This window comes from Coffea arabica, chromosome 3c (genome assembly GCF_036785885.1).
Source record: "Coffea arabica cultivar ET-39 chromosome 3c, Coffea Arabica ET-39 HiFi, whole genome shotgun sequence".
NCBI classification, from domain to species: Eukaryota; Viridiplantae; Streptophyta; class Magnoliopsida; order Gentianales; family Rubiaceae; genus Coffea; species Coffea arabica.
Window position 1 is genome coordinate 11,202,557 of NC_092314.1, and position 72,089 is coordinate 11,274,645.

At 35.6% G+C, this 72,089-nt stretch overlaps 5 protein-coding genes across 8 annotated transcripts in view; 1 reads left to right on the plus strand and 4 right to left on the minus strand.

Moving 5' to 3' along the window:
- Positions 1-4,072: 4,072 nt before the first annotated feature.
- On the minus strand, positions 4,073-6,828 carry LOC113734583 (putative late blight resistance protein homolog R1B-8). Its single transcript, XM_027261183.2, has 2 exons — positions 4,187-6,828; positions 4,073-4,076 (listed from the first exon to the last, which is right to left on the minus strand). The coding sequence occupies exons 1-2, from the start codon at positions 6,826-6,828 to the stop codon at positions 4,073-4,075; spliced, it is 2,646 nt and encodes an 881-aa protein (XP_027116984.1).
- Positions 6,829-10,623: 3,795 nt separating this feature from the next.
- On the minus strand, positions 10,624-15,601 carry LOC113734582 (putative late blight resistance protein homolog R1A-3). 4 transcript variants are annotated; one of them, XR_003459332.2, is made up of 3 exons: positions 11,720-15,601; positions 11,330-11,471; positions 10,624-11,023 (listed from the first exon to the last, which is right to left on the minus strand). XR_003459332.2 is itself a non-coding variant. In XM_027261181.2 (3 exons), exons 1-2 carry the CDS (start codon positions 15,247-15,249, stop codon positions 11,749-11,751), a joined length of 3,354 nt encoding a protein of 1,117 aa, XP_027116982.1. In that variant the 5' UTR covers positions 15,250-15,601; the 3' UTR covers positions 11,136-11,471; positions 11,720-11,748. The 4 variants fall into 4 exon arrangements, 3 of the variants coding, with proteins under 3 accessions (XP_027116980.1, XP_027116982.1, XP_027116978.1); XM_027261181.2 differs by lacking the exon at positions 10,624-11,023 and having other exon boundaries at positions 11,136-11,471; positions 11,720-14,868; positions 15,016-15,601; XM_027261179.2 differs by lacking the exon at positions 11,330-11,471.
- Positions 15,602-33,355: 17,754 nt separating this feature from the next.
- On the plus strand, positions 33,356-35,621 carry LOC140037805 (uncharacterized). Its single transcript, XM_072082934.1, has 4 exons — positions 33,356-34,240; positions 34,418-34,543; positions 34,807-35,226; positions 35,376-35,621. Exons 1-4 carry the CDS (start codon positions 33,356-33,358, stop codon positions 35,619-35,621), a joined length of 1,677 nt encoding a protein of 558 aa, XP_071939035.1.
- Positions 35,622-49,246: 13,625 nt separating this feature from the next.
- Positions 49,247-50,700, minus strand: LOC140037806 (uncharacterized). The gene is made up of 3 exons (XM_072082935.1): positions 50,363-50,700; positions 49,804-49,867; positions 49,247-49,741 (listed from the first exon to the last, which is right to left on the minus strand). The coding sequence occupies exons 1-3, from the start codon at positions 50,698-50,700 to the stop codon at positions 49,247-49,249; spliced, it is 897 nt and encodes a 298-aa protein (XP_071939036.1).
- A 19,843-nt stretch (positions 50,701-70,543) lies between these two features.
- The window catches only part of LOC113734933 (probably inactive leucine-rich repeat receptor-like protein kinase At5g48380), a 2,529-nt gene continuing 983 nt past the window's right edge, over positions 70,544-72,089 (minus strand). Inside the window, exon 2 of the mRNA XM_027261711.2 lies at positions 70,544-71,642. Within this exon, the coding sequence (XP_027117512.2) occupies positions 70,761-71,642 (882 nt within the window). The 3' untranslated portion in view covers positions 70,544-70,760. The remainder of the gene's footprint in view (positions 71,643-72,089) is intronic.

The window sequence follows — 72,089 nt, forward strand, 5'->3', positions numbered from 1 at the left end:
AAGCTCCTGCCGTGAGCTTGATGCACTTGTTTTATTTTGGCTGCTGAATGGGTCTGAATTTGGACAATCTGAGCATGAAAGATGTTTATCTAACTGGATTTTGGATGATTATCAGGATTAGAGTCTTGCATGTGTTAAATTTCGCAATCAAATGGTGAAAACAAAGCTGTGGAAAATTCTGTCTTGGCTAGAAAATTTTGCCGTGAGCTTGCTTGGAGTAGTGCAGCTTAAATTGGTTTTGATTTTTGTAATTTGGGCTTATAATCATAAATATGCAGCTAATAATGAGTACTTAGGCCCTGCATGTAGCCAATCAGTTTGATAAAACAGAGGAATAAAAATTCAAAAGTGCAATCTGCTTTAAGGCAAGATCATCCGGACCAAACAGAAAAATTTCTGGAAATTTTGATGGTTATGGATATTATTTGAACTTGATTTCTGAGCTGGAAATATTCATATGCTAGCTTGATACGTGCATAAGGAATTTAAGAGTTTATAAGCATGTCCAAACCAGAAAATGAAATGAAAATAGAAAGCTCTTAACACAATGATTCAACCGAGGTAAATTCGGATTTAAGACCAACCAAGTGCTGGAAAATTTATGTGACTTGCCAAGGGAGTGAAACCAGAATTTGCAGTTGTTTCTGGAATTTTTCATTAGCAAATAATGCTTGGAAATGCATGAAAAATGTTGTTTTAAGTCTTGTATGACATTCAGTAGTAAACCATTTGAATTGTGGGCAGATTTGGCCAAAATTGTTGACACATAGCTGCGGCAATGTTGTAATTAGAAAATGCAGAAGTTTGCGACTTGTTTTCCTGATTTGTTTGGGTCAGAGTTTAGTGTGAATGTAGATCATTTCTGATGTATTTTGAAACTGAAAGTTTGTTGGAAACTCATGGTATGAATTGCTGAAGTCACCAAGTTATTTAAAAGTTCCTCCTTTCAAAAACACAGCAAGCAAAAGCTGCTGCATTTTTTCGGTCTTTTCCCTGCCGCATTTCCTTTCCTTTGGTTGCTGGTTAAGTTTTGTCCTTCAGTTTCATGTTTGATCTTGTGTTGGAGGGAATCAATGGAAGGTTGGGTGTTGAGTTTGAGTGTTTAAACATCTAAAATATTTGAGCTGGAAAGTGGATTTCAGATTGCCAAAGTATTCTACATGAATGTCTGTCCAGATTTTCTGTAATGCATTAGCTCCTTCATTGTTCTTGTTTGTTTGGAGTTGAGTTAAGCAGCTTGTTGTTTAGTTAGAGTTAAGATGCTGGTTTGAGAAATATCTAATCAAAGCTTTGTATTTGAATTAAAAATCTGGTTTGCATGATGAAAAGAAATGCCGTGGCTGAAAAATTGTAGAATGCTGCAGAGAAAATTTTCCAGATTTGCATGCTCTCTTTCCTTGAATTGTTGTGTTTACACATAAGAGTTTTATGATTAAAAAGTAGAAAGAATGTTTGGTAATCTTGTCCAAACCTTTGTTGCCTAAGTTGTTCCTTGCGTTTGAACTGCATCAGAAACCCTGAAAGTTGCAATAAAAGAAAACGCAGCATAGCTTCAGCCGAGTTGCATGAGTTTTTGGGGGTGTTTTTCTTTTTTCTTTTTTTTTGTTGCATGTTCAGCTGTGTTGTGTTAATCAAAGTGTTTAGTTGTTAAATGGTGATTGAGTGAGGGTCTTTGGTGGCTTTTGTTTGAAGTTTTCTATGAAACCTGCAGTTGAGAGTTTAAAGTTGCAAAAAGGAAAAATTCTGGATGAATGTTGCAGCAGAAAATTTGCTTCATCATTTTTGCAGGCTCTTTTTGTTTGATTGATTGTTTTGTTGCATTATAAAGTGGGTAGATCAAGTGGTGTTTTGTTATTTTGTGCGAACTGCATTTGTTTTGGTCTAAAAGCCTAAGGAAGTTCACAAATTATGAAGAAGTGCAGCTGGTTTGGCATTGCAGAAATTCTTCTTCTACGTGATTTGCATGCATGGAACTTTCAAAAATTTGCACTTTGGCCCCCAAGTCTCTCCTTGTTCTACTAGAACCCAATCAATTAAATAATTTCATCAATTTGGTCCTTGGCAATTTTAATTTGTGCAACTTCATGGCTTGTTTTGTTTCAATTAACTACCATGTTTTGTCAATTGCACTTAAGTCATGACTTTAGGGGTTTCATGACCGAATGAGCTCGTGTTTGCCTATTTTTTAATTTCCCTAAAATAAATTGGTTGTTTGACCTTTTCTTGGCTCTTGAGACCTTTGGAGTGCTTAAATGTTTCGATTGAATTCGAATGGTTGACTAAGGTTTGCAATTGGGTCTTTAATTGGTAATTGGGTCCTTGGTGGGTCCTTTTTCTGAAACTTATGCATTATTTGATTTCATTTAAATTGCAATTAGGAGAGATTTGGTGACTTTGTTATACTTTACTATTTGAGGTACCTTGACTTTTTTATTGTTTTGAAGCCATTTTTCTTTCATTTGGACACCATTCAAAGGGGCGGTATAATTTCTTTTATCCCTTTTGTTTCTCTCCTATGTGACCCAACGTGTTAAGTGAATTGCATGCCTACTTTGCTTTCCTAGTTTTTTCTCAATTCCTTTTACTTATGTCATTTACTTTCATTTTCATGAAGTTATTCTTTAATGGGGTATGTGTACACCTCTTGGCTTGTAATAGATAGAGCTTTGGCGAGCAATTTGGTCCATTTTCCCCTTCCCCTTTTGTTTTAATTAGTGAATGTAATAAGTTCATTAGTTTGGTTGCATGCCTTTGTGTTACGTGTTACTTGCTTTATTAGGTTTTGCATCTAGTCGAGCATGTTAAGTGTTACGTGCTACGTGTTTATGGGCGTTTGGCATGTCTACTAGCTTTCTGTAGTGTAGATGAATGGAATGGATGAATGTACGTTTCCACTAGTCCAACGCTAGTCGGAATTCATAGAATGGGCTAGTCCAACGCTAGACCCTTAGGGATTTCCCCTCATTAGCATAATCATTTGCTTGTTCACCACATATCATGCATTTTTCTTAGTTTTATCACTTGGCATGCTCCTCGAACCCCCTTTCCCTTCATTTTAGGATTTTTGCATATCATGATAGTTGTAGGGTCCATTTGCTTGAGGGTCCCTTTCTGATAAGGGAAACGAGCGAGTGTGGCTACTCGATAGCCTTAGCACACTAGTTTTGCCTTCTAATCAAAGGGAAAATCGAAGTCGACAAGTTAGGAGTCATTCCCATACCCGACCTGATGCATTCCCTTAGGTTCATTCATTCTCATTTATCACTCACTCATTCTTTTCAATTCACATTTCCTTTCCTTATTGTTCATTTTGATTTCTACTTCACGAAATTGCATTTAATTACACCTATATGCACTTATCACTATATTTCATACACTTGCACACAAATACTTGGAATTTTCATACAATTGCACACGTGCACCTTTTCATACACTTGCACACAAACACTTGGATTTTTAAATTTCTTTTCATACACTTCCACACTTGTACATTTGAGTCTCATTTGCATTAATCGACCTCTATGGGGTTTTCCTTTGTTGGCCGCCACAATTCATGTGGTTTGGGATCAAAAGCCTCACGAGAGACATCGTAGAATTTAGGATTGCATTTTTCTCTCCGTTTTGCATTCATATAGTCATATCCAACGTGCGAACATATATTGGGTAGAAAATTAGGAAAGGTAAGGTTAAGTCGCGCAACTAGCCTTGGCTAGGTCAAAGGGGTGCCTTGGATTCTATCCTTGCCTTCCCCTTTGTCAAACGTGACCCCCGAACCTTTTTCTTTGGCTTACGTGGACTAGGAGTCGTTTTAAAAAGGGTTTTACTACTTTGTCTTTAAAAAACACTTTTTGGGTGACTTGGTACACCCCAAATCTATACCAAGTGGCGACTCCGTTTTCATATTTAAAAAACCCTTTTTAAAATTTCAATTGGCCAAATCGTCGCTTTCCAAAGTCCCATGGCCTTTTTACTTTTCATTTTGCACACGTTCACACCACACTTCACACACACATCACTCACACAATTCACACATTCAAAAGTGGGGCGCGACAACTTCTTCATGTTCCAGATGCTATCTGGCAATGAAACCGTCGCATCAGAATTTAGACAAAAGGTTTCCAAATGTGAGAGCTTGGCTACAGATGGTGGAATGAATTTCATGTGCCGAGCTGTAAGGGCTAAGTACCTCAAACAAAGAAGTGATTCGACTTCAGTTGGAAGCTCCGTCAGCCTTAGGTTAATGCCCTCTAAATTCAAAACGTTAAGATGTTTGTAGATGCAAAAAAGGAAGGAGATATTAAGCAAGTCAAACTCATATCCTGGAGTAGCAAAGAATAGCAGAGTACCTAAATATGGACAAAATAGCTTTGACTCTATAAAATCTCGTCCACGGGAGCAAATGGACAACCGAGGTAGGTTGGCAGGCTCATTAAAGGTAGAAAGCTCAACATATGCTCGCAGGACCTGAAGAAATTTCTTTTCTTTCGCCTCACCGTTACAGAACTCAAATATCAAATCGTGAATGTAACAAGTTTTGACTCCACCAATGGATCTGTTTTCACTTACCATAACTAAGTTTCGGCCAATTAGGTCCATTAGATATTCTTCTGCAATATCCTCTGATCTCTTTCCTTCAATTATTTCCACAAACCCTTCTGCAATCCAGAGACACATCAACTTCTTGGCACCAATTTTTTCATCCTCTCGAAATGCAGCAAAATACAGCAAGCATGCCTTCAAGTGATATGGTAAATGCTCATAACTAAGCTCCATCGACTTTTTGCATTGTTTTGCATCAGACACCGTGGTTGAAGTTAAACCTTCAGCAAATTCTTCCCAAACACAAATATCATGCTCTATAGTTGCTAGGACTCCAGCTACAACAACGAGTGCAAGTGGCAATCCCCTGCACTTTTCGGCAATCTCCATTCCCAACCCATGCAATGCTTGAGGACAATCTTCTTTTCCAAATACCTTCTTCTGCAGTAATTCAAAACTTTCTTTCTCACTGAGCGGGCGAAGATAGTGAGGTTTCCCCCCATATTCAACCTGTGAAGCCACATTAGAAGATCGACTTGTGAAGATGATTCTACTTCCTTTTTTGTCATCCGGGAATGAAATTCTCAGCTCATTCCATACCTTAATGTCCCAGACATCATCAAAAACAACAAGATACCGATTCGTCTTTAGCCTTTGATAGAGCTTGTGAAGCAATTCATGTTCATTCAAGTTTTTAAGCTCTTCATCCATCTTAGACTGTTTTCCATTAGAGCACAAAATTTGTATTAACAAGCTTTTCATGTTAAATTCTTGAGAAACAGTGCACCAAAGACGAATCTGGAAGTTATAGGTAATTGAACTATCATTGTAAACTTTTTTGGCTAAAGTTGTTTTACCAAGCCCAGCCATTCCCACAATGGGAACAATTTCCACCTGTTCTGGTCCCCATATAAGTCGTTCAATTACTTTTGCTGCCTCATCATCGAGACCAACCATGACTTCATGGGCTATTGGCATTTTGCCTTTTGATAGCATGCGGCTGGAAGTCTTGCTAACTTCTGGTGCTCTTAAGCCATGAAAGGAACGAATACTTTCAATAATGGTTGAGCCACTGATCTGATGCTTAAAATGCTTGATATGGACATTGGTATTAGCCAGCATGTCATAACAGTCAAGGGCCTCTGTGGATTCTGAGAAGCTGACTTCTCCCTCCTTCACTCTGTTTAGAGAAGGCGAGCAAATTATAATGCCTGCCTCACTAAGAAGAGAACCAATTTTTTTGTTTTGCTCATCCATCTTCTCCTGCTGCTCCCTTAAAATGCTTCTCAAGAACCTCAGTCCTGCATAGAGTATTTGCATTTCATCTTTCATAGAATCCACAAAGCTAGAGCTGCAGCATAACAGCTCCCAGAGACAACTTATCAAAGAATCATTGAAGCTGTTCAATATCTGCTTATCCATCATTCTATCATGCAAGGATTTTGAGGATCTTGTAGCTCTAAGAACTTCCTTATAAATCTCGTAGACATGAAAATCGACAGCTCTGATCTTCTGTTGTTGATCATATATCATGGAGTAGAACTGAGGATTGTGCATTTCCTCAGCATCATACCAATAAGAACACATGTAAGAGAGGCGTGCTGCGTTCAAAGCCACCACTTCGAAGTGCGCCAATAGCAAGGCAGGAATATCTGCAGTTCCTCTCATATTGGCAAAGGGAATGAAGCTTTTCAAGAATGTTAGCTTTGCTTCAAGGGCTTGGACTTGAGCATCCAAAGCAGCAGAAATAGATGATTCACTAATTTTCCAATCCATATAGCCATTTGTCAAATCTGCTAGATTTTGTAGGATGAGGCCTATGAATTCCAACAGTTCATCATCTGTCATACAAGAATTTGATTGCAATGACCTGCTGCTTGCCAAAGCAAAGTAAATTTGGATGATTTCTTGCTTCAGTGATTTGATCTGTTTCACAAGTTTCCTGAACATGCTATAATAACTACCAATAGTGTAGTTCTCAATTTCTTGTTTATCCGTTTCTGATCTAAGGGAAAGAGAGTGAATATCCTCCTCATATTTGTGAAAGGTATCTTCGATGCAAGATAAGAAAGATGGAAGACTCACCTTCTTCACAACATTGTCAGATTCCAAGTACAAATCATTGCTTTGGCTCCGCTTTCTTGCACACATAAGAAATGTTTTGAGAAATTTCATGTGTTTGATTGCAACACGAATATCGACAGGAACATACCGGTCTGGGAAGCTGTTCTGGAGCGACTCTAGAACAAGTAAGACACGATCGATGCTGCAAGTGGAGGCCATCTCCATCTCTTATGGAGGGATTTTCGTCACTCTCAAATTCTAAGAGAGAAACAAATCTCACTAACTGCAGAGCTAGCAAAGTATTTCTTTCCTGAAAAAAACACTTCTTTGCTTTTCTTATTTGTTTCTGGTGAGAAGGTGAAGAAGACTATTGAGATAATCAACTATTCAACTAGGTGGAATTGGCATCAAGGTGGACCCCAGGCAGTGATAATCAATTATTTAACTAGGTGGAAACTGTGGAATTGGAGCTGGGCACGTATTTATCTTGAACTAATTACAAATGGAGGAAATTGATAAAGATTAGTTGACTCTGTCATCAACATTTTATTAGGAAAATTTGATATTAGGGATCACATAAAAGCCAATGTTTGATTAGGGTGATTAGGGTGATTTAAGACACTTTGATGATTTTATTGTCTAAAGTAGGGGTGCAAATGAGCCGAACTCGAGTCGAGCTTTGGCTAATCGAGCCGAACTCGAGTTAATTTTGTGAAACTCGAACTCGAGCTTGAACTCGAGCTCGACGAGCTCAAAATATCAAGCTCGAGCTCGAGCTCAAGTCAAATTCGAGTCGAGCTCGAGCTTAAAAAATAAAAAAAATAATTATTATTATTTTATTTTTAAAAAATAAAAAATAATTTTTTAAAAAAAAAGTAAATAAAATAATAATTTTTTAACAAATAATAAAATATTAGGGATATATATAATTTTACTATTAAAATAAAAAATAAAAATTATATATATAATTGAGCTCGCGCGCCGCTTGCGAGCCAACGAGCTTAATGTTTTTGAACTCGAGCTCGAGATCGACTTAATTAGCTCGAACTCGATATTGACGAGCTCGAGTCGAGCTCGTATTCGATCGCGAGCGGCTCGATTCGCGAAACACCCCTAGTCCAAAGTATGTAGGATCATAATTAAAGTTGGGATTAAAGTGGTGGCCTCAGTGCTTGTGGACCATTGGCAAATAGTGGGTCCGGTTTTATAGAATTATTGGGAATTATTGTGTTCCATTCTTTTCACGAAGCAATCAGTTTAATATTTTTTTTTTCTTCAAGCATCCACAGTTTAATATGTTAAACTTTATAATTAGGAAGAACAGAAAATAAAGAAACATCAAAATATAAATGATCCAAGAGACATCAAAATATAAATTATCAAATATAATGAACCTTCGAGCTAGCACTCTAATTTTCTTCAATTATTTTCTTTGTTGAGCAAACCACTAAATTCGATCACTTTCTCTTTTAATTCTCTCGTATTAATAATCATGACCATTGATCTTGGAGATTAATAACCATCACCAACAAACTAAAAAGTATGAGAAAAAAAATTGAGGGCTTCTTCAACCCTTGAAATTGTGGAAGCAAAGAATTTGGAATTTCTGCGTTTCCTAGTGTCAATTATATCATAAAATATATGCATTACAATAATAAATGTAAACTCTAAGATAATAAATATAAACAGTAAAACAATAACTTGCAAAATTAATGTTACCAATATACAACGGTCAAAGAAAATGATTGGATTAAAGAATTGACGGACAGAAAACTCTCTAGTAGTTAAGCATGCCCACACCAGATGATCGCACTTAAGGCAAGAAAATTCATGTCGGCGGTCAAAAGACTCCATAGCAGTTAGGCGTGCCCACGCCAGATGGTCACGCTTAAGGATCAAAATTTCGGGTGGATAGTCACGATTAAATATTGTTAATTTAATCCAGTGGCGGATCTACACTAGGGGCACTGGGGGCACGGGCCCCTACTGCCCCCTTAAATTTCTATGATAGTTATAAAAATTTGATGTAATTTCAATTGTGCCCTCTAAAGTTTTGTGTATCTATTGGTTTATAAGCCCCCACTGTCCCCCTTAAATTTCTATAATACCTATAAAAATTTGATGTAATTTCAAGTGTGCTCTTTGGAGTTTTGTGTATCTATTGATTTATATACTTTTAAAATTGTTTTTGATTTTACCTGTTGTTACACTTGCAACTACCGTAGAAAGGGTTTTTTTAATGATGAGTATAGTGAAGAATCGGTTTATAAAATAAAATGGAAGACACTTGGATGAATAATTGTTTAGTTACTTATATTGAAAAAAATATATTTCGTGAAATTCATAATGAAAAGGTTGTGAATCGTTATCAAAATATGAAAACTCGTCATGAGCAATTGTAAATGGTTGAGTTTGCTTTTGAAATACAATTATTATTACATTAATAATTTTGAATTTGTCTTTTGATGTTTTTCACAAAATATATGTATTATTTATACTTGTTGGTAAATATTTTTTTCCTTAAAAAACTAAAAAAAGAGTAGGAAAAAAATTTTAGAGTTATGTTTGCCTCCACTGAAAATTTTTTCTAGCTCCGCCACTAATTTAATCTTAGTTAATTTTCATATGTATATTTTGTGATTAAATTGATTAGTTAGTTTAATATCCAAAATCTCCCTTTTATTCATTGCTTCGAAAAGAAATAAATTAGTTCACCTGTAGAGATGATCCTAATTACCGCAGAATACAAGATCTTATTTTTTAGACTAGATATTTTATTTTGATTGGCTCACAACCTGTCAATGCTTTCCCTTGGTAACCTTATTAACATATTTATCCATCATTCTCATAAGAAAAAGCTAGTCTAAACAAGGAATCAACTGTACGATTACCATCTTCCAAGGCCATAGCCAAGGGGTTAATATCCTCTCTATTGGATTCCTCTCCATTGTTCTCTACACTTATTTATATTTAAATTTTTATAACTCTATAAGTTCATCTGATTGTGTTATTATTTCTCTTTTTTTATATCTAGATCAATATATTAAAAAAATGATATTCTTTTGCTTATATTTTGGTATTCAATTTATACTAAACATTTGAATGGTGAAAAATGAGTCAAAATTATAAAAAAAAATAATGATTAATTAACAGGCAAAACTTAATCAATTTTATGCAAAATTTTATGTATAACTAATACAATTCATGAAATACATTATGAATAGTGTTGATTTTCAAAAATAAATTTTAAATTGATTTTATTAGGATGTAATGGAGAAAACCTTTTTCCAATGCAATGGAGAGAAATTTAGTCTCATAGCCAAGTATGCAATCGAGCTAGCTATAGATGTAACAGGTTATATTGAACAAGTATTGTTGAGAAAAATTGCATGGTATCAAAAATATTTGCTTTACTTTCGAAAGTTATAGTGTGAATTTGACTCAAGGTGATCCTTGTAGAACAAAGCTACAGTAAATTCATAGCACATGAAGAGTAGTCCACAAAATGTCCTGTCAGTTTCCTAATTCACCTCAATTTGGTAAGTGACAATGAAACTTTTACATTTCAATTTGGTTTCTTAAGCATAATACTGAGTAGCATAGTTACTTGGGATTACCACGACAAGCAAGCAGATCATATTGCACTGACGTAGACGTTATGTTTTCTGCTGCAAGATTTAGAGGAAATAAAATCTGCTATTAAACTGAAAGACTATTTATATATTTTTTAGAAAAAATTATTTTGGATTCTGAACTTCTAGTTTATTGACTTTGATAAGTACATTATTAAAAATTTTCCACCACTAAAAGTATCAACTCAGTTAAACCGTTATCATATAGCACAATCATTGCACGGTTGGAATATCACCATGTATTAGTATAACTTGAGAAACAGAGACTTTTAAAATTATTCAAATCTCATTTTTTTTTTCTTTTGATTCTATATTAATTAGCCCAAAATTCATTGTATTAATTGTCTAGGTTCACTCGACATAGCTTATAAATAGACGCATCAAACTATTGTACAATTGTGAAATGTATACACGTTTTCTCTTTAATTTGTATATTTTATCCCCTGGCTCCATATATCATCTAAAACATATGGTGTGGAATTCAAAAATAGAAGATTAAATATTGAAACAATCATATCACCTTTAAAGCTCTTTGGAGAATCAATTATTTTACTGATGCCCTTTCCAAGCAATTTGCTCAAGCAGCATAAAACCAAGTTGTAGACATCCTTTGCAAAAATACTCCAACTTGATTCTGAAAATTTAGCAAATCTCAAAGTCGGATATCCTAAATCCAAACCTAAGATTGAGCATACATCTTCAACCAATTCTTCGATGGAGTACTATTCTATCCTGATCAAGCCACGTAATGCCTTTTGCGACCCCCAATTGCAATTTTTACCTTAAACCTGTTTTGAGCAGAAAAGAGATGATCATAAAGGTTTCCTTTTGACATGAATTTGGAGATCAAAAATCTGCAGTTAATTTTCAAATTGGGCTGTCATATTCTTCCAAGAATCATGAGCACAAACATAAATTGTTAATCAATTCTGTCAAAATGATGGAGTTTGAACAAAGATAATTAAAAAAAAAAAAAGAAGATAACAAAGTTCCTTGACAGCAAATTGACAAGAAAAGAAATAGCACACAACCATCACTAAATTCAGCAAAACGAAATTATACAAAATATGCCAACAGCAAAATATCTGAATAACCTTTATGCTGCCGTGCATATTGATAAAATGGTGCACGGTGTACAAATCTCATTGATTGTTTCCACCATAGCTTGACAAGGAAAGAGTCATCGAATCCTTTTAACTTTTACAATCTCAAGAGGAAAAATTACCGTAGCACTCCCTGATGATATCATCAAGAAAAAATAGAGCAATAATTAGTTGTTTGTTCATCAATTTCATGAACAAAAGAAAAAAAAAAGAGCATTTAATTAGTTGTTTGTTCATCAATTTCAATGTGCTCGTGCATGCAATACAGGCAACTGAAGTACAAAAAAGCTAGCAAAAGGTATATATAAATTAAACTCATTTAAAAGAAAAAACATGATTATTTCTATAAGCCAATTAACAGTAATGACAAAAAAAAAATACCAGATATCGCACCAGCTGATGCCCTCCCTTCAATCTATGATGATGATCTTCAGCTTCTCATTTCCATAATTTTTATGTGCTTCTTCAATTTCCCGTGTCAAAGATTTGACACCATCTCCGCAATATAGCACTTCAATTGTTTCAAGAGTTGATATACGCCCTAAACAAGAAGGCATCATTTCCAAATTAGAAATTTCGTTGAGTATTAATTGCTGAAGGCACGGCAAGTAATCAACACTGTCAGGGTCTGTCTCTATCCACTCAACAATCACTACAGATTGCAAAGTCAAGACCTTGAGTTTTGGGAATCCTCCTTCCATCAGTTCCCATCTTTGGCCGTCCATTGACCACCTTCTTAATTTGAGGACTTCAAGATTGGGTAGTTGTTCAATCAATGACATTTTTCTACAGGGAAGACCCAGACCGCCAAGACTCAACTTCTTCAAATTCATGGGAAAAGAAAGCTCAACATGTTCCCGCGAACCTGAGAACTTGTAGCCCCCCAAGGTGAGTGATTCTAGACATTCTAGTCGACTCATGTTGCAGCATACTCTGTTTGGTCGGCCACAATTGAAAATTTTAAGTCGGCGAACGTTGGGAATCCTTCTCAATAAGTTCTCTCCCTCTTGATCAAGATAAAGATGCAGTCTAGAGAGTGTATCTAAATTGGGTAAAGTGGAGAGGTTTTCAACAACGTTGTCGTTGGAAGAGAAAGGAACAACGATACCCTGCCTTAAATGTACATGCCTCAACTTCTTCATGTCCCAGATGCTATCTGGCAATGATACCGTCCGGTGAGAATTTAGACGGAAGGTTTCCAAATGTGAGAGCTTGGCTATAGATGGTGAAATGAATCCCATGGACTGAGCTGTACGAAGGGCTAAGTACCTCAAACGAAGAAGTGATTCGACTTCAGTTGTAAGCTCCTTCAACATTAGGTTAATGTCCTCTAAATTCAAAACTTTAAGATGTTGGTAGATGCAAAAAAAGGAGATATTAAGCAACCCAAACTTAAATCCTGGAGTAGCATTGAAGAATAGCAGAGTATCTAAATCTGGACAAAATAGTTTTGACTTCACAAAATCTTCTTCACTGCAGCAAATGGACAACCGAGGTAGGTTGGGAGGCTCATTAAAGGTAGAAAGCTCATCATATCCTCGCAAGACCTGAAGAAATTTCTTTTCTTTCGCCTCAGTCTTACAGAACTCTAATATCAAATCATGAATGTAACAAGTTTTGACTCCACCAATGGATCTGTTTTTACTTACCATAACTAAGTTTCGATGAATTAGGTCCATCAGATATTCTTCTGCAATATCCTCTGATCTCTCTCCTTCAATTTTTTCCACAAACTCTTCTGCAATCCAGAGACACATCAACTTCTTGGCAGCAATTTTTTCATCCTCCCGAAATGCAGCAAAATACAGCAAGCATGCCTTCAAGTGATATGGTAAATGCTCATAACTGAGCTCCAACGACTTTTTGCATTGTTCTGCATCAGAAAGCGTGGTTGAAGTTAAACTTTCAGCAAATTCTTCCCAAACACAAATATCATGCTCTATAGTTGCTAGGACTCCAGCTACAACAACAAGTGCAAGTGGCAATCCCTTGCACTTTTCGGCTATCTCCATTCCCAATCCATGCAATGCTTGAGGACAATCTTCTTTTCCAAAAACCTTCTTCTGCAGTAATTCAAAACTTTCTTTCTCATTGAGTGGGTGAAGATAGTGAGGTTCTCCACCATATTGAACCTGTGAAGCTACATTAGAAGATCGACTTGTAAAGAGGATTCTACTCCTGTTTTTGTCATCTGGGAATGAATATCTCATCTCATTCCATTCCCTAAAGCCCCAGACATCATCAAAAACAACAAGATACCTCTTCATCTTCAGCCTTTGATAGAGCTTATGAAGCAATTCATGTTCATTCAAGTTTTTAAGCTCTTCATCCATCCTAGACTGTTTTCCATCAGAGCACAAAATTTGTATTAGCAAGCTTTTCATGTTAAATTCTTGAGAAACAGTGCACCAAAGACGTATGTGGAAGTTACAGATTACTGAACTATCATTGTAAACTTTTTTGGCTAAAGTTGTCTTACCAACCCCAGCCATTCCCACAATGGGAACAATTTCCACCTGTTTTGGTCCCCATATAAGTCGTTCAATTACTTTTGCTGCCTCATCATCAAGACCAACTATGACTTCCTGGGCTATTGGCATTTTACCTTTTGATAGCATGTGGCTGGAAGTCTTGCTAACTTCTGGTCCTCTTAAGCTATGAAAGGAAGGAAGACTTTCAATAATGCTTGAGCCACTGATCTGATCCTTAAATTGATTGATATGGATGTTGGTATTAGCCAGCATATCATAACAGTCAAGGGCCTCTGTGGATTCTGAGAAGCTAACTTCTCCTTCCTTCACTCTGTTTAGAGAAGGCGAGGAAATTATAATGCTTGCCTCACTAAGAAGAGCACCAATTTTTTCGTTTTGCTCATCCATCTTCTCCTGCTGCTCCCTTAAAATGCTTCTCAAAAACCTCAGTCCTGCATAGAGTATTCGCATTTCATCTTTCATAGAATCCACAAAGCTAGAGCTACAGCATAACAGCTCCCAGAGACAACTTATGAGAGAATCATTGAAGTTGTTCAATATCTGCTTATCCATCATTCTATTATGCAATGATATTGAGGATCTTGTAGCTCTAAGAACTTCCATATAAATCTCATAGACTTGAAAATCAATAGGTGTGATTTTCTGTTGTTGCTCATATATCATGGAGCAGAACTCAGGATTGCAGAACTCATCATCCCAACAAGAACACATGTAAGAGAGGCGTGCTGCGTTCAAAGCCACCACTTCAAAGTGAGCCAACAGCAAGGCAGGAATATCTACAGTTCCTCGCAATTTGGCAAATGGAATTGAGCTTTTCAAGAATGTTAGCTTTGCTTCAAGGGCTTGGACTTGAGCACTAACTTGGGGATCCATTTCAACAATACACAAATCGATAGTTGTTAAATCCACTAGATTTTGTAGAATGAGGTCTATAAATTCCATTAGTTCATCAACTGGCATGCAAGAATTTGATTCCAATGATCTGCTGCTTTCCAAAGTAAAGTAAACTTGAATGATTTCTTGCTTAAATGATTTGATCTGTTTCAAAAATTTAAAAAACACTTCATCGCCAACATCTTTCATGCCAATTGCATCAGATTCCAACATAAGGCGAAGAGAGTGAATGTCCTCCTCATATTGGTGAACGGTATCTTCAATGCAAGATAAAAAGGATGGAAGACTTACCTTATTCCCAACAATCTCAGTTTCCAAGTGCAAATCATTGCTGTAGCTCCACTTTCTTGCACACATAACAAATGTTTTGAGAAATGTTATATCCAGGTACGCAGCTTCAATTTTGAGAAATGTTACACCCACGTACGCATTTCCAATTTTGCGGTACATGACGTTGAGGTTGTCCACAAGCAACTTTAGATCAAGGAAGACACGATCGACGCTGCAAGTGGAGGCCACGTCCATCTGTTGTGCAGGGATTTTTCCTTAGTTTCACTCTCAAATTTTAAGGGAGAAACAGATCTCGCCAACTGCAGAGCAAGCAGCAAGTATTTCTTTCCTTGAATTTTTTTTCCTTGTGGGAAGGTGAAGAAGAGAAATGAGATAATAAATTATTCAACAGACAAACGGAGCAAGGTCAAGAAAGAACAGATCAATCAAAGTTAACGAGAGAGCGGTCAAATAATCTGGAAATGATCTTGGTTTGAATAAAGTAAAGAAATTTTATTGACTACTACTGCAAAGTTTTTAAAATTGAAACTAAATCAGTAGAGGAAGAAACATATGCAAGTGCTGGGCTCGGTGCATGCGAACCCTTCACAAGTAGTGGTGGGTCGGGTTTCATATGATTCTTGGAAATTATTATTGTATTCCATTCCCACACAATGGGGTCCACGGACCGGAATTATTGCTGCACGTCCCTGTTTTTGCAATAATTCCACAGTTTAATAAGTTAAAATTCATACTCCCTCCGTCCCAATTATTTATTCCGATGCAAGTTGGGCAACCAGTGTATGTGACAAAGTGTCTACTTCTAGATGGATTTTTATGTTGGGTGGAGGAGCTGTTTCTTGGGCATCAAAGAAACAAACTGTCATAACTCATTCCACCATGGAGGCTGAATTTGTAGCCTTAGCAGCTACATGCAAAGAGGCCGAATGGCTAAGAAACTTATTGTTAGACATCGAGTTGTGGCCAAAACCAATCACCTGAGATCCTCGGTGGCATGTTTTCTATGCCAATCCAATGCCACTTATAGTATTGCGCCAAGTGTATTGTTATTATTTACACTTTAATTTTCTAATAATTCAACTTGGTTTGGTTTAACACAAGTGTAAATAATAACATGATACTTGGCGTAATACTATAGGTGGCATTGAATTGGCATAGAAAACATGTCACCGAGGATCCCAAGTGTTATTTAATGCCCTATTTGAAATTTGAGTTTTTTAAAATTTTATCTAAAATTTTATTGTAGTGCATTGTAGAAGTTTTTGAAAAAATTTTTTAAAATGAAAAACTTTTTTTTCCTTTTCTTTTTTTTTCTTTCTTTTTCTCTTTCTTTCTTTCTTTCCTTTTTCTTTTCTTTCCTCTCTTCTCCTGCTTCTTCCTTCCCCCTCCCCCTTCCCTCCCCCGTCACCTCTGCCTCCAACATTGAAGAAGCAGCAGACAAGGTCCAAAATTTTTTTTTCTAAGAAGGCCGTGCGGATTTTGTACCCTGCAAATTTTGAACACCTCACTGTCATAAGGTGTGCCTGAAGACGTCATCATCTACCCTCTTTTTACGTCATCTTCCTCTGCCTTGGTTCTAGTTGTCTTCCTTTTTCTCCTTTACTGCAAAGTGTATGCTGTAACAATGAAGCTTTACTGCAAAACGGAATAGTTGGGAAGGATCAGCTTTCTGCATCTCGTTATACAAAGCCTATTGGCAGGGACCATCACTTTCTGAATTTTGTCCATTAAAGAGGCACCTTTATTCCTTTTGCCTTGACTGCAAAATAATCAGGTCGTCATCTCCTTTTCATTTCCCCCAAATGCTTTTCGTTTTTTTTTTTTTATGTTTTTTAACATGTCCCTCTTTTGTTCTTTGCGCCTATATTTTTGCTTCATGATCTAAAGCACCGATGGAAATTTCCCATGGAAAGAAGACAAGAAGTTTCCCACGGAAATACCAGTCTCCATCTCACAATACCCGCACCAAATCAGCTTTGAAAAGCTTAAAGCCATTTTATTTCTTTTTTCCAGAGAGGGGGAGGGGAAGGAGTGGGGGAGAGGGGAGGGAAGAAGAGGGGGAGGGAGAGAAAAAAAAAAGAAAAAAGAAAGAGAGGGGTTGCAGATCCGTCAAAGGGGGAGGGGGAGGATAGGAGAGGGGGAGAGGGAGAGGAAAAAAAAAAGAATGTCGGAGCCAGAATAGGTGACCGGCGCCGGAAGCAGTGGCGGAGGTGGTGGCCGACGATGAAGATGAAGGTGTGGTGGATCCGGATGGGGGAGAAAAAAAAAAAGAAAAGATGTAGTTTTTTGTGTATTAGATATTTTGAAGTGTGTAGATTAAAAAATTTGATAAATTTTTTTGGGGTTCCTGTAACAAAAGTTATTAAAAAACTAGTAACAAACAAACTTGCCAAAAAACTTGGGTTCCAAACAGGGCCATTATGTTTGGGAATCCAACCTTTTAAAAATAGATTTGATTATGATGTTTGTACTTCTTTTTTCAATTTTGCCCGTACAAATTCAAATTTTAAATTTGAATAATAATATGCATATGGTTAGAAAGAAAGATTATATTGGAAAGAGAGACTAAAAGTTGTTTTGACTTTTTGAACATGACAAATGTTTTGAGACATCTCAAAATGAAAAGGATGACAATTTCAATGAAATGAGGAGAGTAACTAAGAAGTCGTATTTTTATAGCAGACACGGAGTAAGAGTTGAGTCTTTTAATTCATCCATGTTTAAAATATGACAATTTTTTTCTATTATGGTTAAGCTAGTATCTTATTTCGTGTGGGTATTAGGAAGAACAAAAAGAATAAAGAAACATCAAAATATAAATGATCCAAGAGACTTTTATTATTGGGAGTATAGAGATATAAACACAAATACAGCTTTAGCTGATTTCTTTTCATTTTTTATTTTAGCATGAACCTTCAAGCTAGCTATCTAATTTTCTTCAATTGTTTTCTTTGTCGAGCAAACCACTAAATTTGATCACTTTCTCTTCTAATTCTCTGGCATCAATAATCATGACTATTGATCTGGGAGATTAATAATCATGACCAACAAAGTAAAGAATCTAAGAAAATAAATGAAGGCTTCTTCAACCCTTGAGATTGTGGAAGCCGAGAATTTGGGATTTGTTCAATTACTAGTGTCAATTATACCATAAAATATCTGTATTATCATAATAAATATAAATACTAAGATAATAAATATAAACAATAAAACAATAATGTGCAAAATTAATATTACCTGAGTGCATTAATGTTACCAATATACAATGGTCAAAGAAAATGATTGGATTAAAAAGGGGAAATTTCTACTAGTTAACAGTAGTACTTCTTTTCAAGAGTCAAGACATAAATGCATGCTAATTATTTGTACAAAATTATATGTTTATTTCATAAACACATTTTTATTTCATATATATCACATCAAAATAGTGATACAATACTTTTTTAAAAAATTATGCCAAATAATCTCATATTCAAACACAAGAATATGCCCATTTGAGTGTTACTTGGGCCATTTGAAATTAATTTAAGTCTTCTCAGTGGTTTTCTTGTAAGACTTAATTGTGACCCACATAATTAATTTTAAAATGATTGATATCCTGATTAATTGATTGATTTTTTGTTAACAATTAATTAGTATATCCTATTTGATAATGATTGATTGACATCTTTTGTTAATTGATTGATATCTTATTCAATCAGTTAATCAATCAAATTAATCAATTAGTCATAGATATTATTCTCAGCTATGATTTATGGTAATATTTCCTTGATAGAAGGAAACCCTGGGGATTTTTGTATTTGCTAGTAAGGGTCCTTAATCTAACTTATAAATAGTTTGTGGTATTCTATCAATTATACATTTTTGGATTAGGCATGGGGTAGAATATCCTTACTCTAAATTCTCCTTTTACTTTTCTTCTTTTACATATTTTATTTTGTTAGAATAGACAAGAAGGAGTCAAGACACAAGGAGAGAGGCGTCAAAGGCACAAGGTGTGAGGATTCGAAAATTCTGTTATTTTTTTTAAATCCCTAATTTTGGCTAAAATAATTATTTATTTGGATTATTGCCACGAATAATATTTTCTAGCCTTATTAGACCAAAGTACATGATTTTATAGTTTCGTCATATTTCTAAAATGTCTCATTTCGAAAAAAAAAATAAAATAAAAATATAGATAAATAAACAAATATTTTCATAAAAGCTTAATTAGTGAAAAAATGAAAACGTATCTCAAAACTTTAGCCAATTGGGAGTACAATAAGCTCAAAATTTGAGACCTAAACAATGGTCCTAAAATAGACAATTTTAGGTTTAATTACACAAGTGATAGCTAGTGGTACAATCGTTATAGGAATTTCTCAAAGGTTTCAATTTTTATTGCGCCTAAATTAGAAATACGTGGTTTCACGTGCGCGCTTAATTGGGGGACTTTGGACCATTATTTTGGGACAATTAAGAATGAAAAATATTTATATAAATGTAAGTGTCTTAGAGGTTTAGTGCACTAGTGCAACAAACGTAAGAGAAATCGAACACAAAACGCGCGCGTAAGGTACTAGTTATAATTGATTTGACGTATTAAAAGATTTGACGTCAAGCGTCTTTCGTACGCAAAGGCTTCAGAACCGCATTTCATTTCATTTCATTTCTTCTGCTGCAACGGACGGCTAGCAGCTGTAAGGGACAACCGAAACCTCACCATTTCTTTCTTCCAAAACTCATCCAAATCCTTACCAAAACTTCCATAGATTCTCACCAAACTTCACATTCATTTAGCTTTTCACTTGGACAACAACTTAGTTGCAAAAGGAATGAGCTATCCACGGTTTCTTCAACCTTCAAAGGGCCGAAAAATCTGTCCAAACCAGCCATCAAAGTAGGTAGTAATCAAGCACCTTAAACTTGTCTTATGGAATTTGATCTATGCATTTGAGTTGGAATCTTCACTTTAGTAGCTTGTATTGTTGGAAATGTGGGCTCTATGAACTCCCACTTTGGGTTGATGGCTGTGATGATATTTGATGATGGTTTTATTGCTGAATTAGAGCTTAAGGAAGTAGATTAAAGGTGTATTGTGGCCAGAAACGTTGTTGAACTCTTGAAGCAAAAAGTTCCCATTTTACCCCTGTTCTGTTCGGTCACTTTAATGCAGAAATTTGAGAATTTAATGGCTTGATTGTGTTGTTTATATGTTGTAGTAGTTGTGTAAAAATTTTCATTGAAAAATACTGAGTTTTGGTGGGTCAAACGAATTTACTTCAAAAACTAGTAATCTGGAAAACGGTTTCGCCGTAATCCAGACCAGTGTTTGTATTTCGTCCATAACTCCGTACTCCGACGTTGAAATCAAGTGCCGTTAGCGGCATTTGAAACTAGACGTTTCCATGTTTCCAACGGTGTATAATGCACATTCTGGTTTTAGGTGTGTGAGCCACACCATTCATCTGAAGTCGGCTGTCCTGTTTCTCCGTTCTGCCGAAATGATTTGATGATACTGCAACTTGAGGCTTGATTTTGAACCAGTTGCATGCTGAAACTTAAAACGATTTCTTCTGTGAAATTGTAGCCCTATGAATGTATTTTCTAACACTATCAACCATTTTCAATTCCGAGTTAAATTGAGGGAGTTATGATCAATGCACGGCAATTGCCTCGTTTTTGAAAACTTTAGCTTTGGACAGATTGCCTTAAGGATTTTTCAAACTTTGGTTGATTGATTAACCACCTTTCCGAGGGTATTTGATGAGCAACCCTAGGGGAAGACCCTCCTAGAACCTCCCAACCTTGTAATTATCAGAGTTGGATCTTTTCTCCCAACAGAAATTGAACTCGATTGTTCTCATGAACTCAAGACCTCTGACACACAAAGGTAATCAGCAACCTTAAGCAAATAAGGATGGATGAAGCGACACCACGATTAGGGAACAAGCTAATCGATAAAGTCATATTTGAATCCTAAGCAATGAACTCAAGAATTCAAGAGTAAGTTCGATTAAGAACTTGAAGGAAAATTCCTCACGATTTCTGGTTGTAAAATATTCTGTCTTTTACTCATACAAGAGGTGCCTTTTTATAGAATAAAACTAGGGCAAAATCCGGCCCACATAAACTTGGAAGAAATTCGGTGCGCATAAAGAGCTTAAAGAGCCAGCTCTTTAAGGCTTTCCGATAAGGCCCAATAAGTAATAAAATACTCAACGCCTAACAACTACTAAACTAGACAGTCTTAAAACAACTACTAACTAATCTACCAAGTAGGAGATCATTCTTGCACTTCAAATGTACAAGTGAGCAAGGTAACTTCATGGTCCATCAATTCTTCAAACTTAGCCTGCTCCTTGCTTGTATGGTGAATAATCAAGGCTCTTAAAGCTTCCTTCACCTTCTTGGATCTTGATCTTGTCATCGGACCGTCAATGTTGTCCTTGACCCAAGGTTGAAGTGGTTGCGCACCCGTATCTGCATCATTCCCTCCCTCCTCGAAAGGATTCGTCCTCGAATCGTCAAAGTCTGTATCAAAGTCAAAAGGAGATAGGTCAGATACATTAAAAGATGCGCTTATGCCATACTCACTTGGAAGTTCCAATTTGTATGCATTGTCGTTGATCCTCTCTAGTATTCGAAAAGGTCCGTCGTCTCTTGGATGTAACTTGGTCCGTCGAGATGCTGGAAACCTTTCCTTCCTCATATGCACCCAAACCCAATCACCGGGTTCGAATACAACATGTTTTCTACCCTTATTTGCATGTTGTGCATATTGCGCATTTTTCTTCTCAATTTGAGCTCGCACTCTCTTATGCAAGGTCCGAACAGTTTCTGCCTTTTTGACACCATCTGCGCTTAAACACTCATTAACAGGAATAGGTGATAAATCTAGAGGGGTTAGCGGCTGAAACCCATAAACAATTTCAAAAGGTGAATGATTGGTAGTAGAATGAGTGGTTCGGTTATATGCAAACTCGGCAATAGGCAAACATTCTTCCCACTTCTTCAAGTTCTTTTGAACAATGGCTCGAAGTAGAGCACCAAGGGTTCGATTGGTTACCTCAGTCTGACCATCCGTTTGGGGATGACTAGAAGTAGAAAACAGCAACTTAGTTCCCAACTTTCCCCAAAGTGATTTCCAGAAATAGCTTAAGAATTTCACATCCCTATCACTTACAATAGTACGCGGTACTCCATGCAATCTAACCACATCCTTGAAGAATAAATCAACAACATGGCGCGCATCATTTGTTTTCCTACAATGGATAAAATGAGCCATTTTAGAAAATCTATCCACTACAACAAAGATACTATCCATACCTGTAGAAGATCTTGGTAAACCAAGCACAAAATCCATGGAGGTGTCTGTCCAAGGAGCATGAGGTACGGGTAGAGGAGTATACAATCCATGAGGGTTACTCCTTGACTTTGCCTGCTTACACTTTAAACACTTATCACAAATGTTAGCAATGTCACGCCTCATTTTAGGCCAATAGAAATGCTCATGCAAAATGTCAAGAGTTTTATCAATACCGAAATGCCCCATCAACCCTACGCCATGGGTTTCTCTAACAAGTAATTCCCTAAGTGAACAGTTGGGAATACATAGGCGATTTTCTTTGAACAAGAAGCCTTCATGCCTATAAAACTTTTGAAATGCAGCATGTTCACAAGCTTGAAACACATTAGAAAAATCAGCATCATGTGCATACAAGTCTTTAATGTGCTCAAAACCAAGTAACTTAGTGCTCAGGTTAGTGATCAAAATATACCTTCTAGACAAAGCATCCGCAACGACATTATCTTTTCCCTTCTTATACTTAATGATATATGGAAAGGAATCAATAAATGCAATCCATTTTGCATGTCTTTTATGCAACTTACCCTGTCCCTTAAGGAATTTAATTGATTCATGATCAGTATGTATCACGAATTCCTTAGGCATAAGATAATGCTGCCACACTTCAAGAGCACGCACAACAGCATACAATTCTTTATCATAAGTAGGGTAATTAAGAGCTCCCCCACTTAATTTCTCACTGAAATATGCCAAGAGCCTATTATTTTGATGTAAAACAGCCCCGATGCCAATCCTACTAGCATCACATTCAACTTCAAACATCAAATCAAAATTAGGCAAAGCAAGAATAGGTGCTGAAGTCAACAATTTTTTAAGCTTATTAAATGACTGTTCTTACTCTTTTCCCCATTGAAACCCCACATTCTTTTTAATTATCTCATTCAAAGGTGCTGCAATAGTGCTAAAGTCTTTAACAAATCTTCTATAGAAGCTTGCAAGACCATGAAAAGACCTTACCTGAGACATATTGGTTGGAGTCGGCCACTCCATGATAGCCTTTACCTTGGCGGGATCAACACTTATGCCATTTGCACCAATAATATAACCAAGAAAGTTAACCTCAGGAGTGCAAAAGACACATTTTTCCAGATTAGCAAATAACCTATTTTCACGCAAGGCACTTAAAACAAGTCGCAAATGCTCAACATGCTCTTCTAAAGACTTGCTAAAGATCAATATATCATCAAAATAAACAACAACGAACTTTCCAAGAAAATGCCTTAAAACATGGTTCATTAATCTCATGAAAGTACTTGGGGCGTTTGTTAAGCCGAAAGGCATCACAAGCCACTCATAAAGACCATACTTCGTTTTAAAAGCAGTTTTCCATTCGTCACCTTCCTTTATCCTTATTTGATGATATCCAGATCTTAAGTCAATTTTAGTGAAAATGATTGCTCCATGCAATTCTTCTAACATATCGTCTAGCCTAGGAATGGGATGACGATACTTAACAGTAATTTTATTAATTGCACGACAATCTGTACACATTCTCCAAGTCCCTTCTTTCTTAGGTACTAAAATAACGGGAACTGCACAAGGACTAAGAGATTCACGAACCTGGTCCTTTTCAAGGAGGGAATCGACTTGCCTTTGGATTTCCTTTGTTTCCTCCGGATTTGCTCTATAGGCTGGTCGATTTGGTAGAATTGCTCCAGGAACAAAGTCGATTTGATGTTCAATACCTCGAATTGGAGGTAATCCTTTCGGTAGTTCCTCCGAAAACACATCCTTGAATTCCTGCAAAAGAGAGTAGATTGCACTAGGAAGAGAATCGGTTATGCCTAGTGTATAAAAAGAAGAATAATCAGCTTCCCTGTACAGAAGTACTACGAGAAGACTTTGTGCATTCAAAGCCATATCTACCTCACGCACACTTGTATAGAAATTCCTTTTTTTCACCTTCAAGCTCTCGGCCTCACTGAGTTTTTTTCCACTCGAATTTTCTTTTTCACTCAACTCGGTCTCGACTTTATTTTTTCCCTCATTCTCTCTCTCATTCGGCTTTTTCTTTGTTTCTTTCGGTTGCCTTTTCTCTCTCTCTTTTCTTAAATGCAATTGTTCTTCATACACTTGTGTAGGTGTCAATGGTGAAAGAGTGATTTTGAGGTTGTCCATAATGAACTTATATTTGTTGGTAAGTCCAATATGATCAGCCTGTCTATCATACTCCCAAGGACGTCCCAACAAGACATGACTAGCTTGCATAGGAATTACATCACATAAAACTTGGTTCTTGTACCGACCAATAGAAAAAGCGATTAAAGCTTGTTTGGTCACCTTGACTTCCCCCCATCATTTAACCAGGATAGTCTATAGGGTTTAGGGTGGTAAGTCCATGGAAGGTGTTTTTGCTCAACAAAGTCAGCAGCTACGCAATTAGTACAAGAGCCACTATCAATGATCATGAGACATACCTCATCTCCAATTTTGCATCTTGTATGAAAAATGTTGGTCCGTTGGAGATCATCTTCTTGAGCTTGTGCATTTAGCACTCTCATAGTCACCATAGTTCGAGCCACGGGGTCCTATTCTATTTCAACCAGGTCATCATCCTTCCCCTCTTCTTCAAGCGGTGGCATGTCCGCATATTCCTCCTCTCCTTCGCTTTGCCACATTCCCTCTTCATTCATATACATGATGCTTCGGTTAGGACACTGAGCCATGAGGTGGCCAATTCCCTTGCATTTGAAACATGCCTTTGGCTGGTTAGTAGATGTATTTGCTCCTGGAAGAGTCGGCCGCGGGGTTGGTTTAGAAGAAGTTGCACTCGGATGGGACGGTTGTTCCATCCGCTTGTTTTCCCTCTCTCTATTACCTTGCCTTGGCCAAGCACTGGATGTTGGCAATTGATTTCTTTTCCAAGGGGTGGAAGAGGATGTAGTGGTTCGGCCACTAGGTGTCTTTAGAGGTAAGACTTGCTTTTCCACCTTCTCTGCATAAGACACCATTTGTTGAAGTTCAAAGTGGTCTTGAAGCTCAACTTTCTTCCTAATCTCAGGATTTAATCCATTAAGGAATCTCGCCATGGTTGCTTCCAGATCCTCTTGGACATTGGCCCTTATCATCGCTACCTCCATTTGTTTGTGGTACTCATCAACCGAATTAGAACCTTGAGTGAGTCGTTGGAGTCGATTGTACATCATTTCAGCCCAAGTGTCAATTGGTGGTTCCCTATTTCTCCTTCTTATGGCACATACTTGCTCCCACCAAATGGATGCATAATCTTCAAATTCAATAGCCGCAAGTTTCACCTTTTTCTCTTCAGAATAGTTGTGGACTTCAAACACTTGCTCAACTCGCCTAACCCAATCCAAGTAAGTTTCAGGATCATTTTTCCCATGAAAGGTAGGCATCTTAGTCTTGATGGAACCAAGATTGTCATCGATTCTCCTAGGTCGGTCTCGACCTTCCCTCGCTTCCCTGTGGCTTTTCCTTGATCGGAATGAGGTGTTAGAATGATACCCCTCATCATCTGCATCATGCTCAACACTCTGAGCACTTGAAACTCTATTGGGAATATCTCCAGTACCTCGCATCTCAATGGCAGCCAACCTGTCGGATAGTTGTGTCGTCACAAATTCTTGTCTCTCCACTTGTTTTTGAAGCGCTTGGAGCACCAGTTTGAGTGACACGTCGGTTTCAGACGGCTCAGGCATGTTCCCCTCTTGAGAGATATTATCAAACCTGCAAAACAAGTGTATCCTAGTCTACCTTGCAAAGCACTCGTGTATCACTCAAGGAAACACACTCACTCTCAATTTTCCTTTTCGAAGTTTTTAAAACAACTCAACTCTCAAAAATTCCAGAATTAATTACCCTATAAGTAATAAGACACAAAGCAGAATTTTTACGAATCCTAGAAAACAAAAAACTCTACCTGAAGCTGGAACCTCTTTTTTTTTTTTTTGTCTTTAAACCCTAACAACCCGAACAAAAGTATAACAGACTCAAAACAAAAGTTGGACAGAAAACACAAAAAGACAATACCCAAACAGTTTTTTTTTCTCGGATGAACAGTAACGTGAACAGTACGCTACAGTAACGATGAACAGTATTTCGGAACAGTACCGATGAACAGTAATCGCTACAGTTTTTTTTTTTTTGACAAAAGACACAAACTAATAAGATATGAATAACTTCAATTGAAAGAGAATTAACCTGATGCTCTGATTACCAACTGATGAGCAACCCTAGGGGAAGACCCTCCTAGAACCTCCCAACCTTGTAATTATTAGAGTTGGATCTTTTCTCCCAACAGAAATTGAACTCGATTGTTCTCATGAACTCAAGACCTCTGACACACAAAGGTAATTAGCAACCTTAAGCAAATAAGGATGGATGAAGCGACACCACGATTAGGGAACAAGCTAATCGATAAAGTCAGATTTGAATCCTAAGCAATGAACTCAAGAATTCAAGAGTAAATTCGATTAAGAACTTGAAGAAAAATTCCTCACGATTTCTGGTTGTAAAATATTCTGTCTTTTACTCATACAAGAGGTGTCTTTTTATAGGCTAAAACTAGGGCAAAATCCGGCCCACATAAACCTGGAAGAAATTCGGTCCGCATAAAGAGTTTAAAGAGCCAGCTCTTTAAGGCTTTCCGATAAGGCCCAATAAGTAATAAAATGTGGGCTCTATGAACTCCCACTTTGGGTTGATGGCTGTGATGATGTTTGATGATGGTTTTATTGCTGAATTAGAGCTTAAGGAAGTAGATTAAAGGTGTATTGTGGCCAGAAACGTTGTTGAACTCTTGAAGCAAAAAGTTCCCATTTTACCCCTGTTCTGTTCGGTCACTTTAATGCAGAAATTTGAGAATTTAATGGCTTGATTGTGTTGTTTATATGTTGTAGTAGTTGTGTAAAAATTTTCATTGAAAAATACTGAGTTTTGGTGGGTCAAACGAATTTATTTCAAAAACTAGTAATCTGGAAAACGGTTTCGCCGTAATCCAGACCAGTGTTTGTATTTCGTCCATAACTCCGTACTCCGACGTTGAAATCAAGTGCCGTTAGCGGCATTTGAAACTAGACGTTTCCATGTTTCCAACGGTGTATAATGCACATTCTGGTTTTAGGTGTGTGAGCCACACCATTCATCTGAAGTCGGCTGTCCTGTTTCTCCGTTCTGCCGAAATGATTTGATGATACTGCAACTTGAGGCTTGATTTTGAACCAGTTGCATGCTGAAACTTAAAACGATTTCTTCTGTGAAATTGTAGCCCTATGAATGTATTTTCTAACACTATCAACCATTTTCAATTCCGAGTTAAATTGAGGGAGTTATGATCAATGCACGGCAATTGCCTCGTTTTTGAAAACTTTAGCTTTGGACAGATTGCCTTAAGGATTTTCCAAACTTTGGTTGATTGATTAACCACCTTTCCGAGGGTATTTGATGAGCAACCCTAGGGGAAGACCCTCCTAGAACCTCCCAACCTTGTAATTATCAGAGTTGGATCTTTTCTCCCAACAGAAATTGAACTCGATTGTTCTCATGAACTCAAGACCTCTGACACACAAAGGTAATCAGCAACCTTAAGCAAATAAGGATGGATGAAGCGACACCACGATTAGGGAACAAGCTAATCGATAAAGTCAGATTTGAATCCTAAGCAATGAACTCAAGAATTCAAGAGTAAGTTCGATTAAGAATTTGAAGGAAAATTCCTCACGATTTCTGGTTGTAAAATATTCTGTCTTTTACTCATACAAGATGTGCCTTTTTATAGGCTAAAACTAGGGCAAAATCCGGCCCACATAAACCTGGAAGAAATTCGGTGCGCATAAAGAGCTTAAAGAGCCAGCTCTTTAAGGCTTTCCGATAAGGCCCAATAAGTAATAAAATACTCAACGCCTAACAACTACTAAACTAGACAGTCTTAAAACAACTACTAACTAATCTACCAAGTAGGAGATCATTCTTGCACTTCAAATGTACAAGTGAGCAAGGTAACTTCATGGTCCATCAATTCTTCAAACTTAGCCTGCTCCTTGCTTGTATGGTGAATAATCAAGGCTCTTAAAGCTTCCTTCACCTTCTTGGATCTTGATCTTGTCATCGGACCGTCAATGTTGTCCTTGACCCAAGGTTGAAGTGGTTGCGCACCCGTATCTGCATCAGTATTTTTCCATGAGATTTGAAAGAGAGTTACCCTTCATATAGGAGTAGTATACTGCAAAATTTGGTGTCAATCCAAGTCCGTTTCGACACTTAACAAAAGGTCCAAAGTCGGAACCAAATCTGGAAATTTTGTAACAGTCTTGAATTTTTCCCAACTTTGAGGTACCATATCTTGGTGCTCGAAACTCCGATTCTCGATCCGTTTGTTCTGTCCTAAACCTTACTTGCACCTCTAATTGAGCTATAAGTTTCAAGGGCTGGTTTGCAACGAGTGAATTCTGCCGAATTTTCAAAATTAGCGAAAAACCAACCCCGGCTCAATCCTGGGTGATTTGGAACAGTAACTTTAGGCTCATTTTTGAGCAATTTCCACTCCGATTCATGGAAAAGTGTCTTCTAGGAACTTGTAGTACTTTCTAAGAGGTTTCAACGGTATAAAGTTTTCCAATTCTCGACTTATGCCGAGTGAGTTACGATTTTTCAAAGATTCATAACAAAACTAAAATTTTTCAACTTTCAAGGAAATAGAGTTTTTCAATAACTCTTTATTCTTTTGATATTATCTAAACGTTTTATCCCCGATTTCCTAGATAAAGACTTAAATATTGTTGAATGTTATCAAACCTCTCTCGAACCTCGATTTACGAGTAATTGAGGTTCATTTTCACGGAATTCCCTAGAGTAATACTAGTGAACGAATTATTCCTCGTTATTTGGGATATGGATGATAATTCACTATTATTTGCTCAGGCACGCACGAGGACCTCCAAGAGGACCCTACTGTGGAAGTTTGAACTCTTCCTTCAATTTACTTGCTTGCATAACTTGGTGAGTGTCAAGTGTATGCCTACTTGAACTCTAAAGACTTGATTCCTGTTTGACTTACCTGATTACATGTTTAGTCTATTGGATTTTGAAAAATGGAGTCGAGTGTGTACTTAATCGCACTCGTTCTCATTTGGAACAAATGACTCATGTTTGATATGTTTTGCATGGTTTATATGACTTGAAATATATGATTAAAACTGTCAAATGCTTGAATATATGACATGGTATGCTATGATTGCATACGTCGATGGAGTGAATCTCCTCGACATTTACATGATACATGGGGGACGCCCAAACTCATAAGCCGACCTTGGAACCCGAGCCGGCATGGGTTTGGTTGGGAACCTCGGTGAACCATGAGATTCACATGATAAGCTTGATCTATTGAGAGATCTCGCTTGGCATACTCGTAAAGTATCGCCTTATAAATGTCGTGCGGGCCCGAAGTGGTGTATGGTGGACGGATGAGAAGTAAGTGGTGAACTACGGATATGAAAATATCAACCCGGGTGACGGAGAGCCATCACGGGGAGATATACAAATGACATCGGCAAATGTGGAACTTAGCTCCTGAGAGCTTCTATATCCTTGAATTGTTTCTGGTTACATTTTTGTTGGCGTTATTAATTACTTGCAAGCTATTACCGAATTGTTAATTGGGCTTGTTATCTGAACTAGGTGTTTGCATGTGTGTTCTTGGCCTCACGAGCGTTTTGCTCACCCTGTAGATTTGTTTTCCTTAACAGGTTTGAATTCGGAGTTAAAATGGAGCAGCCCTCTTGATGTATTTTTGTTTTAGGGCTTGCTATTACTTTTGGTTATGCCTTTGGTTTTGGATTGTACTTTTGGTATGGAAATGTAACCTTTGGACGAAATGTATTATATATACTAACGTGTGGTTTGGAGACTGGATGACTGTTATTAAGTTTGAACACTTCCGCATTTATTGTATCTAAGTTATCGATTTGTATTGTGTGGTCCGGATATAAGTTGGATGGAATTGTTTGAGTCCTGGCGAGAGTTAGGCAGGCGTCCCGCAGATACCCTTTGGTTCGCCTTAGGGAGAAGTGGGGGCGTCACACAAGGACAGATCAAGTTGTACTTGATAACAATGGTTAGAGGTAAATGTATTTAGATTTCCACTGCGTAGTACATTCACATGTACATCATTTGTTTAACATGTGGTATCAGAACCACCCTCTAATCATATTGTTCACCTTATAATTTTATGGTTTATTGGCAATCTGATAAAAGTTTTTGAGATTTGTATCAAGTTTGAATGAATCGAATTTAATTTGTCATGGGATCTATGGTCCATTTTCTCAATATGTATCATTCATATGATATTTTATTTGACTATGCAATTCATTCAGATTTTCTACAATAATCTGGTAGGATTGCAAGTAATTTGAATGTTTCTTGAACTTACATATTTGTGATTGTAAGCATTATATATATTGATTGTTATTATCAATATAATATAACAATTCGAGAAACATATAAAGAACTATTATATTCAGCAATCAAAAGGATTAGTATTAAATTAATCTTTGCAAGATGATTGGCTGACTTCATATGAATAGATCTGTATTCTTATTGAATTTCTACTACCTTATTATGAGATAAATATCTAAAAGCATGATTTCAATATCAGTTTTGCCTCTATGTTCTTGTTACTATTTGAAATTATGTAGTATTTTTGTGCACTACACTTATGTTCATTTATCTCATATTATGATGTCAACATTAGTATGGTTGATTTCATTTGAATTTCATAGAATTTCCTTTGTAAAGTTTTTCTTGCATCTCAATTATTTGATGCATTTTAATCACATAAAGATTGGTGATTATAACAGGAAATTAAGAAATTTTTGTCAAAATATGGATTGTTTGACTATTTTGATAGCCTTATAAAGTCTAGCACACTATATGTTTGAGAGTAGCCATAGCATCCTAGACATCGGTGTACTACAATTTTGATCACATATAGTTTATTGATTAAAATCAAGGATTTCTAGTTAACAAGTTGGCTACTTATTTTCTATAAATTTTCATTTGATGTTTTCTTGCATCGTTTGGTTGGAAGTAGCTACAACATCTCAAGTATATGGTGTGAGGAATTTTTATCACATAAGATTAAGTGATTATAAAAGGAAAGGAAAACTCAATGAAATTTAGTCAATATAAAGTTTTTTGACTATTGACAAATAACTAGATGCCATGCTAAGAAATTCACTTCTACATTATATATTTGGGAGTAACCACAGCATCCTAAATATTTGATATGAAAAGTTTTTCATCACATACAATTTGGTGATTGGAATTATGAATTTTTGGTCAACATATTGACTAGTTGACACTTTTTCTTATAATGTCGTATACTTAGGAGTAGCCACAACATCTTAAATATATTGGTGTTTGGAGAAATTTTGTATTTCTTTTTCACATATTGTTGAGTGATTAAAAAAACAGGCATCTGTATCAAGTTGCAATTAATTCACTAAAATAGTTATCCAGCCCCACAGGGAGATAATTATTTTGGTGAGATTAATGGACATAAGATGGTAAATTAGACAGTAACTTAAAAAATATTTCTATGCCCACATGTACGAATTATTTCTTCAATTTATTGTTTAGATTACTAGTCTTATGATTAAGGAAAGTAAATTCTATTCATTTTGCAACCTTGTCCATAAGAAGGTTTGAATTTACTATTTGAATTGACATAAGGTTGATTCAAAATCAAGGTACAAACTTCATAACATTTGTATGATGTAGTTCTTGATTGTCAATTTAGTGTTTCATTCCAATGATTTTGGCATTCTTATTAGCTTGTCTTTTAAATTCATTCTCCTTTGTTTTGGGTACAAGTTTTAAATTAGCATTTTTATGAGAATGAACAAATCATTCTCATAATATGGATATATTTGCTAATATAGAGGTTGAATATGAGAATTATGAGCAATTTAATAGTTTGCTCATCTTGTCTCATATTCATATAAAATAGGGTTCAAACCCTAATTTTTATAGTTAAATCTTGCATGAAAGTCATAAATAAATTGTTGCAAGTTTTAACTAGCACCATTAAAAGGTTTTCTTTTGTGACACTTAAATATTGAAGTGTATTTTGCTATATCATGAATTAAAGTCCCATTAAATTGAGATTGAGTTATTTTTATAGCATTTCATTCTTAATTCTTTCATAAAGAATTTCTTAACCATTCAAACCTTTATAATACACATAAAGATATATGGTTAATCACTTGTTTTAACCATGTGTATTAAAAAGGAAATAAGAGGTTAAGAAATAAGAGAAACTTAATTTTCATGAAAGAATAAATGCAAAGAAAGGTAATTTTGTTCTCATTAAGTCAAACAACAATAAAGACCAATGTTGTTTGTAAGAGAATGGTATTTGATACTTTACCTTGACAGAAAGTAACTCAAAAGAAAATCTTAATTGTTGAATATTATAAATTGTGATATATTTGGGTGATACATGCTATGGATGGGGACAGTGCGGCAGGGCCAGATGGCTTCACCGGTAAGTTCTTTTCCTTTGCTTGGGAGGTCATCGGCCAGGATGTGTATAATGCTGTGGTGAGTTTCTTTTGTGAGGCGGAGTTGCTGCGATTTATTACCTCGACCACTATTGTCCTTATTCCGAAAGTATCCAATCCTCAAGATTTTTCTAATTTTAGGCCTATCAGCCTGTGTAATTTCATTAATAAGGTTCTGTCGCGTGTCTTGACGGACCGGTTAACTGGTCTATTGCCAAAGCTGATCTCCCCCCAGCAGTCGGGGTTTGTCCGGGGCCGGAACATTATGGAGAACTACCTGTTAGCGCAAGAAATTGTTGCGGACATTGGGAAAAAGTCGAGAGGAGGGAATGTCGTACTAAAATTGGACATGACCAAGACATATGATCGGGTGTCTTGGCTCAATCTGATTGGGGTATTGAGGAAGTTTGGATTTGGCGAATGATTCATTGACATGGTTTGGCGCCTGATCTCAAACGTCTGGTTTTCGGTCATGGTCAATGGGGCAGCACACGGCTTTTTCAAGTCTTTCAGGGAACTCCGTCAGGGGGACCCGCTCTCCCCTGCACTATTTGTTATAGGAGCAGAGGTTCTCTCAAGAGGGTTGAATAATCTGGCGATCCAGCCGTCATTTTTGGGATTTACGGTATCCCAGGGTTGCTCGGGGGTAACCCACTTAGCGTTTGCAGATGATGTGTTAATTCTTACTAATGGATCCACGACAGCTCTTCGTCGTGTTATGAGGGTACTGGATGCGTATCAGCGGTCTTCCGGTCAAATGCTCAACGTTCAAAAGAGTGGTTATTTGGTCCACCCGTCCCTGTCCGTGGCCCGTCGTAGGGTAATTGAGCGGATTACGGGGTTCTCGCGGCAGGCATTTCCCACTCGCTACTTAGGTTTCCCCTTGTACATTGGCAGGTGCAAGACGAGCTATTTTGCGGAGGTGTGTCAAAAGGTGCTGGGGAAAATCTTGTTTTGGAAGTCAAAGTTTTTATCTTCAGGGGGGAGGCTCACTCTGATCAAGCATGTTCTTTCCGCTATTCCAATCCATTTGCTTTCTGCTGCAGTGATGCCCAAAGCAGTGTTTAGAATCATAGAGAGAGCTTGTTCCAACTTTTTATGGGGTTCGTCGTCGGAGGGCTTCAGGTACCATTGGATGGGTTGGAGTAAACTGTGTCTTCCACCCGAGGAAGGAGGTGTGGGGTTTCGAAGGCTCAGGGATGTATATACAGCTTTTTCATACAAGCTATGGTGGCAGTTTCGGACAGGGTCGTCTCTCTGGACTACCTTCATGTGCGCAAAGTATTGTCGGGGACTTCATCCTTGCCAGGCGGAGCGAAACCCATTTGCTTCAGCAACTTGGAGGCGGATGCAGGATGTCAGTCGATAGGTCAAGCTCTCCATGCTGTGGTTGGTTCAGGACGGGTCGTGTCATTTCTGGTACGATAATTGGTTGGGGAATGGCGCTTTATTTCTTAGGTTTCCAGTTGTGTTGAATCTATCTTTCCAGGACTTCATCATTTAGGGTCACTAGAATGTCCAGCTCCTGTCTCAGGTGCTTCCAATGGATATTACTGCTGTGGTGCTGAGTAAGTCGGCTCCTGCTGAACAGAGTGCGGACGAGGTAGTATGGATGCTGGCAAGGTCTGGCAAGTTCTCCTTAGCCTCTGCCTATCAGGAGGTACGCCCGGTTAGTAACTCTTCATTTATGTTCTCTAGGGTTTGGCAAAGGCCGACCCCAGCGAAAGTATCATTCTTCATGGGTCGTCTCCTATGGGGCCGACTGCCCTTGGATGACGTGCTCCACACGCTTGGTTTTCAGGTAGCTTCCAAATGTCGGTGTTGCTCTCATCCGTCGGTCGAGTCTTTTGAACATGTTTTTTCGACGGGTCAGGTCGCAGAGGCAGTCTTGAGGTTTTTTGAGGGGCTGTGTGGCATCTCTAGTTCAGTTCTGTACATGCGGGCCGCCTCGCTTCTTGGTGGTTGGCCTCGCCCAGATTGAAGAGACGGCAGGCTATCTACCATATTCTCCCGAGCCTTATCTGCCGGCATCTTTGGAAGGCAAGGAATCGTGCAGTTTTTGAAGGTATTCAGCCGCAATCCAGTTCCATTTGTCAGGCTATCTTTCGGGAGACTAAGGTTTTGCTTGAAGGTCAGCTCAAAGAGCGGGTTGAGGCCCGGTCATTCTTGTGGTTGTGTGAATGGGCATCTCAGTCACGTGGGAGTTTTGGTTTTAAATTGGTTTATTGGAAACCAGCTATAGAGGGGGAGTTCACCCTGAACACGGATGGCTGCTCCAAGGGTAATCCTGGGCTAGGCGGGGGGAGGGGTGGGGTTTTACGGGACACTGCGGGGCGACCTTTGGTGGGGTCTTCGGGGCGACATCTAGTCTTCATGCCGAAACACTAGCTCTCTTGACGGGCCTTCGGATATGTGGTCAGAAGGGGGTTACAGATGTGAGCATCCAGTTAGACTCTCTGGTCTTGGTTGGCATTCTTCAACGTCGTTTGCAGTGTCCTTGGCATATTCGTGGGGAGGTCCGGCAGATTTGGAACCTGGTTAGGGACCCGTCTAGATTCTCTCATTGCTTCAGGGAGGCTAACAAGGTAGCAGATGCTTTGGCTAATGTAGGGGTAGCCCACCCTCATCAAGTTGTTCAGCTCTATGAGCACTGGAGTGACTGCCCGCGGCTGGCCCGTGGAGGAGTTAGCCTCTATAGCATGGGGTTCCCTTCCCTTAGGACGGTGCGAAACCCCTAATCCTCGGTCTTCTGTCCTCTGATTTTCTCTCTGTACTACGACTTCCAATATGAATAAAAACGGGGGTGGCATCCCTTCCCTTTGTCGGGGTTAGCCCCAAAAAAAAAAAGAATTGGTTAAAGTCTGTCAATTCAGATTGCCAGTATAATAAGTTTTCCGATTATATGGAAAGTGAACAAAAGTTTCTTTATAGAAACGAAAAATGTTCACATAAAGATAAGTAATGTATTATTGCTCGTTTCAAGAAAATTTGTTTTTCTAAAACATTATTTTCTTATAACCTTAGACTTTCTATTTTCAAATTAATTACATTGGGTATGATTATGAACCTTATTAACCAGTAGTAGATTTTGAAAAAATAGTGAAGTTATTAATTCTAAAAATAGTGAACCTCATTACCATTGGATATGATTATGAACCTCATTATCCAATAGTAGATTTTGAAAAAAAAAAGTGAAGTTATTAATTCTAAAATTTTCAGTATCATCTTTTAAATTGAGCAATATACTACACTTGACTACAAAAATCATATTGGCAGCAAGTATGTTTATCACTAGGGAAAACTCCTTAAATTTTGATATAGGAAATTGAGATATATTTCCTTGAGAAAAATAAAGAGTTGATAAATCATAAATCTTTAAAGATTTCAGATTTATTAACTATGATATTTTAAGTAGACTGCATAAGTAAAGCAGACTACTCAATCATTATGGATGCCATAAGGGTTTCATTATAACAATAAAATTTTATGAATTATTTTCTATCCTTTTTTATTGGTGAGAGATATTTATCTCATTGTTAGGTAACTATTTATCAAATATAATGCTTCTTTCTTATTTGATAAAGGATCAATATTTGATACCTTTGCAAGTGTTCAAATGAGAAAGGAAATTTGAAATTTAAGGGAAAGAAAATAAAATGAAAGCACACAAAAAAGGGGCTATCTTGTATGTGCTCATTTTATAAATTCCTTAATTAGGAAACACTGCTTATGGGTAAAAGCAATGCTTGATTAGTTACATCGAATGGTGTACTTTAAGTAAATAATGAGATACTTGTGGATATAGCATATTGCCAATATTTACATCTTGTGAGTAATGCCTTGAAATTGAAATATATACTTAAACATTTCCTCCAATGCCGTTTAAACACCACTTTGATTATCGTATGGATGGAAATCAAGTTTAAAATATTATAGTCAATTTTGTGAGGGTAATCAACCTAAGATAAAGAAACTGTACAAAGGAAACAAGGCTATTTTACTCCAAGAAATTTAAATTCTTTTACACTTCAAGAATTATTAGAACTGGAGATTTAAATTTCTTAAGACCATAAAGTAAGTGGGAGTGTTTTGACTCTAGAATGGAGTTTTGAAAAGGTAAGGATTCATATTCGACTCCTTTGAATATGAAAAATTGATAGCTTTTCTCAAAATAATTATTTAATTATTTTAGATAAGCATTCAAATGAAAAACCCCTTGTCAAATAAACACATGAAGTAAATCCACATTGAACTCACTGGTTGACTTATTTTTGAGATAGTGGGAGGAAAAATGTTCTCTATAAGAAATTGAAATTTTCTAGTTACTATGTTGTATACCGACAAGAATTTAAGGATAAATTGTGTAATATTTTCATAAGGTGCAAATGGAAAAATCTCAATATTCAAGGATAATGTCACAAATTATCACAAAATTTCTACCAAATTTTGAGAGATTTTACTTAAGGTAATTATGGCACTAGTAACTCACTATTAGAGTTACATTAGATAAATATGAAAACAAATGTTCTTAACATGACTCTTGATGATTAGGCATACACATGTGTCACCATGGTAGAGAATGCAATTTAAAAAACCAAATTTTTGCTCCTCAATAGTATATCAATTTGTTCTTCATTTGATCTTAGAAGAATTTTTCTAGTAAATTAATATACATTAAGGTTAGTGGGAATAATACAATGAGAGTTTTTCTCAATCATGATATTTGTGAAACCTTTCTGTCATTGGTATTCACAAAATAGAATGTAAAAGATAGTTAATCTATCTTAAAACATGCATGCAAGAGTTCTTTGATAATAAAGAACAAGTATTACTTTTAAGTGATATTAGTGAACATTTGCATAATGTTCACCTCATATATTGGAATGAACATAAATATTTATCAAGGAAGCTATGAAGTTATAACACAGGCATCTACTATTTGGTCTAAAGTTTGTCGATATTGTATTTTGGCCACTATAAATATTTGATTTGACTATACCCTTTCATTACGTATACATGAAAGAGTGGGAGTCAAAATAAACAAGTCGACATAATGTATTCAATAGTTATTTAGAAAAGCAAAAGAAAGCTATTGAGTATACAATAAGGAGTTATTATTATTGATCAAACAATCAAAAATTGCCGACTAAGTTGTTAATAATCAAATAACTCATATAGAACTCACTAGTTTATTTAGTATTTTGCTATTATTTTCAAACTATTGTGATTGTCTAGACACTTGAGATACTTATATTTACATGATTTTGTGCACATTATTGTTCATGTATAAAGTAAGGATCATTTGATCCATAAAGTAAGACCCTGAATAACTTATATGAAGTTATTCATAAAGTTCTTTTAAATCACTTGATTAGGAAGTATAATACGTTGTAATATATGGAAGGAAGTATTTGCCATGAGAGCATAACCGTCATGATTCGTGTATTATCATTTTCTAATTAAGCAACTGTTACATAACTGTTGAATTTAGTGAGTGACAAACAAGGTTTATGGCCATTTTAATAGCTAGTCACTCAAAAGTTATATGACTATTTCATGTGGGTCAAGTGGGAAAATGTAAGACTTACTTCTTTAAGAGGCAATTATGATTTACATGATTGATTCTAAAATGATTGGTATCGTGATTAAATGATTGATATTTTGTCAACAATTAATTAGTATCTCCTATTTGATAATGATTGATTGATATCTTATGTTATTTGATATCTTATTCAATCAGTTAATCAATCAAATTAATCAATTAGTCGGAGATATTATTCTCAGTAATGATTTATGGTAATATTTCCTTGATGGAAGGAAACCTTAGGGATTTTTGTATTTGCTAGTAAGGCTCCCTAACCTAACCTATAAATAATCTATGATATTCCATCAATTGTACACATTTAGATTAGGCATAGAGTAGAAAATCCTTACTCTAAATTCTCCTTTTACTTTTTCTTCTTTTACATATTTTATTTTGTTAGAATAGATAAGGAGTCAAGACCCCAGGAGAGAGGCGTCAAAGGCACAAGGAGAGATCAACTTGTACTTGACAATAATGGTTAGAGATAAGTGTATTTCGATTTCCGCTGCACAATACGTTCAAATATGCATCATTAGTTTAACATTTCTTTCACTTTCAGTGGTCCATTTGGAAAATGATAGAGACGGGAGACTGGTTGTTCTTCGCGTCAAGCACGACCAGAGAACCGTCCTTTTTTAATAGAGGGTTCATGGATAGACTAAATACCTATTTTTAAATGTTTGATATCAATTCTTATGTGGAAAAATTTAATAAGTCGACTAAGAATTAGTGGTAGTAGATCAAGAGTTAGAGCCAAAATGTAGGCTAATACAAGGATTACAAGCATGTACACTAGGCTATTATAAATCAAGTCGACTCTAAACATTTTTTATAGTCTTTCTTCCACATTCAGGGGGTCCATGTGGAGAATTCGATAGATTGGTGGAGACCAGATACTGTTTTGGTCAAGCATGGCTAGTGTAGTGGACGATCCCTTGTCTTATTCTTTAATTCAAGTTTTGGCCTTTAAGGGTCAATGCCTTAGATGGGAGAGGATATCATTCACAATGTGTAGTTGATCTCTAGCCTTGTGGTTCTTACTTGCTCCATTTGTTTATATGTGAGCAACCTTACTCATGCTTTTGGGACTTGAACAATTTTTGGTCATTTTTTCTTAGTGTGAGGGTTCAAAAATAAAATCTCTTATTTACACTTTTTTCCCCGAACCACCCAACCTATTTTCATATTCTCTTGTGATTAAATTTAAGGAATAATTTGAGAAACCTCCCCTGAGACTCTAACAATTGCATTGAGAACCCTTGAGATTTTAGAAATTACATTTACTTCCCTTGCCCACTTAAAATGACAATATTAGCCTTAATATTTTTGTCAACTCCATTTTTTTACGAAAAATAATCCAGGTGTTGAAAAATGAGTTTTTATTAAAAGATAAATGAAAAATGAGTTTCTTGATTTCAGAAAAATAAATAAAGAAAATGGGCCAAAACTGGGACTTAGAAAGTGTGACGATTTTGACCCAAAATAATAGTCTAAAAAGGGTTTATAAGAAAAAATAGGAGTCGTCACTTGGTATCGAGTTTAGGTGTACCAAATCACCTAAAAATAAAAAAATAGATAAAACCCTTTTTAGACGACTCCAAATCTTCGAAAAATAAGAGAAAAGGGTTCAGGAGTCACGGTTGAAAAAAGGGAAGGCAAGGATAAAATCCGAGTCACCCTTTCAAGCTAACCAAGGCTAATTGCGAGATTTAGTCAAAAAAATTTCTAATCCAACCTATGGACTTATCACATTGGGATGTTTCTACATGGATGCAAAACCTAAACTTAGGAGGGTATCGGGCGTCGGAATATCTGTTCGAAGTTTAATTGGTGTCAATCGTATTAATCGCGATTGAGTAACACTTTGAAGAGGTCATGAAAAATTGAAAATGCAAAAGATGAGACTCGAAGAAAAGAAAAGATTATAATATATAAATATACGTGACCTAAAAGAGAGGAATGCAACATAACGGGTGTGGGGGACTAAGATTCGTGACTTGATTTTCCTTTTTGTAAAGGGGATACGAACGTGCTAAGGCTAAATAGTCATATTCGTTCATTTCCCATATTAAAAGGATGCTCCCTAACTTAATCAAGCAAATAAACTAACTTATTTCTAATTTTTCTTAAATAGAATGCAAGTCTAAATGTCATGTTTCGCACATAGGGATAAGGGATATACATATAGAGGAAATATCATGCAAAATGTTAAAGATCCTAAAAAGTAGAAAATATGCATGATCTAGCGCATGGACATTCCCTAAGGGTCTAGTATTGGACTAACCCAAATTTATAAATTCTCACCAGCATTGGACTAGTGAGAAATTGAAAAAAATGGCCACAACTAGCATTGGACTAGTGTAGTAACGTCATGCATTTATTATAACAAAAGAAATCATATAAACATAATTAAAGTAAGTAAACACATAAGCATATAGCACGTAAGCATAATATATAGATGCAAAAATTCTAAAAAAAAAGTGAATAAATACATAAGCACATAAGCATGCAAATACACAAACAAATAAACACACATAAGGACCTAACTATTACATTTAGGGCCCTAACTTCAATCTAAAAGGGGGAATTAAAAATAATAATCTAACTATTATATTTATCTAACTAGTTACATTTCTGACAAAAATTAAACCTATCTATTACATAGTCTAGCTAAATACATGTCTTGAACACCTATCTATTACAATTTGACATTTAAATGCCTCTCAAATAATCACCAAAATTAAATATATAAAACTTGAAATAAATAAAATGAGTAATTAAATAAATAAATAAAACACTCAAGACATGCAATTACACATAAAACACATAGGAGCACATAAAAGATTTTTTTAAATAGTAAAAGAAGATACCTCCCTTGAAATAGTAGCTAATTGGGGTTAGATTTAGCCTATTTATACTTCAAAATCAATGAAAATGTCAAGGCACCAATTTAATTAACAAATAAAAAGAATAACATGTAAAGAAATGAAAAATAATCATGAAATCTATTAATTAAAGTATTTAAATGAAGTATAATTAACAATTAAAAAAATAATCAACTTATACTTAAGAAATTAAAGCTATTAGGGATCTAATTGTAAAATTTATAAAAGTTTTGGGGTCAAATATAATTATTATAAAATTTAGGGGTTAAAATTAAAAACAAATCAAGTTTAGGGACCCAATTGTAATTCAAATAGGGACCTAATTGAACGAAATTTAAAGTTTCTAGGGCTGTAGTACAATTACTCAAAGGTACAGGGACTGATCTACAATTTCGTCATCAGATCTGGAGGGACACCGGCCATTGGGCTATCTTCAAGATTTCCTTGGGCAAGAATGCCCTAAGCCCAAGGAAAAGCCTCAAGAACAACAGATGGGCTAACCCATTACTTTGACCAAGTCAGCCCAACTAAAAGGGGTGGGTTTCAACCTCTCAAAACCCATACGAAACCCAATAAAATAAACAAAAGCCCATTCTTGAACTCAAATAAAATAGATCAGATTTTTATACCAAAACCCAACCAAACAAACCTCAACCCAAACTTTCAACTATTTTACAAAACTCAATCAAAATAATAATTCTATCAAAACTATTAAACCCTAAATTTCATCCTAAAATTCATAAATAATCTGTTCAAAAATAATATTAAAACATGCTAAAGAAAATTAAAATTTAACGGGGCAAAATTGACCGATTGTTTCAGATTTTCGGGCCACATTAGGATTATTTTAAAAATAGGGGCTAAAATGCAAATGTTTCAGATTTGTTCATGCAAGTTTGGGGCCATGTAAGTTTTGAAAATTTTAATTTATAGTATGTAAATATCTATATAAAACAAAGTTGGTCTCCCCTAATTTTTTACAATTTTATATATATTTATAATTAAAGTTAATATTTGATTTTTTTAGATGTCATACATTTAAATGTATGGAAATTATTTTAAACATAGCATATTAAGAAAATTTTGACTCCCCTAGAAAAAAATCCTGGTTCCATCACTGTTCTTCTGCAACTTCCTAGGTTTCCATCCAAGCGGTTATTGTACCATGAAAAGGGAAGAAATCACAACATGATTTTAAGTGAACAGCCCAAAGTCAAAATCTTTCTCAACTCCCTAGCAAAAAACATCAAACGTCACTTGGCTCCTCAACCTTTGTCAGAGGAAACAAATTCTGTGACCAAAGAAGAAACGAAAGGGAAGGAACGAAGAGTAGCAAATATACGCAGCTAGAAAAAATCTAATCAAACCATTCTCATGCATTGTTCTCCTCCTTTTTACAACGAAAGCAAATAATACAAGAAAATGTTGGTAATAGTTTGTAATGAGTATGTTGAAATCCATTGTCCCACATTGAAAGAGGATAAAGTGCATGTTGCCTATATATGAATCATTGTCCTATTCCTTTACAAACTTGTTCCAAGATATTAGTTTGGAGGGAAAGTTTGGTGGGAAACTTATTTCAATATCAATAAAATCTTGACAAGGGCACTTGGGCACATATCTGTTAATGGCGGTTAATGGCGGTTATTCTTTTTAGCAGACATATCTGTTAAATTGGTTAACTACCCATACGTCTATTCGATAAGGATTGCATCCTCTGATGGAGTTTTGGACAGGTGCTTCAACTATTTTAAATAGTGGGGTTTCGACAAAATTAAATCACTTTTACTTTTCATTTTTGATAGTTCTTAGACTTTGTTGTATCCTAGAGGTAATTTGTCTAATAGAGGCAAATAACACCTTAAGAAAAGTGCTTTCATGCCTCAAAGTCTCTGTATTTGTCTAGTATAGTTTCGTTATTTACAGAATTTTCAAACAGAAAAACACAAGTTTCAATGGCTCAAAGCTACCCCACTCCAGATTCATGCATAAAGAGAAGCAGACAACTCTCATTCATGGACTCCAGATAAAACCCCGAAACATACCTTTGCTTATGAACTGCAAGGCTTGCAAAGATAATCAAGGACAAGTATTTACATTAACTTCCAAATCTTATCCTTTTTTAGTCACACAAGATACATCAGACCCAGCAAAACCATATAACCCACACCATAAGCTCATGAAAGCATAATATGAAAAGGGTTCTCTTTTGATGAGTTAAAGATTTTTCCTTTGTGGATTGCAGCAAGCAAAGGATAGATTAAGAGTTACCTTCGATGTTTACACACAGAGAAATTGAGAAAAGTGGGATTCAAAGCTCAAATCTGGAAGCTAGGAACTTTGCTGCAGAAACTTTAAGAATGATGAAGGTAGCAGGTTCAAGCCCGGATTGGGAGATGTTGCAGAGGTTTTTTCTAAAAAATTCCAACACAAAATCTTCTCCTTGATCAACTTAGATTTCTCAGAAAAAAAAATCTTCCCACGACAAGCTGTAGGGAAATCGGAATCAGGTGGGGAATGCAACTAAATCACCAACCCTGACTCACATTTTTTGCAAAGAAAATTCTGCACTTTTTTCTTCCTCTTTTCTCTTGTTTTCTCTCTTTCTTTGCTTCCTTTTCTCCCTCTCTTTTCCTCTCTGCCGCCTGACAGGTGCCGAACCTGTACAATAATAAATACCTACTCGAGAAAAATACAGATTTTGTATATAGCGGTGAGTAGGGTCGAATCCACAGGGACTGGAGATAATTCGTTTCTTTTAGAATCCAAAGTATGGGGGGTTTTGGATTGAATGCTAACTAAATAAATTAACTGCAGAAAATAATTGATTAAGAGAAATAATTAAGGGAAAACTCTAGCCAAGAGTACACTTCAGAAATGGTTCATGCACTGATCATCGATTCACAGATAATTCCACATTTATTAATAGATTAGTTATAGTTGTCATCCACGCGATAAACAACCAACCTTTCCTTAATTTCTCGATAGTCAAGGTACGACTGTTAACTATTTCTCTAGCCCAAAAACAACCCTAGGTACGACCATATGATTTAATTTCTAAATTGCATTAATAATTAGAAAGGCCCAATCCTAACTAACAAACACGCTACGAGGGTTTGTTTAAGTTAGATCGTATGTTTCCCTGACATAAATCCAATTATGCCAGTTACTACTGAGATAGAGATAACGAACAATTACGGATTCAATTACCTCTAACTAGCAAATAGCCTACGTGAATAATTAAATATTGCGCATCTATTCAATCACACACGATAGTTATAACAACAATTTAAAGCAGAAAACATGCAAATACCAATAAATGAAGGAAACAATTAAAATAATTTAGATCTCACAGTTATTGTTGAACCAAATCTTCAGTTGTCCATTGACTAGAAATAAGAACTTAGTTCTCCATTAATGGAGAACAAGCCGTGCAAAGCAATTGAGAAAAGGTTGACCGAAGCTTTTTCATCGTTTTTCTCCTCCCTCCAAAGTCGGCTAAGGAGTAAGAATAAAAAGATAGGAATTGTCCCACCGAAAAAGAAGACGTCTGACCGCTAGAAAAAGGAAACTCAAGCTAGTCTAATTCATACCTGATTCTGGCTTTGTTTCTATTGGTCGCCGAAAAGAAAGGAAACGGCTCCAGAACAAAAGCAAAAAAAACTAACTCTTGATTGCACGTGATTCTGGCTTTTTTTAGCCAATTCCCTCACAATAGCCGCCGAGAAGAAAGGTAAGCTTCCAAGTCCTTGAAGCTTTGTAGGATTAGAGTTTTTATCCTCTACACCTCTGCGGCCGACGAGTCTTGTGATTTCCTGGTTTGAAGCCAGCTATTCCACTCATTCTAGGAAGCTTTCCACGTGCACATAATCCCGAAGGTCCGGCCAAGAAGGCTGGAGTTAGGCGTGGGCACACCTACTCATCAAGAAGTTCTCTGAAATTTGATTTTAAGCACTTTTCATTCTTTCTCCTGAAATAAGCACAAAATACCAAATATAAGTAGAATCCGACGATTAAAATAACATTTGGCTAAAATCAGGGGGAGAATAATTATAAATTTAACAACAAATTATGACCTATCACCGCCCTTATCTACTCTCTTCTTGTTCTCCTTTTGCTGTGTTTTTCCCATAGTTATTAAACCCAACCCGGGAAAGAACCCGGCGAAGGGGGTGGGTCAACGGGTTACTGGTTCAACCGGTGGGTAAGTGGTTGAACCAGTGGGTCACTAAATATATTTAAATATTATATTTCATAATTTTTGATATAAGATATATGATATAAATTGGAATAAATAATGCCATAGTAAAAGCTCATTTAATTTAATTTGCTATAAAATAATTAATTCATATAAGAATCAATTAAATATAAAGTTATTTAGTAATACACCAAACTTCAAGTGTAAAATTTTATCTATATTTAGTATAATAATGTAGCTTATTTATGAATTTTAAGTGTAAAAAATTATTAAATTAATATTTATCTTTGAAATGAATTATGTAATGTGTTATTTTTTAAATTCATTTTATAAATTATAGAGTTTGGAGGGTAATAATTTTTATTAAAAGATTTCAAATAAATTTATTTTAGAGAAAAGAAAGATAGAATTGAAAAAACATATATATATTATAATAAAGATCTTTTATTAACAAATTTCGGAGCAGCCTAGTGGTAAGCATGCGTTCGTGATTGGTGGAGGTCCAAGGTTCGAACTTTGACAAAGGCAATAAAATTTTTCCACCAAAAACGGTCCATGGACAAACCCAGCCCGGTTTCCGGGTTAGCCCGGTCCGACCGCCGGGCCGTTGACTAGTCAACGGTTCCGCAGCTCAAACGATCTAATTTAAGACTCGGCCCGGCCCAATGGCCGGTTCACCGGTTCGACTGTCGGACCGGGCCGGGTTTAATAACTATGGTTTTTCCTCAGCTTTTATATGGAACCCGGCTCCCAAAACCCTCATTTCAATGGTAGATATAGAGCTGATTTTTGGTGGCTGAATTGGATCCCCTAGATCCGTTTTTACAGCTGTTTTTCTTGATAAGGATCCACGGGTGAGGTGTCTATTTGTACTAAGGGGCTCAAATTGAAAGAAAAAAATAAAAAAAAGAATAGAAATTAGACAAAATGGCCGCTGCACCTTTCTTCCTTGTATTGGCTTTCTGCTTTGTATTCTTGTACGAAAGAAGAAGAAAATGGCGCGCGTGCTTGCGTGCGGAAAAGTTTTTTTTTTTTTACAGAAAACTGTTTTTGTTATTTCTTTTCTTGTCTTGTTTTTTTTTTCTAATTTTCTTTTCTGCCTAATTTTTCTAAAATGAATTGGAAAAAGATGATTTTGTTAAGAAAATGAACGAAATAAACTAAAGTAAGATTTACAACAAAAACAACTAAATAATAATGAAAAATGAAGAAAATAAAGTTAAATTAAATTAAATTAAAAAATATATTTAAAAAATGGTAAAAAAAAATTTTTGATAAAATTTTGATGTCTACAGTTTACTTCTTTTTATCTGAATTTTGCAGAAAGTCAAGATAAGGATGTAGACACCAAATTATTTATCTGTCCGTCTAGCTCAACTGTAATATAAATAACTAGATAAATCTAATGGATAACAAAATCTAAACTTAAAAATAAAAAATAAAACGGTCGGTGGGATAAAAATCAAACTCATCGAAATTGATGGGATAAAATTCAAACCCAACAAAATAAAAATAATCGGTGGAATAAACCCAAACCCATCGAAATTGGTGGGATAAAACCCAAATCCACCATAGTTGGTGGGATAAAACTCAAATCCAACAAAAATAAAAACGGTCAGTGGGATAAAACTCAAACCCGCCGAGATTGATGGGATAAAATTCAAACCCAACAAAATAAAAATGGTCGGTGGGATAAAACCTACACTCGATAAAATAAAATGATCGGTGGGATAAAATCAAAATTCGCCGTAATTGGTGGGATAAAACACAAGTCTAACAAAAAATAAAAATTGTCATTGGGATAAAATCGAAACCCGTCGAAATTGGTGAGATAAAATCCAAACCCAATAAAATAAAAACGATCGATGGGATAAAATTCAAGTCCGCTGAGATTGGTGGGATAAAATCTAAACCCAACAAAATAAAAATCGTCGGTGAGATAAAACTCAAACCCGACAAAATAAAAATGATCGGTGAGATAAAATTTAAACCCAGCGAGATTGGTGGGATAAAATTCAAACTCAATAAAATAAAAATAGTCGGTGGGATAAAATCCAAATCCGCCGAGTTTGGTGAGATAAAACTCAAACCCAACAAAATAAAAAAAGTTGGTGGGATAAAATCCAATCCCGCCGTGGTTAAAATCCAAATCAAACAAAATAAAAACGATCGGTGGGATAAAATCCAAGTCTACCGTGGTTGGTGGGATAAAATTTAAATCCAACAAAATAAAAACGGTCGGTGGGATAAAATCCAAACCCGTCAAAACAAATGTTCGCATGAAAATGTATTTGAATCAAAAGATGTGGAGTGATTTTTATTATTTTTTTAAAATATTATTAGACTTACTCAAGTGATCAGATATCACCTTTATAATAAAAATTGCCCCAATGTAGATCGGATTTGAATAATTGTTGTTTTCCGTCTCTTCGAGAAGGCGTGCGTAATTCAATCTGCAAAGAGAACAAAATAATCGCGACGACACATAATGCCACCACCATGCGGTCCCTTGAGTCTTGAGAACCTTGTAAACGCAAGTCTTTTAGCATCAAGAAATTGTCTGGTTTAGAAATTTTGTATGTCTCTTTCTTGATCTGTTAGTACCTATACTCAGTCAATGGTGTTGAGATCATGAGAAATACGCTTGCGCATTAATTGCGATAAATCATAGGGGTTGTTTCTTGGTTTAATTATACGAAAAATAAAATTCTTGGACAAAATTAGTTCATGCAATGACACAAGAATATAATATAATGATTTTTAATGAGAAAACAACTCTTATTAAGTTTATGAAAACAAACTTGGAGACTCAGATACAACTTGAGTGGATCTTCTATGATGAGAAAAAATGTCGCATTTGACTCTCTCGGATACCACATTTCTGAAATTTAGTATTGCCAGAAGAACCCTAACATGAGGAGAAATCCAAACGAACCTAGTCACCAGCTTTTCAGTAGTCGAATCTCAGTTTTCCATTCTTGACTTGATTGATAATTCAAGAATCATTACCTTAGCGCCTTTTCGGGTTTTCACTGAAGACAACTGTTCGTATCTCTGTTTGATCCGTTTAGTTTCCTCCAGCTGAGCTTCTATTAACATGAGCAAGGAGGGGATCTCAATCTCTGCAGGTAGTGCGGCTTCCATCCCATACATAAGAGAATAAGGCGTTGCCCCAGTAGAAGTTCTAATTACAGTCCGATAAGTCATTAATGCGTATGGCAAATTTTCATGCCAATCACAGTGTCTTTCCGTGATCTTGCGAATGATTTTCTTCAAATTTCTGTTTGCGGCCTCTACAACTCCATTCATTTGAGGTCTGTAGACAGCAGAATTTCGATGTTTAATGTTGAACTATTTGCATAATCTATCTACCATGTCATTATTTGAGGTTTCTGACATTATCAGTTATCAATTTCTCTGGTACCCCAAAATGACAGATAATGTAGTCTCTCAGAAAATTGGCTACTACTTTCTTAGTTACATTCTTGTAGGATACTGCTTCGACCCATTTGGTGAAATATTCGATTACTACGATGATGAACCGGTGCTCGTTCAAGACAGAGGGATCAATGGTTCCAATCACGTCCATTCTCCACATTGAGCATGACCAAGGAGCAGTCATACTATGCAGTTCGGCAGGAGGAGCATGTATAATATCGGCATGCAGTTGACACTTCATGCATCTTCTAACAAAATCTACACAGTCATTCTCCATGGTGAGTCAAAAATACCAGTTCTCATGATTTTCTTAGCCAATAAGTGTCCGTTCATGTCGGATCCGTATACTTCGCTGTGCATTTCTTTCATCATATAATCAATTTCTTCTCTATCGATGCACTTAAGGAAGCCCAAATCTGATGTCTTCTTGTATAACAGCTCTCCGCTTAAGCAAAATTTTGACGACATTCTGCGTAAGAAACTCTTGGTAGGTGAATCGATGTTCGAAGGATAAGACCCTGTCTTTATGAATTTCTTGATATCGCTATACCATGGACAATCATCAGATGTCTCCCCCACAACCAAACAGTGTGCAGGTTTATCATGAAATTGAATTTGAATGGGCTCGATCATTAACTCATCTGGATGTCGAATCATTGAAGATAAAGTAGCCATTGCGTCCGCGAAGACATTGCGAGTGCAAGAGATATGCCTGAAATCCAAGTTTCGGAACTTTTGGCCAAACTGAGCAAACTGCAATGATACGGCATAATTTTTGAGTCTCGAGTCACCTACTGTTTGAGCGTTTGATGCACCAGTAAATCAGAATCATTGAACGCGATCAAATTCTTTATCTCCATTTTCAATGCCATTTTCAGCCTAAAAATGAAAGCTTCATACTCAACCATATTGTTAGTACAAGAAAATCGTAACTTAGTAGTAGCGGGATAGTGGTTTTCCTCAGGTGACACCAAAACAGCTCCGATTCCTGCCCTAAAAGAATTCGAAACGCCATCAAATAATCTTCACTCAAGGTATTGCTCATTCATGTCTTCGGATGTGCCAATAAATAAGATCTCCTGTCAGAAAAATAAATATGCAATGGCTGGTAATCATCTTTTCTTGGATTCTCGGTCAAATGATCTGCTATAGTTTATTGCTTTCTGCGCAGTGAAAATGATATCGAACTCTGAAAGAATCATCTGCCATTTCGCCATACGTCCCGTCGGCATAGGCTTTCCCAATAAATATTTTAGAGGGTCGGAGCGGAAAATAATGTATGTAGTATGACTGAGTAAGTAATGCCTCAATTTCTGAGCGGCCCAAACCAAAGCACATCAACTCCTCTTAAGAAATGAATCATTGGCCTCATACGCTGTGAACTTCTTATTGAGGTAATAGATGTCTTGCTTCTTCTTTTTCGAGTTATAATGTTGTCCCAATATGCATCCCATAGTCTCATCCGGTACAGAAAAATACATTATCAAAGGTCGATCAGGTATGGGTGGCACTAAGATCGGAGGGTTCAACAGATAATTCTTGATCTTATCGAAAATTTGCTGACATTCTTTGTTCCAGTGCATTGGCGCATTCTTCTTCAATAACTTGAATAAAGGCTCAGATGTAGCTGTTAACTGAGCAATAAATCTGTCGATAAAATTGATCTTCTCCAAAAAGCTCTCCACGTCCGTCTGAGTTTTCGGTATAGGCATCTCTCGAATTACTTTGATTTTTGTTTAATCGATTTCGATTCCCTTTTTACTGACAACGAACCCCAACAGTTTACCGGCAAGAGCTCTAAAAGCACACTTGACAGGGTTTAGTTTTAAGTTGTACTTCCTTAGTTTTTCGAATAATTTCTTTAAGTCAATCAGATGATTCTCAACTTTCTTGGATTTAATGATAATATCATCCACATTGACTTCCACTTCTTTATGAATCATGTCGTGAAACAAAGTGGTCATGGTCCGTTGATAGGTAGTTTCAGCATTTTTCAATCCAAATGGCATTATTCGATAGCAAAAAGTTTCCGACGAAGTAATGAAAGTAGTTTTCTCTCTATCTTCTTCAACCCTCAAAATCTGGTGATACCTAGCGAAACAGTCACCGAAAGATTTAATTTCATGTCCCGCTGTGTTGACCAGAAGAATGTGAATGTTTGGCAACGAAAAATCATTTTTCGGACTAGCTTTGTTGAGATCCTTGTAATCGATATATACTCACACTTCTCCACTTTTCTTCGGAATGGATACGGGATTTGAAACCGAAATGGGTAATGAGACACAATGATGATTCTGGCATTGAGCTGCTTCTCGATCTGTTCCTTGATTTTGAGACTTATATCTGCGTTAAATTTGTCCGATTCTTGCTTTATTAGCGAAAAATTTGGATTGATCGGTAATCTGTAAACCACTATGTCTGTTAAAATTCCAGACATATCGTCATACGAATATGCAAACACATCTTGAAACATGATTAAGAATTTAATCATCTCTTTTCTTCGTTCCTTATTCAGGTGCACACTGATTTTGATTTTTTTAACCTCCGTCTTAGTGCCAATGTTAGTAATATTTGTCTCTTCTAAATTCGGTTTGGGTTTCTCCTCATATTATTCAAGAATTTTTGAAATAGACTCAGATTCCTTCTCGCTATCACTCTCATTTTGAATTTCATAATTTCAAATTCGTGAGAAATATCAAATTTGCAATCTTCGACTTCTAGAATGGTGATATTCAAAGGGTCAAATGATTTTATTTTTGGCCACTTGAAAACAGAGTAGACATGCACAATAAGCAAGTAAGAAATAATGAATATGAACAAACACTTTTCATTCAATTAAAGAACAAAAGACAAGTACTTTGCAAAAATAAGATATGATATTAGTTGAAATAAACACATTTCCATGGGAACTGTACAGTGGGAGTGAAATTTTCATCTAAAACGCGTATTAACATGACACTGAAAGAAAACAAATAATTAAAACACAGCAATTTTTGTGATAGATTTCGATCAAGGACAATCCCCTTAAGTTACCGAAATTTCCTTCGAGAGGGAAGGTAATCGGCAGTCCAGTTTTGCATGGCTCCTTCAGAGATGGCTGGAAACTCCATTTCTGTCAACGGCTCTTCCTCGTAGGTAACTCTGACAAACAGTTGAGATAGGCTTGTTTCAATCTCTTCAGTCGGACCCTCATTTTCCAATTCTAACAAAATTATTGCAGATGATCGAGGAAAGGTGCAGTGCAATGGTGAGATACTCATGGCGGTCTGCTTGCCTTCCTTCTTCGCCTTCTTACGAGCTTGCATTTCTTTCTTGTCTTTGGTAGTCGGTTGAAATCCCAATCCGAATGTGTCCTTCTTTACAAAAAGCTCTATAAGCTCCAGGATACCTAGCAAATTTCATCCCAAACCTTTGCCAAATTCAAACCCCCTCGTATCATCTCCTTAGCCATCATTACACTAGCTTCTGGAAGACTCATCTCTGTTAACGAATTTTCCTTAGACATCCAATTTACAGATACAATATCAGCTACATGATTGGGGGAGACCAAAATTTTTCTACTATTCTCCTCCTTTGATATAGAATTAACAATAATGGTGCAATCATCCTCAGCAAACATAGTGATAAGTTGATCATTGACAATGAACTTTACTTTCTAATGGAGAGAAGACAAAACGAAACCAGAAGTGTGAATCCAAGGTCGTCTAACTAACACGTTGTAAATGCTCGAGAAATCCATGACTTGGCAAACTGTTTGAAATTGGACGGGTCTCATCTTCAGTACCAAATCAACTTCGCCCATTGGCTCCCTTCTACCTCTGTCAAATCCTCTTATTATCATTGCAAATGTCCGCAATCTAACATCCAAAAGTCCGAGTTTCACGAAAGTGCTCCGTGGGCAGATGTTTAAGGCAGATTCGTTTTCTATCAAAATTCTAAGTAGTAGCTTTCCATTACAGCGCACTGAGATATACAACAACTTATTATGCCCAATTTATTCGGAAGTCAAGTCATCATTAGAAAAACTTATGTGATTAACAGCTAGAACATTTTTCACAACGTGTGCGAACTTGTCAGTTAGGATATTCTTTGGTATCCGAGCCTCACCCAGAACCTTAAGTAGTGCCTCTCTATGCAATTTAGAGGTTAACAGTAGGTCTAAAATGGATATCTAGGCAGGCGTTTCATCCAATTTCTCCATGATCTTGTACTCATTCCTTTTCAGCATTTTAAGAAAATTTAACGCATCTTTTTCGGTCACGGACGACTTAAATAGCATAGGGTTCTACTCTACGATCTTCCCAAGTTTGGCAACAATAACCCCCTTCTCTTTAGGCACCTCAACATCCCTGATCAGTAGAGCAAGCTCACTATAGTCCCATGGTACTTCTTGCAAGTTATATATAGGTTATTGTTCAGGAAATTCGAGCACCACAGGTTCCGATAAATCCAACACAAAAGGCTCTTCGTTATTTTTCAATGGTTCTTCCTCTAGCACAAAAGGTTTTTCAACTACTCCAATTACTTCATTCTCATCCACGATGTATTGGGCAGTCTCTTCAAACTCCTCGTTAGTGGTAATGGCCCCTATAATGCCTTTGTGTTCAGGAAATGGATTTTTACTAACATTTGACTCTGACTCACCTCTTCTTCTCAAAACTATATCTTCAGCATCAATCATGTTTTGAATTTTATACTTTAATGCCCAACAATTGACAGTAGAGTGTCCAGGACTTTCAGAATGATATGCACAAATGGCTTGAGTATCATAAATAGGGATGCCCCTAGAGTAGGTTTTGGGAAGAATCACGCCAATTTTACCAGCAGCCTTAAGTTGCTCGTATAATTGGTTGAGAGGTCGGTTCAAGTTGGTGAAGGTTCAATATGATTTTGATTTTGGGTTTTATTGGTTTGATGATAGTTATAGGTTTGGTTATTTGGTTGAACTGGTCTTGGATTAAAAGAAAGTCGAGATCGAGTTTGCAAACTTGATTAAGAAATTTGAAAAGGTGGTACAAGTATGTTTATGTAGTTAGGTCGGGGACGGGGTTGGTTAACAGTAGTGTGATAGACAGGACGGGAGTTTGGGTAATACGAGTAGGGAGATGAATAGGTGGGTCGGTTCTGAAATCTGGATCAAGTCGGAGGCCTCTGATCCTAGACGAAAGCATTCTCTCTTTCCTTCTTCTTGAATTGAGGTTTCTTGCTACTACTACTCTGACATTGCAAAGTTTTTAGTTGCATTTTCAAAGTCGACACGTTGACTATCTTTCCTGCTTTGACGAATTAGTCAAATTCTTCTAACTTGTTTACAATACATGCAAATGAGCATCCAGTCATTCAAAAAATTTCCTCAAAATAAGGTGGGTCATGAGTTTTGATAAATATTCGAACAATTTCATCCTCGGTCATAGGGGGTTCCACTTTAGCAGCTAGTTTCCTCCAACGCTTGGCATACATCTTATGATCCTCCGACGGATTCTTCTTAGCCCCCTCAAGCGTGGTTCTCGTTGGTGCAAGTTCGTAATTGTACTCATACTGCCTCACGAAAGCCGTAGACAGGTCTAACCAAGTCTTCATCTCTTCAGGTTTCAAATTAGAGTACCAATCCAAAGCATCACCCTCCAAGCTTTTAGGAAACAGACGTAAAGATAAGTTCTCGTCATCTACCAATTTTTCTAGTTTGTTTGCAAACATACAAAGATGTATTTTTGGATTTTCAGTGCCATCATATTTTCTAAATTTGGGAGTTTTAAAACGCATGGGCATTTGCATGTCCAGGAAGAGGCAGAGTTCATCATAGTCCAAACCCCCGTGCTTGTTCAAACCTTGACTTTTCTTCATAAATTCATCGAATCGATCCAATCTTTTTAATAGATTTTTGTCAATCGGAGCGGAGGGATCACCCATTTCTGCTTTTGTTTGAAAGACGGTGTCCAACATGAAAGGCTCTGTGGTGGGGTGATAGGGTCCTTGAGGGTTAAAGGGAATGTTCATGTTGATTTGTAGATAGTTTTGAGGAATCTGGTGGCTAATCGGATTGACAAAGATGTTGCTTGGGTAGCTGTGTGATAAACTGGGGTTGGGATATGTAAAAGTGCCCTCAGTCGGACTTGTGAAAGGTGGAATAAAAGTAGTTGGATGATGTGACATGTGGGGTGGTGGATTTTCTAACTCGTGTTGGTTATCTTCAACGGGTACTTGATTGTTTTGAACACCGCCATTGTTGTTTGAGATCAGTTGGTCGATCATGTGCCTCTGTGCCGCCATTTTCGCACTCAATTCATTGAAATATTCAACATTTCACATAACTGGGCCCTCAGATTTGCAACGTTTGAAGATGGGATTAATGCAGACCTTTCTGATAATTCTAGATAAGTACTCATGATTTTTCAATTTTTCAAGACTCGACTGCGGGACCGCATAATGATGAGATTTCTACGGGTAGCTATTTTGAAAAATACCTAATAGTATAGGAAAGAAATCGGCTCAAGAATGGATTTTGTATCAAATTGCTGTAATTTATTCAAGAAAAAAAAGGAAAAAGACATGAGTTAGTAGATATTTAGATAATTCGGATGCATGTCCTATGTGGGAGCTCTTTTTACACTAAGGGTCGGCCCAACATGATGCAATACTTTCGGGGTAAAATCTCAATTTCAAACTTATAAGTGAATGTAGAAATCAAAGTAGAAATCTTCATTAAATACTGAAAAGTTTAATTATTTTTTACAGTTTTATTGATGGTTCAGCTAACTATTTTTACAAAATCTCTATGCCTTGGTAAACTAGTACATTGAGACTTCTTAGAACTCTTTATACTAAACTTTCGAATTTCTTTTTAAATTTTGTCAAATGCATCCAGTTCTCTCTCTAACTTTTCAGTTTTCCCTGTTTCTCTCTTTAATTGTGATTGGGCGTTTTCCAAGGCATGGTCGGCCACTATAAGCTGAAATTGATAATTCTCGAACTCTTTCTTTAGCTTGTCTATCTGCACTTCAGGGCTAGCGGGAGTAGACTGTGACATTTCTCTTGCTTGTTCGACTGTCAGTTTGATCCACTCGTTATATTCTAAAGTGATCTTAGGTTCCAATTTGTTTACTTGATCCAAGTGCACTTTCTCTAAACTACGAAGATTCCCTAAACTTCCAATACCACGCTCCGACTCTCAGCAACTGTGTTGAATCTGATATTTCCAATTTCTTGTATCATCGAAATTCTTTGTTGATATCCAAATTGCCTCATGACTAGTTGCAAAATATATGCGACCAATCCATTGGTGCTTGCTAAGGGGATAAAACTGTGTTGGGTAGTCGTGAAAATCGGATCTCTAACTTTTATTCAATCCAAAATCCATTGTATCTTATCGGGTGTCAAGTTATCAAACTCTTGAATAAACTGACTCAGTGATGCAATTTGGTAATACTTTTTGACCCTTTTTCGGTGTGATTTGATCCAATTCTCTGTGGGAAGACAAGATCCCAAGGGGTTAAGCGTCATCTTCGCTAGATGCTCCATTGCCCACATTTGAAGTATCAAATTTGACCCATAGAAGAAACCTCTCTTCTTTTGACATTCAATAGCGACCGTGAAGATGTCGGCAATGATAATAGGTATCAAGGTAGGGGTCCTTCCATTAATTCCTAAAAATAGACTATGAACCTTGTTGATAGTAAAAAATGTGATCTTTCCATGCTTCTGCGAGAACAACAATAGATTGACCAAAACTAATCCAAACTCTTGCACTCGCTTTTCTTCCCATTATTCTTTACTTATGAAAAAATCGGTTCGGTACTGTTCATAAGATCCTCTTTGTCCAAATCGTTTACACAGAAACTCTAATGGACACGATTTTGCATCCGGGTATTGGTTCATGCTAACTTGCCTTAATCCCAAAAACCTATAAAACTGTTCTCTTGTTCCACTAGTTAGATATATCATAGGGTAATCTTTTCCAAGTACTTGCAATAGTCTTTCTATTTTTTCTAAAGTCGGTGTTAGTTCACATTCACCAAATCGAAAAATAGAACCTTCTGGATCCCAATACTCAAGCAAACCTTGAATGATCGTAACGTTTGGGGTTATGTTTAGGAGACTCGGTAAATACCCCACATACTTGAATAGTCTTTTCACCTCTTGTGTCATGTTATTTTTCCAGTATGTTAGTTCTCGAGGTATTTGGTTCAGCATTCTGCAAGGAGCCATTTGAGGAGAAATTTCACTTTTAGTACCTTACCTCGAGATTTTATCCCTTAGGTAATACAAAATTGTAAATATGCAAGTCTCATTGGACTATATATCCGAGACACGAATAGCTTATTCCTAATGTGGGATTCCCTATACGGCATTCTTTCTATGGTTAATGCACGATGACAATTTATTAAAGCGTATTGAACATACAATGCAACAATTAAAATATGACCTAAAAGTGCCTCATTTAAATATCGAGGTAAACCTAAAATGATATGCAATACATATGTGCATTATTAATGCAATCAACTAAAATTTAAACGTGCTTGTTATAAAAGGCGGTCTTGTCCTAAACGAGTACCATATCAGGACTCTTATTTCTAAGGTTTGTGTATGTAGAAAAAGATAAAATAAGGAGAGATTAGTTCAACAAATAACACATAGCACGTTGGGATAATAAATGATACGAGAATGGAAAGTAAAGAAAGAGGGGTGAAATCTCTCCCCTCGTGTTTAGTATTTTTAATTGGATAAGGTTGATTCTATTCTAGATAATTTCTAATATGGATGCATGAGATTTGGCTTATTAATGTATCTAGACTCGATAAGATTTCAGACTCCCAAACCTTCAGATTAAGAGGCGAAGGGTCATCAATCCCAAGACCTTCGGTTGGTGGCTTGAGTGATCCCTTAGACATCGTTATGGGTGCATAGCACACTATCTACCTACTTAAGGAAATCGATCTTAATCCTACAAGAAAATGTGGGATGGCGCCCATGAGAAAAATAAAATAAGGTAAAAGCAACGCATGCACATATGAGATACTTCCTTTTGAGCGGAGAGATTATCATTAAAACACGCGTGAAGGCTCTAAAGTGATATTTCTACCACCCAAGATGCAAGTACGATACAAGTATATATAAACATAAATAATTGAAAGTAAACAAACAAATTATTCATCACATATACGGGTATTGATAAATGGTTACACGTGTGAGATGCAATAATCCTAAAAACGTTAGAAAAATAAAAAGGAAATGCGACCTAAAACATTCCAGTGTGATATGTAAAAGGGTAAGAAAAAGAAAAGAATCGACTAAATCAAATGCTCGGACTCTTTAAAAAGTCTCTAGTGGACTCTCTAAATCAAATGTTCGTGCCCCATTTTTTTAAAAAAAATATCCAGGTCTTGCAAAATGAGTTTTTATTAAAAAATAAGTGAAAAATGAGTTTCTTGATTTCAGAAAAATAAATAAAGAAAATGGGTCTAAAATGGGACTTAAAAAGTGCGAGGATTTTGACTCAAAATCATAGTCTAAAAAGGGTTTATAAGAAAAAATAGGAGTCGCCATTTGGTATCGAGTTTAGGTGTACTAAGTCACCTAAAAATAAAAAATAGATAAAACCCTTCTTAGACGACTCCAAGTTTTCGAAAAATAAGAGGAAATGGTTTGGGAGTCACGGTTGAAAAAAGGGAAGGCAAGAATAAAATCTGAAACACTCTTTCAATCTAACCAAGGTTAGTTGCGAGATTTAGTCAAAAATTTTCCTAATCTAACCTATAGACTTATCACATTGGGATGTTTTTACATGGATGCAAAACCTAAATCTAGGAGGGTATTAGGAGTTGAAATATCTCTTCGAAATTTATTTGGTGTTAATCGCATTAATTGTGACGCTCAAAAGTGACTTTTTGAAGAGGTCACGAATATGCAAAAGATGAAACTTGAAAAAAAGAAAAGATTATAATATATAAATATACATGACCTAAAAGAAAGGAATGCAACATAACGGGTACGGGGAACTAAGATTCGTGACTTGATTTTCCTTTTTGTAGAGGAGGTACGAGCGTACTAAAACTAAATAACCATACTCGTTCATTTCCCATATTAAAAGGGTGCTCCCTAACCTAATCAAGCAAATGAACTAATTTATTTCTAATTTTTGTTAAATGAAATGCAAGTCTAAATGTCATGTTTCGTAAATAGGGATAAGAAATATACATATAGAGGAAATATCATACAAAATGATAAAGATCCTAAAAAGTAGAAAATATGTACGAAATGTAGTGATTGTCACGCAAACATGATCTAGCGCGTGAACATTCCCTAAGGGTTTAGTAATGGACTAACCCATAGTTATAAGTTCTCACTAGCGTTGGACTAGTGAAAAATCGGAAAAAAGGGCCACAACTAACGTTGGAGTGTTGGACTAGTGTGGTGACGTCATACATTTATTATAACATAAGAAATCATATAAATATAATTATAGCAAGTAAACACATAAGCACATACACGTAAGCATAATATCTAGATGCAAAAATCCTAAAAAAAGTGAATAAACACATAAGCACACAAGCAAATAAACACACATAAGGACTTAACTATTACGTTTGGGGTTCTAACTACAATCTAAAAGAGGGAATTAAAAATAATAATCTAACTATTACATTTATCTAACTAATTACATTTATGGCAAAATTAAAATCTATCTATTACATTGTTTAGCTAAATACATGTCTTGAACATCTATCTATTACAATTTGACATTTAAATGCCTCTCAAATAATCACCAAAATTAAATATATAAAACTTGAAATAAATAAAACGAGTAATTAAATAAATAAATAAAACACTCAAGACATGCAATTACACATAAAATACATAGGAGCACATAAAAGATTTTTTAAAATAGTAAAAGAAAATACCTCCCTTGAAGTAGTAGCTAATTGGAGTTTGATTTAGCTTATTTATACTTCAAAATCAATGAAAATGTTAAGGCACCAATTTAATTAACAAATAAAAAGAATAACATGTAAAGAAATGAAAAATAATCATGAAATCTATCAATTAAAACATTTAAATGAAGTATCATTAACAATTGAAAAAGATAATCAGCCTATACTTAAGAAATTAAAGTTATTAGGGATCTAATTATGAAAATTATAAAAGCTTTTGAGGTCAAAATATAATTATTAAAAAATTTAGGGTCAAAATTGAAAGAAAAATTAAGTTTAGGGACCAATTGCAATTTATATAGGGACCTAATTGAAAGAAATTTAAATTTTCTAGGCCGTAGTAAAATTACTCAAAAGTATAGGAACTGATCTACAATTCCATCATCAGATCTGAAGGGAAACAGGACATTGTGCTATCTTTAAGATTGCGTTGGGCTTAGGGCATCTTGACCCAAGGAAAAGCCTCAAGAACAAGAGACGGGCTAACCCATCACTTTGACCAAATCAACCCAACCAAAAGGGGTGGGTTTCAACCTCTCAAAACCCATACGAAACCCAATAAAATAAACATAAGCCCATTCCTAACGCCCAAATAAAATAGACCAGATTTTATACCAAAACCCAACTAAACAAACCTCAACCCAAACCTTCAACTATTTTACAAAACCCAATAAAATAATAAATCTATCAAAACTATTAAACCCTAAATTTCATCCTAAAATTCATAAATAATCTGTTCAAAAATCATATTAAAACATGCTAAAGAAAATTAAAATTTAACGAGGCAAAATTGACCGATTGTTTTCGATTTTCATGCCACAGTAGGATTATTTAAAAAATAGGGGCTAAAATGCAAATGTTTCAGATTTGTTCATGCAAGTTTGGGGCCATGTAAGTTTTGAAAATTTTAATTTATAGTATGTAAATATCTATATAAAACAAAGTTGGTCTCCCCTAATTTTTTACAATTTTATATATATTTATAATTAAAGTTAATATTTGATTTTTTTAGATGTCATATATTTAAATGGATGGAAATTATTTTAAACATAGCATATTAAGAAAATTTTGACCCCCTAGAAAAAAATCCTGGTTCCGTCACTGTTCTTCTGCAACTTCCTGGGTTTCCATCCAAGCGGTTATTGTACCATGAAAAGGGAAGAAATCACAACATGATTTTAAGTGAACAGCCCAAAGTCAAAATCTTTCTCAACTCCCTAGCAAAAAACATCAAACGTCACTTGGCTCCTCAACCTTTGTCGGAGGAAACAAATTCTGTGACCAAAGAAGAATCGAAAGGGAAGGAACGAAGAGTAGCAAATATACGCAGCTAGAAAAAATCTAATCAAACCATTCTCATGCATTGTTCTCCTCCTTTTTACAACGAAAGCAAATAATACAAGAAAAACACAAGTTTCAATGGCTCAAAGCTACCCCACTCCAGATTCATGCATAAAGGGAAGCAGACAACTCTCATTCATGGACTCCAGATAAAACCCCGAAACATAACTTTGCTTATGAACTGCACGGCTTGCAAAGATAATCAAGGACAAGTATTTACATTAACTTCCAAATCTTATCCTTTTTTAGTCACACAAGATACATCAGACCCAGCAAAACCATATAACCCACACCATAAGCTCATGAAAGCATAATCTGAAAAGGGTTCTCTTTTGATAAGTTAAAGATTTTTCCTTTGTGGATTGCAGCAAGCAAAGGATAGATTAAGAGTTACCTTCGATGTTTACACACACAGAAATTGAGAAAAGTGGGATTCAAAGCTCAAATCTGGAAGCCAGGAACTTTGCTGCAGAAACTTTAAGAATGATGAAGGTAGCAGGTTCAAGCCCGGATTGGGAGATGTTGCAGAGGTTTTTTCTAAGAAATTCCAACACAAAATCTTCTCCTTGATCAACTTAGATTTCTCAGAAAAAAAAAATCTTCCCACGACAAGCTGTAGGGAGATCGGAATCAGGTGGGGAATGATGAAGGTAGCAGGTTCAAGCCCGGATTGGGAGATGTTGCAGAGGTTTTTTCTAAAAAATTCCAACACAAAATCTTCTCCTTGATCAACTTAGATTTCTCAGAAAAAAAAAAATCTTCCCACGACAAGCTGTAGGGAGATCGGAATCAGGTGGGGAATGTGACTAAATCACCAACCCTGGCTCACATTTTTTGCAAAGAAAATTCTGCACTTTTTTCTTCCTTTTTTCTCTTGTTTTCTCTCTTTCTTTGCTTCCCTTTCTCCCTCTCTTTTCCTCTCCGCCGCCCCTATCTACTCTCTTCTTGTTCTCCTTTTGCTGTGTTTTTCCTCAGTGTTTATATGGAACCCCAGCTCCCAAAACCCTCATTTCAACGGTAGATATAGAGCTGGTTTTTAGTGGCTGAATTGGATCCCCTAGGTCTATTTTTACAGCTGTTTTTCTTGATAAGGATCCACGGGTGAGGTGTCTATTTGTACTGAGGGGCTTAAATGGAAAGAAAAAAAGCAAAAAAAATGTAGAAATTAGACAAAATGGCCGCTGCACCTTTCTTCCTTGTACTGGCTTTCTGCTTGTATTGTTGTACGAAAGAAGAAGAAAATGGTGCGCGTGCTTGCGCGCGAAACAGTTTTTTTTTTTTTTTTTTTTCAGAAAACTGATTTTGTTATTTCTTTTCTTTTCTTGTTTTTTCTTTCTAATTTTCTTTTCTGCCTAATTTTTCTAAAATGAATTGGAAAAAGATGATTTTGTTAAGAAAATGAACGAAATAAACTAAAGTATGGTTTACAACAAAAACAACTAAATAGTAATAAAAAATGAAAAAATAAAGTAAAATAAAATAAAATAAAATATATAAAAATAAAATGGTTAAAAAAATTTTTTGGGTAAAATTTTGGTGTTTACAATTTTAATAAAACTCCCTTGTTGGATACACATATACAAAGAATGAGATTTATAATTATTTTTTCTTTCACATTTCTCTTCTTATTCCTCTTTTTTTTTTTCATATTTTACAAGTAAAACTGCAGAACTATAAACTATAAATACTGATTCTAGTCACTATCATTACCAAGTGTTGAATTAGTGACTTTTTTTTGACAACTTTGAATGTGATCTAATTTTTTGTTGATCTGTTTTTTTCTTTCTATAAAAAACAACAATGATTTAAAAAGAAATTGTCCAAAACTACTACTAAATTATTAATAGCTCCAACATTTCAAAAATCTACAAACTCCAAAGGAATTATGATAATACTTTCTTCTCCAACTTTGAGGGAGTATGTATCCCTAGTAAAGCACTATGTATGGTAGCCTATCATGGTGATAAAACTATTGTAATGATTGTTTATTAAATGACAAATATAGGTATTGAAAACTTGATGCTTTTTCTTTATATTTGTAATGTATCTTTTACAATTGTTTTGGAAAGCAATATAAACTATATAAACTGAAGGCATATTAGGATGTTCATTTAAAATTTTGACCAAATCTAAGGTTTGGTTACCAAATGTGTCAAATCAAGGGAGGTAAGTACAATTTTTAAAACCTCAAGGGAGCTCAATGAAATTGTTTAAAACCTTAGAGGAGGTTTATGAAATTATCCGTACTATAATCAACTTTGAAGTGCTACAATCAACACACTTTCAATTCTTAAAATTTTGTCTACAAATATTGTTAACATTTTTCCAATTTCTCACTCTCCTACTCCATCATTTATTTTCTTTTATCTCTTATCTAATTTTCTAAAGTGTTGGGTATTTTTTTAATAATTGCCTAATTATTTTTAGAAAATAACAATGTATTATTTTGAGAGCCATAAAAATATATATTATTTTTTAAAAAACAAAAAATTTTAGAAAGTAATAATTTCAACAAAATTTAATAAATTATTTTCTAAAAATAAATGAAATTATTTTTTAGAAAATAAATTTATTTATTTATGGGATATGTATTGAGAATTATTAAAATAAATATGTGATTTGATTGTAGGTCTATGCTATTATACTGTGTAGAGTATAATCTATAGTGAGTGATAGTGTAATGAAAAAAGCGATAATAAAGCGATGATATGGCATGCAATCCAACGTGGATGCCCTTAAAAAAAGGACACCTTGAGGACTCTTTCTTGCTTTCAATTTTTTTATTTCAGGTTAAGCATCAAGATTTATCTTACCCTACTCCTGTACTATGGGAAGGAGAGTGCCCAGGCTAGCTGTGTGAAGGGGTTGGTGTAGAGGTGTCAAAATGGGTGACTTGGGCAGGTTTGGGTTGGGTAAAATGGGTAATGGGTATAAGTGAGTCAACTCATTTATACCCATTTAATTAGATGGGTATAAATGGGTAAGTCAAAAAATGAATTGGGTAACCCAATTACCCATTTATAACTCATTTATTTTAACTTTTTGCAAACTCATTTAAATTCATTTTTGCAAACTAAGTTATCAATTTATACCACTCTTTGTACTCATCATTAGTTTTAAATATTTACTTACAATGTTCAATAAACTTAATTACCAATTTTTTTCATTTATATTCTATGTCACAAAATTACCTATTATTTAATAATTGAATAATACGAATATAAAAATTTGAATTAAGTACTATAAAAATTAATATAAAAACTTAATCCAAAAATTTTGAACCCCTAACATTTTTTTCATATATAAATTTAAAATTTCATTTTATAAAGATAAGAAAATAGGCTAAAATTTATCATAAATTGGTGATGCTAAAAAATGAGCAAGTTAACAAACTAAGAAAAAATAAAATAATAAGATAAAACCAACAAATAATAATAATAATAATAATAATAATAATAATAATAATAATGTTAACATCATGACAAAATGAAAATTTTGAAGAAAAAAAAGGTAGGGGAAAAGAAGAGACTTGGGGGGAAGAGAATTTTAAATGGGTTAATTGGGTTTAATGGGTTACCCAATAATACCCATTTAATAAATGGGTATTATTGGGTAACCCATTTATACCAATATACAAAAATTTAAGATACCCATACTCATCTATTCATGGACGGGTATGGGTAAATCTAGTTAAGTGGGTTGATTTGCCACCTCTAGGTTGGTGGTACTACTGTACTACCCTTTAGATTTATAACGGAATGGGAGCCAAGTTTATTGTGTATGCACCAAGCGACTTTTGGACCCTCAAGTTAATGCACAAGAGAGACTTTGAAAAGTCCTCCTATTTCCTTATTGTTGAGAAAGGGGTTTGTTTCGGGTTCTTATACCCTGATAATTCAGCTACATGTTGGCAGAACATTATGTTTTGCTAGTTTTATTCAATTAAATTTCGTTCTGAAGTGAGCTCAAGTTTTCTTGGTTACTTTGAAACTTTGCCGAGAAAATTTGTTTGTTTTCTTCTTTTGGGTTGGTTTATGTCAAATTTAGCCAATATTTTAAAGTAATTTTGTTGATTTGGACTCATTCATACTCATTGTGTATTTAAGAAGGACCATATTGGGAAATCTGAAATTCGAATCCGTTAAGTGAGTAAATTGTTAAATATTAAATTTGATACATTTGAGTATATATCACATTGAGTGATAAGTAAATAGCTTATCACTTATTTTTTGAAGCAAGTTTTGCTTTAAAAATTCAGTGCCACTTAATTAATTTAGATTTAGATATTCTATTTTTTATTATCAAATACATCTGAACACGTTAAAATCTAAACTCATTAATTTTAGGTGTTGAATTGGACTATAAAACAGGGCCTATAAGACTTTCAGCTCATAAAAATCGAAAGCAATATTTGCATGTTGGCTTAGTTACCGAGGTTTTCTGGTATCTAGTTATCGAGAAAAGCAGAAAGAACAAAAGGAAAAAAATAATAATACTCAAGTAACAATAGAAAGAAATAGAAGAAAAAGCATCAGTCATAGGTTTGCATTTGTGTTTTCTTTGAAATTTAGAAAGAAAACAAATTAATTTAGAGCAACAAAAACACTAAAATCTCTCCTCTGGTTCTCCGTTGGGCAATACTCTTAGCATTCATGTTTAGTTTTTTTTTTTTTTATCGCAACAATAACATTTGTAGCATTCATGTTTAGTTTATTAGTTTTGGATTTTTTTCGCTTCAGCAAGAACATGTTTAAGTTAGCTCTCCAAATTTCTTCGGTTGTTTTCTTTCTTATTCACATTCAAGTCACAAACCACCAAAATTTGGCCAACGAGGTTAATAATCATGACTATTATTTTCCAACATTAATGACCATGTTTAAGTGTTAAAGTCACAAACCGTTGAAGTAGTCGAATTAGATGGATAATTATCTTCTGCAATGTAAGCAGCACCACACACAAATATAGATGCTAAGATAATAACATGATAAGACACAACAAATTTTGTTATCGGTCGAAAGTTGTCCTACAATAATCTTGTTCATCCTCAAATTAAACTTATTCCAACCATCAACACTTTTTTTTTTAATCATTCATGTGCCAATTGCATAGAACCCCAACCTGCAGTCCTGCAAAAATGAAACAAATTTAACCAGTGCCAGCCAGTTACTCTTGCAAATATGGAGAATGATATCCAATTTTTGCAGAAAAGCCTGGGACTAGAGAAGCAGAGAAGTCTCCTAATTAATAATAGTACTTTTTCAAGTGTCATGACTGACAAAGTCTATGCCCTTATAGTCTTACTTGGGCTATTGAAAATTATTTCAAGTCTAATAATTAATCTTTCTTCCACGTTCAAGGAGGGTTCATTTGTTCCGGTCAAGCACGGCCACAGAATAGTCTCTTTTCAAGCTCTTTAATACTGGCTTCACGAGTAATACGTACATTTTAAAGTTTGATATGTATTTGGGCATTATTTACATAAAAGAATATGGTCATACTATTATACATGCGTTGATGCATCTTTCTCCAGATGGAGGAACAATATAATTCAATCTTAAACTCATGAATTATTTCTAACCAAACACCGGAAGTGATGGAAAATATTTGATCGGGGTAAGAAAACAGGCCTAAGTTTGTATATAGCCAATACTTTTAGGCATTGGGAGGCAATTCTTAGGTTAAATTTTGTTTTGGTCCCTTGTACTTTAGATGTACTTCGTATTATACCTTAAACTTCATTTTTTGACACTTCATCCTTTAAAATATAAAACTCATCCCACTTTATTCCTTAAACTTTATTTCTGGATAGTTTGCCCTCCCTAAAACGCGAACTCCTTCCCATTTTAATTCTTGAATTTTGACATCACTTACCTGCCCTTCCATTAGTTTTGACAATTCTATGGAAAGGAGTTGATATTTGAGAGGATACAGTGTCTAAAAATGAAGTTTACGAATTATAGTGGATAAATTTCATACTTAAAGGAAGTAAAGCATACAAAATTTAAATTTAAGGACCAAAATAGGAATGCGTTTATAGTGTAAGGGTCGAAAATAAGATTTATATAGGGATGGCAACGGGGCGGGGTTGGGGCAGGGGACCCCTCCCCCGCCCCGCTATCTACAAACTCCCCCCGCCCGGGCCCCGTCCCCCGCCTCCCGCCCCCCCCGCCCCGCCCCGCGGGATTAATAAAATTTTTCCCGCTAGGTTAATAAAATTTTATTATAGTTAAATTTTAATAAATAATCAAGTACTAAAATATCAACACATCATCAAGTTATTATTTATTTTAATTTTACAATTGAAACTCATAAAAACAATTAAACAAAAATTATTTGAATACAATCCAACATGATGAAATAAATACAACTAAAATAGTTAAGTTTTCACTTTTGGTACAAATACAATCACTAATTCATTATTGTGTTTGTGCTTTTTTTTTTTAGAAAAAAGTGTTATTCTATTAAGTATAATTAGAAATTTAGTATAAATGTATTAGTAAATTTAGTATAACTAATTAATAAATTCTATTAGTAGACATGTCTAATTATTCGTATAATTGATAATATTAATTATATTACATACACTAATATACATTATATAATACATCTAACTAATAATATCATTATCATAAGTTTATAACTAATTAAATTACATATTATATATAATTATATATTTTTTTTTTTTTTGCTGGTGGCGAGGCAGAGGATCCCGCCCCTGCCTCATCCCCCGCCCCGAGAGCCCCCCACGGGCACCCGCCCCCATTGCCATCCCTAGATTTATAGCCTCATTCTTATGGATTCATGGCAACATTAATTGCATATTTCACAAGCATTTCCACGGTATGAAAGGAAGATTCAAATTAACGTAACTATCCCAATCCCCACATAGCATGCTTTCGTATAGATAGATAGCAATTATTGTACTTCCAATTTAATTTCAATATATCTTGATGCCACGAGAAGTATGGATGCCCATTAATCTAGTTTGAACAAGTCCTTCAAATTACATTACACACAGATTTCAAAGTCTATAAAGTGTTCATAAGGCTTAAAGAAATGAAGGAAAAAAAGGCTTGCAAGGTAGAAATATGCGCAACCTTTTTACGTGACAATGTTGTTAATGACATTATTGCACAAGTCACTTGACTGTCTCATCTCGGCTTGTAATGGCGATTTCATGGACTAGTGCCCATCAACAAAATACTCTGCTTTGGGGACTGTAGAGGAGAAATTGGTAGAGCCCAGATAGGGAAAGAAGGGGAGAGACATGGGGAAGAGCATTAGTGATGTGGGAGTGGAAGACTTGGTTGGAGCAGGCCTGTCAGTTGAGGAGGCAAAAGGGTTCCAAAGGCACCTCAAAGATTCGATTTTTAAGGTTAGCAGAAATAGTGATAATGGGGAGGAGCCGTTTGACCCCAAGGAACTATGGAGGGAGCTGACAGCCCAGAAATTGTTGAAACCATGAAAAGATCTTCTTGAAGTGAAAGTATGTTTTATTAAAAGTTGAACTTCAGTAATCAAAGTTGATCGGGCATATCTTGATCAAGCAGAGTATTTTGTTCCATATCATTTTGTTGATAGATCTTCATTCCTGAATTTTTATGGGTTCATTTTGCAAACTCATAGTAGTGCTTTAAAAGACAAAAGCATTGGATAAGACATTTTTCTTTCGCCCAAACGGGGCGAAAGTCCCTAGGCATGGACCACAAATTTTAAATTTTTAATATATAAAAATATAAAAATAACAAAATATATTATAATTGAAAAATAGGTAAAAGTTCATGATACAGTAGTTGTAGGTATGAAAAATGATTAAATTTAATAAAAGACAATGATATTAAAAGTAAGTTTAGATATTTAACTATTATGGCATGTAATAGTACTGTACAAAAATTTTAAAATAAGCTTTTTCGGTTAATGACAATTTAGATAACATGTGAACTAAAGTTTAAATGTGAGCCAAAACATAAGGACCAAAATAATAATGACCAAAAATCTAGTGGGTCAAAGTGCAAACCTCAAGACTTGTCATCTTTCCCGACCCCTTATCCACGTGGCTGCAACTTCGAACTTGCAATTGCAGATGGCGGTCAACTAGCTTCCACTATCGCTTATTGGCTTTTTTTTTATTCATGATAAATCAACTGTAGAGTCCATTTTTTTCAGTGATTATGAATACAGCACCCTTTTCCTTTAAATTAAACTCTTTGAAAATTAAACCCCAGCTCATGATTGCAGCATATAAACAAAGATACTCAAGATTCACTGGCTCAACCGCCTCATACTCTGGGGCATAAAAAACGCACCTTTGAGATTGAGGCGCACGCCTAAGACTTGCTCACATCCACTGCCTCAATGACGGAGCCAGGGACTGATGGGCATCATGATTTTTTTAAGTTTTGAAAATTTTAATTCATAATATGTAAATATATGTACAGTAATTTTTCTAATATTTTGTAATTTTAATTTTTATTATAAAAATTTATATATATATATATATATATATGTATACATTATTTTGAATAAAGCATATTAAGATAATTCTATTAGAAAAAATTTTGACCTGCCTTAAAAAAAAATCAGGGCTCCGTCGTTGACCGGAGCATTTTACAACGCCCCACCCCAGACACCAGATAAGGGTCTCAATTAACGCCTTTCAAAACATTGAAGTCTTGTACTGTAGTAGATTAATGCGCAGGACCAGTGACCACAAAGTCAACAAGATGTTATGGCCTTTGGATGAAACTATGAACCTGGTAGACACGCATCTTACCCGAGGCGGCCGGGAACGGGCCATCGTTGCACCAGTGACCGCAAAGTCAACATGATGTTATGGTCTTTGGATGAAACTATGAACCTGGTAACACGCATCTTGCCCGCAGACAATGGCAAATGGAGCTTTCTTCCAACTTGCAGTTTCTGTACGCTAATTTTTTTTTTCTTCTTGATTCATGCAACGTTTCTTTTTAGTCCATTAGTCTGGTTAACTCTCTGTGATAGGCTAAAAAGGATGAAAGCCAGTCAAGAAAGCGACCTAAAGATGTAAATTTTTTCTTCCTTTTAATTTCCAATTCGCGTATTGACTCTGTTGACCTTATTGCTTACATTACGCTTTTTACTTGAAAGCAAATTGAAATATTTTGTGTTCGAGTACTTCAGCAACCATAGATATTATTTTATTTGCAAAAAAAATTATTTGATTGCATTATAGTAAACACATTTTTCAATCAATTTTTTTTATTCTTTTAATTATCTTATAATCTTATATATATTGTACGACAAAAAATGCTACAATATTTTTTCAAAATATTATTTCAAATAAACTTCTGTTTAAACACACTCCATGTTGTTCGCTTTTATCTTAGGATTAGAGTGATACACTGTGTCTGGGTATTAGTTTCCCTAGCAATCACAAGTACATTGGAGTTTATTTGGTGGATCTTACAATACTATGAATTTTGAAGTTCAAAACAAAAAAAATCATCCACCCATAGAGAGCCAAATTAATCATTTGCAAGTACAGATCTCCCAGTGATTTTGCTTAATGTTTTATAAACTTCTAGCATGGATGGCCTTCTTGCCGGATCAGATTGAATGCAGTCAACTGCAATTCTAACAAACTCAAGGATCTCGTCTTTATATGCTTGCATAATCTCATCCGAATCATATGGTTTGGAGTTCTGAAATGTCCATTCGACCATATCAAGACCTTCAAAACTCTTCAGACAACCATTCATTTGGCTAAATTCCTTTTCAGCAATTAACTCAAGAAGCACAACTCCAAACTCATAGACATCCTTCTTAAACGAACCCGACTCCCATACTTCATTATCTACCACTGTTCTCCAACTCGAAGAACTAAAGTTCGATTTCAAAAGTTTTGCACTTCCAAAGTTGGATATCTTGGGTTCACAACTATGATCAAGCAATATGCATCTTGAACAAATGCTGCTATGGACTACTCCAACCTGATGAAGCCATGCAAGTCCTCTTGCAATCCCAACTGCTATTTTCACCCTTATAGGCCATTCTATGCACTTGACCTTGCCGTTTTGAGCAGAAAAGAGGAGATCATGGAGGTTTCCATTCGACATGTATTTATAGACTAAAAGTCTGCTGTTAATTTCATAGCAGAAGCCTATGAGTGGTACGAAATTGCAATGTCTCATCCTTCCAACAGTCATGATCTCAGACATAAATTCTTGATCGAAATCATATGAGTTATGGAGTTTCTTGACGGCAAGAAACCAACCATTTTGGAGTATTGCCTTGTACATTGTCCCCAGTTTCCCCTTTCCAATTGTATTCATACAGTGGAAATCATCAGTTGCCTTGCTGAGTTCTTCGAAACTCATTCTTGTTACATGTTTTTCCAGTGCCATAATCTATCATTAGAGCACACACTATTACTGCAAAATATATACTCCTTAAGGAGCTTCACTTATGCCGAAAAAATTTTGGTTGTAAATATGATCTGAAAAATGGAGAGCACTCATGAAGTGGTAAAAGAAAGAAAACAGTTAGCTGCTTAATCATAACCAAAAAAAGAAAACAAAACTAGACATATGATGTTCAATTTAATCCATATATACACCGGTGTAACTTAAAGTTCATTGTCTGTCTATAGTAAAACAAAACTGTGTGCTAGCAAGTTTATACTAAAACTTGAATGAATTAAATGATCAAACCTTTTACGTTTTACCCACAAAAAAAAAAAAAGGAATCTTCTTTCTTGATCAAAGAATATTTTATTTCTTGGAACAAGGAGTGCGATAGAATTGGAAATAGTACGGATCTTTACACAAGCTTATGTACTCAATTTGGTTATAGGG

What these genes read in the sequence shown, in the direction of transcription:
- LOC140037806 (XM_072082935.1), bottom strand. Translation starts at nt 50,700, where the DNA reads ATGCCTATACCGAAAACTCAGACGGACGTGGAGAGCTTTTTGGAGAAG. An exon ending in CTCAATAAGAAGTTCACAGC is followed by an intron (nt 49,868 to 50,362) that starts GTATGAGGCCAA and finishes TTTCATTTTTAG; the next exon opens with GCTGAAAATGGCATTGAAAA. An exon ending in TCAATGATTCTGATTTACTG is followed by an intron (nt 49,742 to 49,803) that starts GTGCATCAAACG and finishes GTATCATTGCAG; the next exon opens with TTTGCTCAGTTTGGCCAAAA.
- LOC113734583 (XM_027261183.2), bottom strand. Translation starts at nt 6,828, where the DNA reads ATGGAGATGGCCTCCACTTGCAGCATCGATCGTGTCTTACTTGTTCTA.
- LOC140037805 (XM_072082934.1), top strand. Translation starts at nt 33,356, where the DNA reads ATGGTCAATGGGGCAGCACACGGCTTTTTCAAGTCTTTCAGGGAACTC. An exon ending in CTTGGAGGCGGATGCAGGAT is followed by an intron (nt 34,241 to 34,417) that starts GTCAGTCGATAG and finishes CTCCTGTCTCAG; the next exon opens with GTGCTTCCAATGGATATTAC. An exon ending in TAGCCTCTGCCTATCAGGAG is followed by an intron (nt 34,544 to 34,806) that starts GTACGCCCGGTT and finishes TGGCATCTCTAG; the next exon opens with TTCAGTTCTGTACATGCGGG.
- LOC113734582 (XM_027261179.2), bottom strand. Translation starts at nt 15,249, where the DNA reads ATGGACGTGGCCTCCACTTGCAGCGTCGATCGTGTCTTCCTTGATCTA.